We start from the raw sequence: 58,345 nt of genomic DNA on the forward strand, positions 1-58,345 counted from the left end.
CACCACATGCGTAAGTGGCAGAGCGCTAGCCTTGAGCAAAAAGTGTCCAAGGAAGCCGCGCGGTGGCTCATGCCTGGAATCCTAGCTACTCAAGAGGTTGAGATCTGGGGATCGCGGTTCAAAGCCAGCCTGGGCATAAAAGTCCTTGAGACTCCAATTACCCTCCAGAAGACCAGAAGTGGCCCTGTGGCTCAAGGGGTAGGGCGGTAGCCTGGCGCTGAAGAGCTCAGGGACAGCGCGCAGCGCAGACCCCGCCCCTTCGACAGAGGCTCCGCCCCTTAGGCCTTCTGAAACCCGCTCCTCTTGTAATCCCCCCCGGAGCTCCGCCCCCTCGACCTGGTCTCCGTCCATTGGCACCCGGCTGGGGGCGCCAGCGCACAACCCATCTTTCCTCGCCGGCTAGCCCCGACCCTGCACGGGAGGCTCCGCCCCTAGGGACTTGTGTCTGCCTATCGAAAGCCGGATGCCAACTGTCAGCCCGCCTCTTCTTGTGCCCCGCCCACTCAAGTCCCACCCGTAAACCACGCCCTCTCAAGTCCCACCCATAAACCACGCCCCCTCACAGGCTCCTCCCCCCAAAGCCCCGCCTTGCCCGTTGCGCGGCCGGCAGGAGGCGCCGCGGCACGCGAGAGTCGCGGGCACCGGCTCCGGTTAACGGCGGCCGTGGGAGCCTCGCGGGACGCGGCGGCGGCGGCGGCGGCGGCGGCAGCGGGCTGTGCTGGAGGTGAGTGCGGGGCGCGTGAGGAGGGACGGCGAAGGCGAGGGTCGTCCGGGACTTGGACTGTCGGGTCCTGGGGGCGCAGAAGCCCGAAGCTGAAGGAGCGGCGGGGCGCGCGCTTGGGGTGGCCGAGGCGCACGGGGGCATCTTTCCCGCGGCGAAGTGGGGCGCGGGGAAGGGCGGGGGGGGGGGGGGAGGGAGGGAAAGCCGGCTTGCGCGGTTACCATGGCAACCGGCGAGCGCTGCCGCGGGGGCGTGGGGGGCGGCAACCCCTAGGCGGGCTGGCGCGTGTGGCCTGGCCCTCCCGCTTCCCCCGGGACTCGGAGGCCCCCAGGGGTCTGGCTCCCCCCACCCCCAGGGTACTGGCTGATTTCCGGCCCTCGCCCCCTCCCTTCCCCCAGTGTCTGGAAGGGGCGCTGCGTGGGGTCCCGCACTCTCCCGCCCACGCCCATCTCCCAACACGCACGGTTCCCACGCCCGTGTGCCCGGGATGGGCCTTGTTTCCCAGCTATTTCTGTACCTTTTCCAGCCACCCCCCCCCCATTAAGTATCGCGTCTGAGGAGACAGATGCCGAGCTGGAGCGCCTGTCCCCCCCTCCCCCTCCCCCGTGGAGGGAACGAGCCTCGGTCCCCGGGGACCCAGGGGTGGGGCCTGGCGGGCTGCAGACCTGCCTACCCGGCTCCTGTCGCCTGTCAAGTGTTTGGTTAATCTGAATTGCCAAAAAGAATTTGATTACTAGTGTCTCCGCACCTAATGCATTCCAGAGAGGAGGCGGTTTCTAATCCCACTGGGGAGAAGGCAATGCCTTCCTAAGAGAGCAACTCCGGGAAAGTGAGACCTAATGGAATTAGGTTCGCAAGGCAAGCCTCTCTCCGGCTGGAGCTGTAAAGCTAGGGCTCGTGGAGGTTGGGGGACAAGGCTCTGTGCACAGTTTGCTCTTCCTCTTCCCTCCTGCTGGAATGATAATGGGTTCCACATTGTCCTGTTGGAACAGAAAGACGTCCCTCCACCCATGTCAGCCGGCACTGACCTCACTGTCCTGCTGCTGTGACTTAAGCTTGTTTTTCCATCAGAAATGAGACTCATTCGTTGAGAGCATACACCCTGGCTCTCAGGGCCCTGAGCTGTCCCCAAGTGTTTGTGTGACCGAGGTGAGAATTGGGCAGTGAAGGCAAAGGCAGGTCACACTTCCAGAAAAGAAAAAGAAAAACAGATCTGGTTACCCAGGGCAAGCTCCACTCTGTAGGATTTGTTCCTGAACTCTGCACTTCATTAGGAGAAGGGAGGTGGCATGTGTGCACATGGCCCCAGAGGGATGATAGTCTGAGGAAAAGAGCTTTCTGAACCTACCCCTTCCCCCCCTCCCCCCAAGAAAAATGGGTAAGACTCAGGGTTAGCAGGGACTGGTTGGGGTTAAGGATGTATTGCAGAGCAATGAGTCACCCTCTCCCTGCTGACATGGCCTTTCTACTTTTTTTTTTTTGCCAGTCCTGGGCTTGAGCTCAGGGTCTGAGCACTGTCCTTGGACTTTCTCAAGGTTAGAGCTCTACCACTTGAGCCTCAGCATCACTTCCAGCTTTTTTCTATGTATGTGGTACCGAGGAATCCAACCTGAGTCTTTGTGCATGCTAGGCAAGCACTCTACCACTAGGCCAAACTCCCAGCCCAGTCTTTCTACTTTTTAAGATTTTCCCAACTCTTCCGTAGATTCTGCCCCAAGAAGTTGCTGCAAAAAAAGAGGGGTGTGCTTGAAGCTTCAGCTGGGGGAGGGGTTGCTCAGGGGATCTAGCAGTGGACATATTTGTAATTTTCTGTTTTTCTTTCTTTCGTTTTCATGTGTCAGTCCTGGGATTTGAACTCAGGCTCGGGGTGCTATCCTTAAACATTTTTGCTCAAGGCTAGTGTTCTGCCCCTTGAGCCACAGCTTTATTTCAGTTTTTCCATGGTTAATTGGAGATAAGGGTCTCACAGATTTTCCTGCCCAGGCTGGCTTTGAACTTCAAACCTCAGATCTCAGCCTCCTGAGTAGCTAGGAGCCGTTTTTTTTTTTTTTTTTTAAGCAAAGGTGGGAAGTGACAGTTTCCCAACTGCATCCACCCTTGAATGCAAGATGCTAGTCACGTCCCACTTAGCCTTTAACACTTGGGTTTATGTGAGGACTTTTCACCTATCTACCTCTGGGAACTTAGATATCATCTCCAGTGGCCAAAGCTTCTGTTGGCCAAGCCAGTTTCCCACTTTGGTCTCAATTGGGAGACCCTTCAGCAGGGAGATTCACTGTGCTCCAGGGAGGTGAAAGTTTGTGGAGAGCCTAGTGGTTTGAGGGTGTACATTGGCCGGAGACATTGGAACAGGCAGGTGGGGAGGTTTCTTGGTTAGGACTGTGGCTGAGTTTGAGAGGCTACAGGCTGCTTGAATGCTTTGATTCCAAACATTTTTTTTGTTTGTTTGTTTTCAAGTACTGGGGATTGAACCCAGGACTTTGCATTTGTACAGTCAAGTGCTGAAGCAATAGAGTCAGTCAGACCCTATCCCTTTTGTTTATATTTTGCTTTTGATTTAAGTGTCGCTTTAACTTTGCTTGGGCAGGCTTGGAACTCATAATCATCCCTTCTCCACCTCCCAAGCATCCAGAATTGCCTGGCTCTGGATTTCTCTCGTAACTTCAAACATTTTTACTGTTAATACACATGTCACCCCCCAAGAGTGGCTGGAGCCTGGTGTGTTGTTACAGCAGCTGCTTGTGTTGGTTTTTGGAGGTCTTTGGCGGGGTCCCCTAAATGCTCTGTCTTGAGTACCCACTTTCCAAGGCTGGGGACCTCAGTGAAGCTGGCTGGCCCACAGGCACAGTGACAAGTGCCATTCATTGGGTCCTAAGCCAATCTTTCCTGAGCTCTCTAGAAATGACATCTCTCCTGGCTCGCTGGTCTGTGTGGGGACATGAGCACAAAGTGGGGTGTGATCAGAAGTGGGGTGCGGTCACCAGGAGATGTGCACTCAGCTTTTCAGAGTTTTGTCTCCTAGCAAAGCCTGCAGAGTCTTTCCCTCTGCCATCCTGTCTGGCTTAGATTGTGATGAAGACCGATTATGCCCCCTGTAAGCTCATGGGGCACCCAGGGCATTAGGATTAAGTCTGTAACACAGGACACTGAGGCTTCCCAGTGCTCCCTGCATCCTGGGGCTGGCGCTGCTGGCCCTGGTGGGTGGAATACACACATTCCAGGCATGCCTCCCCCCTTCTGGAAGAGCCCTTTGTGTCTGCTAAGCCACATGCATCTTAGGGAAGCATCCTCCCTACAGGACCTGTTTTTTCTGCCTGATTGTGGGAGTCTGCTTGCTTGTCACTCTTGCTGTGCCAGCAGATCTGCCCATCTCCCTGACTCCTCTATGTGTGTGTGACAGGTTTGGTTTCCACCCTGTAGTGTAGGAGAAATCGAGTCCACAGAGAGGCCAGGCTTTGCCCTCCAACGTTCAGCATGTTTCTCTGCTGTGATTTTGCTGGATGGTGGGCCTTGGACATAGCCATTCTTGCTGAGATTGCTTGCAAGCCCTTCCATGTTCAGCCAGCAGTGCCCAGTGCTTCCCGGAATCTGGAGTCCTAGGTGGAGTGGCATACCTTCAGCGACCACAGCCTGCTTCCTAGTAGTGGTTTTCTCATAGGCGTGCCTCAGCCCATCAACCCTATTTCACTTGGACCCATAGGCTGCAGTCCTGTCTTCTGCTTAGTTTTGTTGGAGTCTGTCCTTGAGTATGTATGTCTGTCTACTGGGTGGAGTCAGGGACTTGTGCTTGCTAGGCAAATGCTCTACTATTAGAGCAACATTCCTAACCCCTTATTTCAGGTTATTTCTTAGATGGGATCCTATATTTTTCCCTGGGGTGAACCGGGACCTTATTTACGGTCTTCTGTGTAGCTAGGATCACAGGTGTATCACCATGCCTGATTGAGATGGGTTCTGTTTTTGAGAACTTTTTGCTGGGGCTGGCCTCAAACTTCAATCCTCCTGATCTCTGCCTCCTAAGTAGCTGGGGTTAGAGTTGTCACCATTGCCCCCAGCCTCATTCACCCTGATGCTTGTGGCATTTGGTGCCGACAGGTCTCTCTTTGTTCTCCTAGGCCTTGGCCCTTTCACAGCGTTTGGCTGAAGCCTTTGGATGTCATCCATGAAGACCTGCCCACCATGTTTTATGGGACTCACTTCATCATGTCTCCTCCTGCCAAGAGCAAGCTGAAGAGGCAGGGCCAGCTGCTGTCCAGCATGCTGTCCCGGACACTGAGCTATAAGTACCGGGACCTGGATGCCACCTTCTGCAGCTTGGGTGCCAGTGATGACCCAGCTGAGCTCTCCACCCAGCTCTCAGCACCCGGGGTCTTGAAGGTGTTTGGGGACAGTGTGTGCTCAGGCACTCATTATAAGAGCGTTCTCGCTACTGGCACCTCCAGTGCCCAGGAGCTGGTTAAGGAGGCCCTGGAGCGCTACTCACTGGACCCCGAGCATGCCAGCCAATATGTGCTGTGTGACGTGGTGGGCCAGACTGGGGACTCCGGGCAGAGGTGGCAAGCCCAGTGCTTCCGGGTATTTGGGGACAACGAGAAGCCTCTCCTGATCCAGGAGTTATGGAAACCCCGAGAAGGCTTGTCTCGGAGGTTTGAGCTAAGAAAGAGATCCGACGTGGAAGCACTCACAGCCAAGGACGTGGACACCACCACAGCAGGTGAGGAAGGCTGGGGGCTCCGGCTAGGAGCAGAGGTAGGTGTGGCACAAGAACACAGGTGATGGGTGGGGTTGCTCTGGGGCCAGTGGAGCTGCTGTGAGCCTTTGGACAGTTCCTCTGAGACCCAGGGCTTTAACCTCCAGGTCTGGGATAGCGTGCCCAGTGGGTGCACTACAGTGGCTCCCAATGGCCTTTCCTGACATGTTGGGGCAGCCAGACTTCGCCTTCCAGCCGGGTAGCCCTGTGACTCTGTCGCAGAGTCTCATCCAGATGTGCTATGGGCCTTGGAGTGATCAGACAAATAACAGTGAGGGAATCCATCACAAACACAGATGACATCACCAGGTGGCCTGTGGTGAGCAGCTGCACCCAAGTGCAATGGGCCTGTGGTACCTGAAGTGACCAGAGGCTGCTCTTGGGGTGAGGGTTGAGCTACAGGTAGCTGGGCTGAGAACTGGCCACTCTGCAGCCTTGGCCTTAAGGGCCTGACAGCAGCTGGTGACAGCTTTGTGTCTGTTGATTTTCAGTTGGTAGGAAGAAGTTGGCTATTGGCTGGGCCTGATGGTTCGCACCTGTAATCCCAGCTACTCGGGAGGTAGAGGCAGGGTGATTGTGAGATAAAGACCAGTACTGGCCAACTTGTTAAGACTCTGTCTCAAAAAACAATTAAAATAGGAACGTAGCTCAAGTGGTAAAGCATTGCCTGGCATGGGCAGACGCTGTTCCGCCATCAAACTTGGTTATTTTGTTTATTCCATTAGTTTTTTTCAGTCATGGGGCTTTCACTCTGGGATCTGGGCATTGTCCGTGATCTCTTCAGCTCAAAGCTAATGCTCTACCACTCACTGAGCCACAGTGCCACTTCCGGATTTTTGGTGGCTAATTAGAGAGAAAAAGTCTCATGGACTTTTTTTTTTTTTTGCCAGTCCTGGGCTTGGGCTCAGGGCCTGAGCACTGTCCTTGGACTTTCTCTAGGCTAGAGCTCTACCACTTGAGCCACAGCACCACTACTGACTTTTTTCTATGTATGTGGTACTGAGGAATTGAACTCAGGTCTTTGTGCATGCTAGGCAAGCACTCTACCACTAGGCCAAACTCCCAACCCCATCTCTCGGACTTTTGTGCTCAGACAGGTTTTGAACCATGATCTTCAGATCTCAGCCTCCTAAGTAGCTAGGATTACCAGCGCCCAGATACTTGGTTATTTTAATATAGATGTGCCATAAAATTATTAGTTTTTATTTTTTATTTATTTATTTATTTATTTATTGCCAGTCCTGGGCTTGAGCTCAGGGCCTGAGCACTGTCCTTGGACTTTCTCAAGGCTAGAGCTCTACCACTTGTGCCTCAGTACCACTTCTGGCTTTTTCCATATATTTGGTACCAAGGAATCGAACCAGCGTCTTCGTGCATGCTAGGCAAGTACTTTAACCACTAGGCCAAACTCCCGGCCCAAATTATTAGTTTTTAGTAGTAGTTCTGCAATGGGGCTTGAACTCAGGGCCTCTACTTCCTAAGTAGGTGCTATACCACTGAAGCCTAACCTCCAGTTCCTTTTTGCATTATTTGCAAGATAAAAGTCTACTTTATGCCTAGGACTGTCTGAGTTGTGGTCTTCCTACTCGTGCTTCCACACATCGCTGGGGATGACAGGCATGTGCCATCATGCCCAGAAATTGTTTGAGGTGGAGTTTCTCCATCTTTCATGCCTGAGCTGGCCTTGAATCACACTCCTCCCGTCTCTGCCTCCCAAGTAGGAAGAAGAACAGACTTGAACCACCTTCCTAACATGCCAAAATAATCTTAGTTTTTTGTGTAATGTTTGGTGTTTTCTTCACTTGGTGTTACACACAATTGTTTTATATGAAAAAGAGGATTTGGCGTCTTGTCACCCGAGTCAAAACAATGCTAACAGCCTGCGGATACTCAGTACTTGGCTTCTTGGCATTTCATGGTGGAAAGAGCCCCATCCTTTTGGCGCCCCATGTGACCCTTAGAGTGCTGTGACAGTTCAGTTCCTCCAGCCCGGCCTCCTGTATCAGCCCACTAGGTCATGGTGTCCTTGTTCAGGATAGCCACAGTGGCAGCGTGGGCCCTTGGGCTGGACCAGGAGCCTGTGTCACTCAGCCCTGGGGGTCCTGCAGTGCTGTTTCTATGGGGAAATCGTGACACCTTTTGTTCTCAGTTTCTCTATCTGGGGAATGGGTGTAATTCCACAGAGTAGCAGGGGGATGGTGAGCTGCCTGTTCTGCGGTCCTGGCCACGGGCTCAGCAAGTAGCAATTGCAGTGTCCACTTTTTTCTTTGGTGGCACTGGGCTTGAACTAGGGTTTTTGTTTTGCTCTGTTATGTGTGCTGCCATGTTTTGCTTTTAGTTTCTTTTTCAGCTAGCATCTTGTGCTAATTTTGCCGGACCAGCCTCAAGTCTTGATCCTCTCACTTCCACCTCCTGAGTAGTTGAGACTACAATGTGTGTGCTACTATACCTGGCCATGTATTGTCAGCATTATTGTAACAGACAGTGGGTGAGCAGGGGCATGGCCTGTTAATGGGGAGAGACTATTGTTTTTGTTTTTAATGATTGCCCAGGCTATCTTCGTACCAGGATCCTCAATTCTCAGCCTCTTGAGTAGCTAGAATTACAGGAGTCAGCCGCTGGTGATCGGCTTGGCATTGACTAGAATTGCTGGCGCAGACTGACCATGAAAAGCCTCATCAGACAAACCAGTTTCTGTCTGTACTGGGACTGATTATGGGAGCTTGGCTTGGGCCTGGCCCTGCTTGTAAGGATCCAGATGACACCTCATTCTGAACACCCTCAGTGAGGTCAGGGAGACCTGCAAAGGAAAAGGCAGCCGTGAACAATGATCTGCACAGCCCTGAAAGACCCTTAATAATGTGTGTGGCAGCATGTCAGGCCTGAGCTCAGTGGCTAGCAGAGAGCTGGGTGGACAGGGTTTTTCCCCCGTACCCAGCCCTGCCCATCCCAAGGTCAATGTGCTGTGTCACCTGCACCAGGTAGAGCCTTGGATAGCTTGCTGTGCCCACATGAGGTGGTGGCTGCAGGTTGGTATAGGGCAGTGGGGGTCAAGTTCAAGGGGCTGGGGAGGCTGTTGGTTCTCACCTGGCATGGCTAGAGCAAGTTCCATGGCTCACGGCCTCTTTGACTTGGTGGCTTTCAAACCTTTCCAATAAAGAGACTATTGAGCTGTCAGCGCAGCTGACCCACTTGTCAGGATGGAACGGGTCATGTTACCTGCCTAGGGAGGCCTGGCACCAGGGATGACCTTCCTGGCTGCCACTCTTCTCCAGGTATGGCCTGGGCACCCCTACATCTACAAGCTGTGCCTGTGGCTTCGCCAGCAGTGAGGGCTGCAGGGACTGAGCTATGCTGGCTGTCATAGCACATCCATGCTGCACACTTATGGGCTTGGTAGAGGGTTGGGCTAGAGAAGATGTGGAGGGGAGATGTGGAGGCAGCCAGGGCACTGCCACTGCCTGAGACGCTGGCCCCAGAGGAATCTGATGGTGAGGCAGCACTGGCTATGGAGCCCAGACCTCTGAGTTGAGAACTTCTTTTGTCTTCTTTGATGATATATGGGTGAATTGACCTAGAATGTCTCCACACACAACCCACAGAATCTACATGCAGCTAGCTGTCCTTAGCAAAGGACCTGAGGCAGCCTTATGTAGCTTGCAGGACCAAAAGGGACCTTGGCTGTTCTTATCGATGTCACGATAGCTTGTGCCTCAAGACTTGTGGCTGAACACCAGTGGCTCTTCTGTCTTGCCTTAGGAACAGCTGAAGGCAGAGACTCCCAAGTGGCTGTGAGGAGGTGACAGGAAGCAAGGAGTTATTCATTGTAGTGGCTTGGTGACTGGAGAAAGATAGTAGCTCATGAGACTTCTCTCTGCTTTGCTACACCCCCACTCTACATGCCCTGGCAGGGGCGCCTGGCTTTTCTGAGCCTCCTGGGGTGTCAGTGGGGCTCTGAGGTGCCTGCCTGTCCTCACAGGATGCCCTGTACACTCTGTGTTGCTCTGGTGCAGGGAAAGGAATGTCACAGGTCCCAGTGAAACCTGGTTGCTCCTTATCTTAGTTCTGGTTGAGTTGGAGAAGTTGCTTCCTGTTATCTGTCATCACTTGGGAGTGATCTGGTCCCCATGGGGTGACTCCTGTCAGGTCAGGGTGCACCTTTCCATCTTGGGGAACTATCCTCGTTTGGGGTGGGTTTGTCTGCCTGCTTTCCTTGCAGGCAGTTTAAGTCTCTTGTCTGTCACAGAGATCTTATCAGCTTGTCCTTTCCCTTCCTGGATTAGGAGTCCTGCTTTGTGGCTGGAGCAGTCTCTGAGCTTCAGGGGCTGGAAGTAGTTAAAGCCTCACAGAGACTCCCAGCACACAGCAGGTCCAGCTCCTGCCAAGTCACTAGGGTCCCCAGGGTGGAGGAGGTTGCTAGGGGCTTCTGAGGGCTTAAAAATAAGAGTGCCTGGGCTGGGAATTAGCCCAGTGGTAGAGTGCTTGCCTGGCATGCATGAAGACCCGGGTTCCATTCCTTGGTACCACATACATAGAAAAAAACCAGAAATGGTGCTGTGGTTCAAGTGGTAAAGCTCTAGTCCTGAGAAAAGCCTAAGGACAGTGCCCAGGCCCTGAGTTCAAGACCCAGGACTGGCAAAAAAGAAAGAGAGAGAGAGAGAGAGAGAGAGAGAGAGAGAGAGAGAGAGAGAGAGAGAGAGAGAGAGAGAGAGAGAGAGAGAGAAGATAAATAAGTGCCTCCCATTCCCATGAATTCTCTGGGTCACTGGGGCACACCCACAGGGCCTGAGAGCATATCAGTGCCTTATTTTCACCAGTCTCATCTTTCCATCCTGCCTTGTTCCTGGATTTCCAGCCTATGAAAATACAGTCTCTGTTCTGAGGTGCACTGGGTCCTCTCCTTCTCTCTAGTTTTCAGGGGTGGGGACTTCAGGCCTGTGCGACTTGGAGAGGCCTGGGTCCTGTCACCAAGATAAAGATGACAATCACTTACATGGATTGTGGGGAAGGTGACAGCCAGGCCATGTGGGTTTTGTCACAGCTTGGGAAGGCAAGGGAGAAGGAATGTTTGTACAGGCAGCAGTACATAGCTTCTGGAGGCCTTTCTGTCCGCTTTGTCCCCTTCCTTCCTGCTGGAGTGCATGGAGAGCAATTTTTCCCCCAGCCTGTGATGCCTTGTTGTGGGAGGTGACCTGTGTATTGCAGGGTACAGACCAGCATCCGCTGTCCAGCTCCTTTTCCAGCACAGCCATATACGTCTCTGGACGTGTCCCCTCGGAAGGCAGGTCTACCTTCGAATGGGAGCCACTAGACTCAGTTTAGCTGAGTCTGTTTGTCCTCCACACCCCTGAATCACCATTGGGTGCCCACTGTAGCCATCAGGCCTGTTCTGATGGTGTTGTATCTTCCTGCCTGGGAGTGAGACCTCCTCCTTTGCTTTGGGATGTCTTTCTCACAAAAAAGCAAGCATGAGACTAGATGTGGTGGTGCATGCCTGTAATCCAGCTACCCAGGAAGCAAAGGCAGGAAGATCTTATTTGAAGACAGCCCAGGCAAAAATATGAGACAGCTTATAAAGCCACGAAAATTGAAATTTTGTAGTTTTAGAGTTAGAAACAAACAAGCTGAGACCAGAGCACAGAATAGAGACAACACCATAAATACTGGCACAAAGGTTTTGAAAATAGCATGGGAACAGTGTACTTGAGCTATATGGAGGGAAAAAGAGATCTTTACCCCCAATGCACTAAAAACCTAGATGTCAAATGGAAAATTATATAGTCAAAAGAAGGATTTCATAAATTTCCCTTACAGGCAAGTACCAGTAGCTCATACCTATAATCCTAACTACCCAGGAGACTTGAGATCTGGAGGATCATGGTTAGAGGCCAGCCAGGCAAAACAGTTCTCAAGACCCCATCTTGAAAAAACAAGGGTAGAGGTATGCCTGACATAGTAGAGGGCCAGCCTTGCAATTGCTAGGCCCTGAGTGCAAACTCTAGTACCACACAGTTTTGAATATATCAAAACTGAAGATTTCTGTTCAGACCAAGATGCTAACTCTATAGAGGAAATGGAAAGGCCTGTGATCTACTAGAAAAGAAAATACTTATATAATACTAAAGAACTGAAAGAGTAGGAGAGAAACCAATCTAGGCTGTTAAGCGTTTTGGATTTTTTCATAGTGGTCCTGGGAAATGGTTTTGGACATTAGATCAAGTGTACTGAGAGGCCAGTAAAACAAAATGTTTTGAAGTCAATGGTAGGTTGATTGTAGAAGCCCAACTCTCATTGACTAATGAGAACTAATGCAGGTGTGGACTGCAGTTCGTTACATGGTGGAGCAAAATAGGTGGATTCCATATCTGTTCTGAAAGTAGAATGGACAATATTTGGAAACAGAAAAGAGACGTGTCAAGAATCACCTCGAGGACTCTGGATGTGGTGGGAGACACCACTTCCTAAAATGAAGATGACTCGGGAGAGAAGCAGAAATAGAGGAAGAGCAAGAGTTCACTTTGAACTGTGTGAAGTTTGAGACATCCAGTGCAAGTGGCACATATGGTAGCCAGATGATATGGGTGGATCGGTTGTCATAGGAGGTCTCATTATAAAACTTAACAGTAAAGCCAGTACGGTGGCTCACACCTGTAATCCTAGCTATTCAGGAAGCTAAGATCTGAGGATCAAGGTTCAAAGCCAGTCCAGGCACAAAAGGACCTGAGACCATTATTTCCAATTAACCTCTAAAAAATGGGACTTGGTTGAAGGATAGAGTGGTAGCCATGAGCTGAAGAGCTCAGGGACATTGTCCAGGCCCAGGGTAAGGTGGTAGCCTTCAGATGAAGAGCTCAAGGATAGCGCCCAGGCAGAGTTCAAGTCCCATTACCCTCCCCTCCCCTGCTATATATATCTATATCTATATCTATCTTAATAGTAAGTATATGATATGATATTTAAGGCTGTGGAAATGAACAACTTATCAATTAATTGATTGATTTTTGTTAGTTGTGGGGTTTGATCTCTGGGCCTGGGTGCTGTCCCTGAGTTCTTCAGCTCAAGGCCCTACTCCTTGAGCCTCAGCATCGCTTCTGGGGTTTTCTGTTATTTAATTGGAGATTAGAGTCTCACGGTTGTTAGTGCCTGAGCTGGCTTTAGTGCCTTAGCTGGCCTTGAACCTCCATCCTCAGATCTCAGCCTCCTGAGTAGCTAGGATTACAGGCGTGAGCCACTGCACCCAGCTTCTCTTTTTTAAAATTCTTTTTTGTTTGTTTTGCCAGTTCTGGGGCTTGAACTCAGGGCCTGAGCACTGTCCTTGGGCTTTCCTCAAAGCTAGAGCTCTAGCACTTGAGCCACAACACTACTCCGAGTTTTCATGCATGTCAGGCAAGCACTCTAGGCCAAACTCCCTCAGCCCACCCCCTCTCTTTTAATAGCTCCTTTCTCTCACCTTTCTTCCTTATTTAGGTAGTGACTGTATATACAGTGTGGACTGGTGAGGGCTTAGTACAGGAACTGAAGGAACTTGAACATATAGAGGCCAGGTAATGAGGCTTCTAAAAGGTAGAAAGTGGCCTGAGATACAAAGACAACATGAAAAGCAAGGTGTCCTAGAGGCCAGGAAGAGGCTTCTACAGGCCAAAAGATGCAGCATTTTGGAGTCATTGGATTGGTCCCCAAAGACTTTTTTGGCCAGGTGGCATTGGTTCATTCCTGTAATCCTACCTACTCAGGAAGCTAAGATCTGGAGGATCATGGGCTCAAGCAAGTTTGGGTAGAAAAACCCAAGACTCCCATTCCAAAATAACCAGCAGAAACCAAGTCCAGAAGTGTGGTATTAGCTGAGAGTATCAGCTAGATAAAGCAAGCCTGGCAAGCATGAGGCCCCAAAGGACTTTATGTGAGCAGCAGCTTTTCTGTAATGTTAAACTTACAAGGTAAATGGAGCTGGGTAAAAAAATTACTTCAATTTCTACTGATGTTTTAATGCTGTGAAATCTTTGTGTTGGGCAAACATCATGAGTCATCTTTTAAGTGCATGGGTGAATATCCAAGGCAATTTATAGGGATGGAAAAAATAGTCCTGTAAACTCACACACTCTTTGCTGTTTTTGAAACTTTAATAGCCCTGGAGACCTCTGGCACTTCCCCCCACTGGGACTTGAATTCAGGGCCTGAGTGCTGTCCCTGAGCTTTTTTGGCTCAAGGATAGTGTTCTACTAGTTGAGCTACAGCTCTTACTAGCTGAGCTATAGCTCTACTTCCCCCTTTTTGGTGGCTCATCAGAGATAGTCTCATGGACTTTCCTGCCCAGGCTGGCTTTGGGCCAGTATCCTCAGATTTCAGTCTCCAGAGTAGCTGGGATTACAGGCATAAGCCACCAGTGTCCAGCTAGCATCTGTTCCTTTTGATGGCTAAAAAACTTAAGTTTACCAGCTGCCAAGAAAAGACAAAAAAAACTAGCCTGGGACCAGTGGCTCATGCCTATAATCCTAGCTACTCAGGAGGCTGAGATCTGAGGATCTCAGGCACAAAAGTCTGCAAGACTCTTATCTCCAATTAACCACCAGAAAAGCAGAAGTCGTTGTTGTGGCTCAAGTGGTAGAGCAGTAGTCTTGAGCTGAAGAGCTTAGGAACAGAGGCTAGGCCCAGAGTTCAAGCCTCAAGACAGAGAAAGAAAGGAGAAAGAAAGGAAGGAAGGGAAGAAAAGAGAAGAAAAAGAAAAACTTTACAAGGTAGAGAGTTAAAGTTGGGACCTCTGTGCTCCAACTTTGAGCTGCAATGGTGGAAGCATGGCACGGTGATTGTGGAGATGGGGTCTACTGCATGGTGAAAGGAGACATGTTCTTTGCCTTGATCTAGGCTGGGGTGGGGAAACGTAAAGACTTGAGAACTTGCCTTGTCCCATGTGCATCTCGAATTCAGAATTGCACCCATTAGAATATAGGTCATTTCTGCATAAGAAATTCAGCTACAGCGCTCGCACTGTGATAGTGTAGTTGGGCTTTTTGCAAGATCAAAGCGCCCACCTCACCGGAAATGAGCTGGCAAGCCAAAACCTCAGGACAAGCGGTAGCATCGCCCTGTCAGGAAAGAAGCAAGCCATGGAGGTGGACTGTCCACAGCGTGAGGCACCGGCCTCGTGTCTGTCACTACTAAACACTTACGTTTAATAGACCTAAAGAAACGGGCGAAGAGAACATGGAGGAACCAGAGATCACGCAAAAGCTGTACGGAGGTGGAGGTGCTGCCTGTAGTAACTGCAGTGCGCGTTTGCTGGACATGGAGTGCAGGCTCCTGAGCTGCAGGGAGGCGAGCGGGAGGCCCGTGGGCGCGGAGGTCAGGGGAACACGATGGAAGGTTCTCTTTGTCTAGGGAAGATAGAACATATCAGGGGCGGCGTGGGAACCCGAGGTCACGGGACGACCGCGGGATCCTGGGACCCAGCTCCCCGGGCGCCGAGCAGCGCGGACCGCCGACGACCCAGCGGCCCGGCGCGGCGGGCACACGGGCCCGGGGCGGCCCTAGCCGCGGCTCCCCCGGCACCCCCGGGAGTCGGCGCGCGCGCCCGGCGGCTTTTCACAGTAGGTGCCGCGCCGGCGTCGGGAGGGGCGCTCGCTGGGCGGGGGCGCGGCGAGCCGGGGACCGCGGGCCGGCGCCGGGGTCGCGCTCTTCTCGCGCCTCGCAGCGTGCGTGCGTACCCCCCTCCGGCCCCGCCGGGCCGAGATCTCCGGCTCTCGCGAGACCGGCGGCGGCGGCCGGTGCGCACTCACGCGCGTGCGCGGCCCGTTCAGGAAGGCGGCCGCGGAGGGCCTGGCGCCATGTTGGCTCCGAGGGGAAGGAGGGGAAGCGCTTGAGGCGGCGGGCGCGCAGCGCGGCCGGCGGGGCGGCAGGAGCCCGCCCCTCCCGCCTACGGATCATGAGCCGGGCGGCGACCGCCGAGGTCGCGGTGGCGGGGCAGCAGCCCCCGCGGCGCGGGCGCTAGAGATGATGCCGTTTCCGACGGCCGCCCCGGGAGCGCCTCCGCCGGCCGCGCCGCCGCAGAAGCACTGGGGCATCTCCTCCCCGATCAGCCTGGCCGCCCCCAAGGACACGGACCGCGAGCTCACCCTGAGGCTGGTGGAGACCCTGAAGCCCTTCGGGGTGTTCGAAGAGGAAGAGGAACTGCAGCGCAGGATTCTAATTTTGGAAAAATTAAATAATCTGGTGAAGGCCTGGATCCGGGAGATCAGCGAGAGCCGCAGCCTCCCGCAGGCCGTGGTGGACAGCGTCGGGGGAAAGATCTTCACCTTCGGCTCCTGCAGGCTGGGCGTCCACACGAAGGGGGCCGACATCGACGCGCTCTGCGTCGCCCCCAGACACGTGGACAGAAGCGACTTCTTCACCTCTTTCTACGAGAAACTGAAGCTGCAGGAAGAAGTGAAAGACTTGAGGGCGGTTGAGGAGGCGTTTGTGCCAGTTATCAAGCTGTGCTTTGACGGGATAGAAATCGATATTTTGTTTGCAAGATTAGCACTACAAACCATTCCAGAGGATTTGGACCTAAGAGATGACAGTTTGCTTAAAAACTTAGATATCAGATGCATACGAAGCCTTAACGGTTGCCGGGTAACTGATGAAATTTTACATCTAGTACCGAACATTGACAACTTCCGGCTAACCCTGAGAGCCATCAAATTGTGGGCCAAATGCCACAATATTTATTCCAACATACTAGGTTTCCTCGGAGGGGTTTCCTGGGCCATGCTAGTGGCCAGAACTTGTCAGCTTTATCCAAATGCAGTAGCATCCACGCTTGTACGTAAATTTTTCTTGGTGTTTTCCGAATGGGAATGGCCAAATCCAGTGTTACTCAAGGAGCCTGAAGAACGGAATCTTAATTTGCCTGTGTGGGATCCGAGAGTGAATCCCAGCGACCGGTACCATCTGATGCCCATAATCACACCGGCGTACCCACAGCAGAATTCCACGTATAACGTGTCCGTTTCAACCAGGATGGTTATGATTGAGGAATTTAAACAGGGGCTTGCTATCACACATGAAATTTTGCTGAACAAGGCAGACTGGTCGAAGCTTTTTGAAGCTCCAAGCTTCTTTCAAAAGTACAAGCATTACATTGTACTTCTGGCAAGTGCGCCAACAGAAAAACAGCATCTGGAGTGGGTGGGCTTGGTGGAATCAAAGATTCGAATCCTGGTTGGGAACTTGGAAAAGAATGAGTTTATCACACTGGCACATGTGAATCCCCAGTCATTTCCAGCACCCAAAGAAAATGCTGACAAGGAAGAATTTCGCACAATGTGGGTGATTGGGCTAGTGTTAAAAAAGCCAGAAGACTCTGACATTCTTAATATCGATCTCACTTATGATATTCAGTCTTTCACAGACACAGTGTATAGGCAAGCGATGAATAGTAAGATGTTTGAGGTGGATATGAAAATTGCCGCCATGCATTTAAGAAGGAAGGAACTTCATCAGCTACTTCCTAATCATGTTCTTCAGGAAAAGAAAGCACATTTAACAGAAGGCGTGAGATTGACAACTGTACATGACAGCAGCCTCCACATGTCTGTAGACAGTGAAAACATAACTGTACCTTTACCCACTAGCACTGTGAAGGCTGGTCCCTTGACCAGCAGCTCTCAGGGCAGAAACAGCCCTGCCCTAGCTGTCATGGCAGCATCTTTGAGTACCATACAGGCTCCCGAGGTTTCTTTGCAACACATGAGTCCCAGTGAAAGCTCAGGTGTTGCACTGAGTGAAAGCATTCCTCAACCCCCCTCGCAGCCTACCATTTCTGCACCACCAAAGCCCACAGTGACCAGAGTGGTTTCTTCAACACACATGGTAAACCATCCACCAATACCTTCAGGAAACACAGCTACAAACATATCTAATCCTATAGTAGGAGTCTAGAGGACATTCTCACGTAAAGAAAAAGGGACCAAGAAAACCAGAACAGTGGAACAACCAGTTAAGTTCAGCTCACCAAGTGTTCCAACAGCATCCCCTCTGTTGGCATCTCAGGAAATACCCTGCACAGATATATCCAGTACCCCTGCTCTCCCTGCAGATCCTACTCCTGTTATCAAGAAATCAATAAAGCAGATTGGACGAATAAAAACCACCACAAGGGCCCATAGACAGTATCTACCAGCTCAGTCCATTGTCTTCAAGTGCTAAAGGAGGAGGAGGAGGGTAACCAGACTAGATAGGACTCAAAATAGCTTTATGCTTATTTGGTAACTTCCTTTACTGGCCTTATCAGAAGTCCAGATTAGTTGGGGAAATTTGAAGTACTATTATTAACACTTCAGATTATAAACGTGTCAGCAAGTTATATTAGCTCTGTCAAAGGACTACTTATAAAAAAGAAAAATCCCTCCAGCTATATTTGTACCCTGACTACATCAGGACTGGATTTATGTTTGATGCATTGTTGGGAAAAATTTGCAATACAAACTAGTATCAGAATTCCTTATATTAATGATGCACTTTATGGTTTTTTTTTTAAGTTAGGAACTAGAACTAATTTTGGATTTTTTTTCAACTTGGTGAATTTTAATTTAATTTAATTTTTTTTTTCTCCTGAGTAGGTTTCTTCACTCTTAATCTTAAGCAGATGCCATTGTGTGGCAGCATAATATACTCACAAAGCACAAAGGTACTCACAGCTCAATCCTTGTGAATTAGCAGCAGCCCTTCCAGACGAAATGTTCACTGCTTGGGTAGAGATTTGACATGGGAACAGTAGTTACTAAGTCTTTGGTTCTGATGGGACGTGATCAAGAAGTGATGGTGCTATCTATAGAATGTTTCAGAGAGTGTATAATCAGCGATCAGACGTTTTCTTTGAGCTAACAAAACTCTATAGTCTCTCGTCCTCAATCATTTGTTGTAAAACAAAACATTTTTGCCTCCACCTTCTTTTTCTCTGCTGCACAATATTATACGTTGTTTGTTTAAAACCCCGACCAGTCATGTGTTTTCCAAGTCGTATTGTGAACCCAGCAGGCTTGTGTCCTTAGGGCCCCTAGCAGAAGCTCATTGCTGATTTAGATGTCATCTGATCTCTCGAGTTCCAGAAGTTTTTGTTCACCATATTACCCTGCTGTGTAAGAAAGCTCATGCCCAATCACACACATGCAAACAACAGAGGCCCCGCCCCGCTTTGCCAGAATTTTAAACCAATTCTTATTTCTTCATGACTTACCCAAATTCACTATCAGTAGACTTGAGAGGGAAAATTTCCAAAAAGAACTTGGTATCTAGTCAGCTTTTTACTGTTTTTGTTTTATCTTGCCAAAGATTAGGAATGCTTTTAAGAAAAGAAAAAGGAAAAGATCTTTCAATGGAGTAGCAGCCCATCTATGTCTCAGAACCACAGGGACAGCAGGTGCAGGTGACTGACCACTTGTCCTCAACGTGGACCCAGCGTTGGTCCCATGTGGTCTGGTTCTGTCTCCCCTCCTAACCGCCTTCCTTTCTGCCACACATATATTTTTCTTCGAGCTAACACTGCAACTATTTAAACTCTTTCTTTGCCCTTCCAGATTAACTTTTCAAAGTTGTCCTCTTCTTATCAGGCTATGCAGTACTTGAGACTTTGCGATGTCTAGTGGACCACATTTCTCTTGCTCACATCTTTGCCCTGCTCAGCCACCTTGCCCTCCCTACCACATGAAGGAGGAGGAATCAGGTGATGGGTGCCTGGTATCTGCATTCTGAGTAGCTGCCATTGACTGTCTCACACCGCCAGCCACAGACCTAGTCTTGTCCTTTTAGTTTATTAACTGCTTCCTGTAACTGTACCTGTTTTTACCAAGCTGGAAACTTGGGATTTTTAACTCTAGTTTTTCTTACCTGAATATCTGACTTATTTTTTTTTCATGTGATGTACGTTGTGTCTCATGACTAGAGTTTGTTTGTTATATAATATCTGTACTCCTTGTATTTTCAAGCACTATTTTGAAAACAGATAATGTATTTCTCCATTACAAACATAATAAAAATAAATGGCAAACAAACAAAGTGAAACTAAAATCCTGGCCAGTAATGTTTAGATCTGATGCGATGAATTCAGATGCTTTCGTGGCATTCTGCAAGAGGGAAGGGGCATTGATGAATATCTGTCATACTGGGCCTAAGATACATGGAATAAAGTTAGAAGAAACATAAGAACTTATGGTTTCATGTCGGTATTGACTTCTAAAGGGAGTTAAAACTCCAAAAAAGAAAGGCAGCCTGCCGAGTGCTGGTGGCTCATGACTTAATCCTAGCTTCTCAGGAGGCTGAGATCTGAGGATTGCGGTTCAAAACCAGCCCAGGCACAAAAGTCCTACCTCGAGACTCTTATCTTCGATTAACCACCAGAAGGTAGCACTGAGGCTCAAGGGATAGGGCGGTTGCCTTGAGTTAAAAAGCTAAGGGACAGTGCCCAGGCCCAGAGTTCAAGTCCCACTACTGACTAAAAAAAAAAAAAAAAGGCAGCCTGGGTCATGAAGGATGACAGTACTGAGATCCAGCAGTCTCAGTAAGAATAAGACCCCATCTCGATGAAAAGAAAAAGGAAGTAGAAAAAGGTAAAGGGAGAAGAGTCTGAGTAGTATCAGTGAAGCCCTGCCACCACTCTAACTTGAACACACAGAGTGACTCCTCATTAGCCATGCAGAAGTGGGTAGTAATGGGGTTTTGAGCTCAGGGCACTTGCACTTGCTAGGCAAATGTTCTACCATCTGAGCACTTCTCCAGTTCCTCTTGCTTGATCTTGTTGAGATGGTTTCACTTTTCTTACTCTAGGCCTGCTTGTACTGAGATCCTCCTGCTCTGTGCCTCATGAGTAAATTAGGATTACAGATGTGAGCCACTGCACATGGGTGCATGCTCTTTTAGTTTCAAGAGATCAGTTTAAAGTGTAATGTGGGGCCTGAAGTTTGGTCTAGTAGTAGAGTGCTTCCCTAGAAGGCACGAAGATCTGGATTTGATTCCTCGGTACCACATACATGGAAAAAAAGCCAAAAGTGGGTGCTGCGGCTCAAGTGATAGAGCACTAGCCTTGAGAAAGCCCAAGAACAATGCTCATGCCCTGAGTTCAAGCTCCAGGACTGGAAAAAATAATGTGAAAATGGAAAAGATGATATGTTAATGGAATGAAGCAGGTATGGTGGTGGTTTTATTCAGAACAAAGCAAAAGAGTTAGTTGAGGGCCAGGAGTTTGGCCTAGTGGTAGAGTGCTTGTCTAGCATGCACAAAGCCCTGGGATCGATTCCTTGGTACCATATATACCGAAAAAGCTGGAAGTAGTGCTGTGGCTCAAGTGGGAGAGCATTAGCCTTGATCTGAAGAGCTCAGGGACAGTGACTAGGCCCAGAGTTAAAGCCTATTGGTGGGGGGGGGGGAGTTTTTTGAGACAAGGCTACTGGTGTTGATGAGAAAAAAAAAAGGCACCAGAAAAATGGGGCTTGCATTGGTAAACTTCACTGCACCTCATTGTCTTTGATTTTTAAAAAAATAAGGTGAAGAGTGACAGGTATTTTCAAATGTGTGCTTATCACAGAAAATTTAAAGGCAGCTGTTTATAACTTGGAATTGAATAGAACAAAAGAAGGGAACCATTTTTAGCACAGTCTAGTGCAGTGGCTGGTGAACTTTTTCTGTAAAGAGCCAGTTACTGGGCCAGGAGCATAGCCTAGTGGTAGAGTGCTCGCCTAACATGCATGAAGCCCTGGATTCGATTCCTTGGTACTATATACTCAGAAAAAGCTAGAAGTGGTGCTGTGGCTCAAGTGGCAGAGTGCTAACCTTGGGCAAAAAGTGTCCAAGGACATTGTCCAGGCCCTAAGCTCAAGCCTCAGGACTGGCAAAAAAAAAAAAAAAAAGCTAGTTACTAAACACTTAGTATTGTATTGTAGAGCCACACAGTCTCCATCATAACTACTGGACTACTTTGTAGAATGGAAGCAGGCAGATGACATGTTGGCAGATGGTCAGGGCTTATTGTCTGGCCAAATTTTTTGCCTTCAGTAATCTTGTGGACATTTATTGTAGAACTCTTCGCCCAACAATTGCAAAATATTTCGTAAGCATTGGGCCAGATCAGGCATGGTGGCACATACTTAGAGTCTCAGCTGGTCAGAAGGCAGAAACTAGGAGGATCTGAGTTTGAGGCCAGCCTTGGATTAATCAATAAGCAACGTGTGACTCATGCCTATAATCCTAGGCACTGGTAGGAAGATGGAGGTTTGAGCCTGACCTTGGGCAAAAATACTAGACCTTACTTGAAAAATACAAAAACAAATAAGTCTACTCGCATGAGTCAAGTGTTAGAGACTGTGCCTAGTAAATAGGAGTTCAAACCCCAGAACCACCAGAAAAGTATAGAATGAGCATCATAAAAATTAACCGTGGTAGACCAGAAAGCAATACTCAATATATTTCAGGGTCTGATTTACAGAGCATATTCTGTCTATAGCATTGTAAATTGTGAAACAAAAAGTTGGGTGTGGTGCCCCAGACATGTAATTGTAGTACTTGAGGGGCTGAGGTAGCAGAATCCAGAATTTGAGCCAGCTGGGCTACAGAGTGAGACATTGTTTCAATGACAAGTATACAGTTCATGTCATGGCTCATTCCTGTCATGTTAGAAAGCTGAGATCTGTGGATTGCTGTTTTAAAGCCAGCCAGGGCAAAACAAGTCTGTGAGACTAGACGAGCACAAAAGTTTACAGACAAACTGGGTGCGGTGGCTCATGCCTATAATCCTATCTACTCAGGAGGCTAAGATCTGAGGATCAAGGTTCAAAGCCAGCCTGGGAACCAAAGGACCTGAGACTCTTATCTCTAATTAACCTCTAGAAAATGGGAAGCCTCTAGAAAATGGGAAGCGAGACTCAAGGGTAGGATGGTAGCCTTGAGCTGAAGAGCTCAGGGACAGTCCCCAGGCCGAGTTCAAGCCCAAAGACCCACAAAAAGAAAAAAAAGAAAAGAAAAAAAAAGTTCAGAGACAGCACCCAGGGCCTGAATTCAAGTCCTAGGACTAGCACAAAAAAAAAGAAAAAGAAAAAAGAGTGTGTGTGTGTGTGTGTGTGTGTGTGTGTGTTTAAATTAATGAACAAAACAGTAACAGATAGCATAAGAATTCCTAAGAGGACTGGGAGTTTGGCCTAATGGTAGAATGTTTGCCTAGCATGCATGAAGACCCAGGTTCAATTTCGGCCCTAACACTCAGGGACAGCGCCCAGGCTGAGTTCAAGCCCCATGACTTACAAAAAAATAAATAACAAAGCATTACCGTGTGTGTGTGTGTGTGTGTGTGTATGTGTGTGTGTGTGTGTGTAACTGGGTGACACTACACCCAGCTTTAAATGGTTGAGATGGGGTCTCAGTAGCATTTTGTCCTGGCTAATCTGGACCATGATCCTGTTATTTCTGTCTTTCCTGTAGTTTTGATATCATGTTCAACTTTATTGGTTAAGGTGCAGCCTCACTATTTGCCTGAACTGGATTTGAAGCGCAATCCTCCTGATTTCTGCTTCCCAAGTGTCCAAGATTACAGGCATAGGCTACCTCACTCACCCAAAAATGGCGTGTTAAACCTGCTTACCAGTCAGGAGTTTCCTTTGGCAAAGGAATAGCATGTAAGACTGCTCCCTTGTCACTTTCCAGCTAGTAAGTGGAGAGATGGTGAGGTTGTTTTTTTTTTTGCCAGTCCTGGGCTTGAGCTCAGGGCCTGAGCACTGTCCTTGGACTTTCTCAAGGCCAGAGCTCTACCACTGGAGCCTCAGCACCATTTTCTGACTTTTTTCTATGTATGTGGTACTGAGGAATCGAACCCAGGTCGTCGTGCATGCTAGGCAAGCACTTTAACCACTAGGCCAAACTCCTGGCCCCAGGTGAGGTTGTTTTTAAGCCTACCAGGGCCCCCATGATACTTGCACTTCAACCCCACTGTAGTTCTTGTCCTCTGTCTTCAGTGCTGCTGTAGGTGCAGATTGTTTAGGGGAAGGACAAGTTTGTAGTTTCTATCCAGCTGCCTGGGACTGCTGTGCTCAGGCCTGCCTCCAGGGGACACTGGAAAGAGGAAAGAGTCAACATTAAAGAACAATAACAGCCCCTCTTTCTCTCTCTCTGCCTGGAAGGCTGTTTCCAGGCATTTTATCTCTTCTGTTCCCTGCTATCTTAACTGGGTTTCTAGTTGCTCCTGGAAGAGGGCCTTATCCAGCTAGGACTTTAAGCAGAGAGAAACAGCTGCTGTTGTCACCAAAGTACCAGCTTCACAGCTGTCTCCCCCTTTGGAAAATTTGCCAGCTGAGGAAGTACGGGGAAGAGAGCAGTCACCGCAGAGCCAAGCTCGTCAGCAGCCTGACGCTTCTCATCTAGTCTTCCCTTCTCATCTAGGGCTTTCCTCACACTGAAACCAATCTGTGTGCATTGTTACATGTTCTGTGTGTGTGTGTGTGTGTGTGTGTGTGTGTGTGTGTGTGTGTGTGTGTGTGTGTGTGTGCTGGTACTGGGGCTTGAATTCAGGGACTCTCACTCCTCCTTGACTTTTTCACTTAAGGCTGAACCTCTACCACTTGAGTCACAACTACTTTCTGTCCTCTAGATTTTAACATTTATTCCCTCATGTTGTGAGAACCTTTTCTTTCTCTCTCTCTCTCTCTCTCTCTCTCTCTCTCTCTCTCTCTCTCTCTCTCTCTCTCTCTCTCTCTCTCTCCCTCCCTCCCTCCCTCCCTCCCTCCCTCTCTCTTTCTTTCTTTCTTTCTTTTTTGTGGTAGTGGTGCTGTGTTTATAGCTTGGGGCTGTGTATTTTCTAGATAGGTACTTTACCACCTCTTTTTGCTCTGGTTAATTGGTCTGTCTATGCAGCTCCAGCTCACAGTCCTCTTGTCTTTGCCTCCCGAGTGCTAAGATTACATAGAGTCAAAAGCTTATGTGTTGTATATTTATTTTTATTTGCAATACTGGTGCTTCACCTAAGGACTTTTTACTCTTGCTTGGCATTTTTGCTCATGGTGGCACAATACCTCTAGTCCATCTTTTTTCCTCGTTAGGTTGGAGATAAGAGTCTGATGGAATTTTTCTGCCCACACTGTCTTTGAAGTGTCATCTTCAGATCTCAGTTTCCTTGAGTAGCTAGAAATGAAGGTTTGAGATTTTGTTATGTTGCCCAAAGCTGCTGCTGCTACTTCTCCGCACCCCCCCCCCCCTTCTCTCTTTCTCTCAGCTTGGACTCTGGGCCTGGGCTCTGTCTCTAAGCTCTTCAGCTCAAGACTACCGCCCTACCTCTTGAGCCATAGCACCACTTCTGGTTTTCTAGTGGTTAATTCCAAAGAAGAGTTTCATGTTCTTTAGTGCTGAGCTGGCTTTGAACTGTGATCCTCAGATCTCAGCCTCCTGAAGAGCTAGGATTACAGGTGTGAGCCACCAGCTTCTCTCTCTTAATAGTACTTCCAGAAATAGGTCCATTTTATTCATCTCCTCATTATGTTTATGTGTCCTGTGCTTCTTTTCTGTTTTATTAATGTCTTATCTTCTACTCTGATTTTATTTACTTCTGAGTGTTTTTGTTGGTTTGTGTGGCTTTTTTGAGTACTTCTTTTTTTTTTTTTTTTTACCAGTCCTGGGCTTGAGCTCAGGGCCTGAGCACTGTCCTTGGACTTTCTCAAGGCTAGTGCTCTGCCACTTGAGCCTCAGCATCACTTCTGGCTTTTTTCTAGGTATGTGGTGCCGAGGAATAGAACCTGGGTCTTCATGCATGCTAGGCAAGCACTTTAACCACCAGGCCAAACTCCCGGCCCCTGTGTGGCTTTTTTGAACTTTTTGAAATTGTTTGAACTTTTTGAAATTCAGTTGACTCCTATTTTTCTTTTCTAACATATGCTTTTAAGGTCTATCTAAATCCCACAATATTGACAGTTAATAACTAGTTGTCACCCAATGTCAAATATGTCCTGGTTCACACCAGTAGGACTTTTCTTTGGCAATAACATATTTACAATAAGTATGCTTCTTATTGGTACCAGTTGTTCTTTTCTAAAAATTATTTCTAGCTTGATTTCTTTATTTTTAGGTAACATTGTTCCATCGAGTCTTTTGAAATCTGTAGAGACTTGAATGGGTTGGATATGACCCATCTTTGTAAATTCCCATGTGTGCCCAAGTGAGATATGCTTTTTTCAGTTTGGAGTGTGGGGGGTTGAAGTCCAGGAGGAGCTTGTTTCAGTGAATAATGCTTTAAATATGACTCCAGATGGCATTTGTCTGCCAGGGAGCAGGGCGGAGATGCAGGGGAAGCCACGGGGTGAATTTATGGAGGAACCAGTGACAGGCAGGAAGAGCGGGAGCTGTGCCCTGGCGGCGGCGGCTCTGGTGACTGGCCCCAGCCACTTCGGGGTGAATTTACCACCTGGACCACAATCTGTTCCCTTGGAGATTGATGTGTACTAGCCACCATCTTTAGTGGAGGGCCGGAGGGGAGCGTGGTGTCACCGTGTCAGTTTGCTTCAGGAGCAGGGAGTCCCATCTGGCAGGTGCTCAGGGATGCTAGGCTCAGTACTGCCAGAAAAGCTCTGAGGGTGTGGGGGGTGAGGGAAGGCCCCTGGGCCCCCCACAGCCTCCGTCACAGCCAGGAGACCTCCAACTTGGGCCTGTGGGTTTAGCAGTTCCATGTGACCTCCCCCCCAGAGCTGCTGTGGGTTTCACGTGGGGGCAGTGGTCTCAGAGCGCTGGCATGTATTTTATCTTCTTTAGGGTCCAGGGCTCCCAGTATGGATAGAGAGTCCCTGTGTAGAGTAGCCAGGTCCTGACCCCATGGACCTCCACACCTGTAGCTTCCTCTTGGGGTGGGGGTGGGGAGACCAGTCACAAAGTCACATGCAAGTGAGAGGCTGTTAAGGCTTCTGTGGTTGTTACTTTGGGCACATAATCATAGTTCTGGCACTGTACCACCCCCCCTGCCATGGGCCAGGGCCACAGAAGTGTGCCCTGCCTGCCATCCACTGGCCTGGGCCCAGCTGAGCTGTGGGCCCAACCTGTGTGTGCGCGCATGAGAAAGTGCAAAAGGGCGCCCCAGCAGGGGATGAGAGAGGTGCGTGAGTGTGCAAAAGTGCTGGACAGCAGGAGACCCGAGGAGAGAATCCCGTCTTGTGTGGCTGTGCTGCTGCCCCACAGCCCTCCTGTCCTCGGGCTCCTGTGCCAGGGCCCAGGCACAGTGCTGCCACTGAGAGCCAGGGCTTCTCCTTGGCTGTGGCCAGTACCCAGGAGGCGCCTTAGGTCCACCTTGCTGGCCACCAGGATCGGGCGGGTGAGAGCCCGTCCCAGAGAGGGTCATGTGGAGGGAGGGGGCCAGCCGGCTTCTGTGGAAGGCGCCCTTGGCCCTCGACGGGCTGGGACTCTGACAGTGGTAGGTCTCAGCACTGTCTCCCCAATCCTGCCTAGGATTTGGGGAGTACTGGGGGGCGGGAGCATTCTTTGGGACTACATTGTCTTCCTGGTGTAGGGAATGGTCCGGTCCCGGCGCTCCAGCCCCCCCTGCCGGGCACCTGCTGCCTGTCTCTGGGCAAGGCCCGGCTCTGCAGCAGAGGAACAGCCTTGCAGCCTGGCTCTGCGGCTGGAAAGCCTCCCTTCCTCCCCGCCTGGCCCCCACAGGCTGCAGGTGCACAGCAGCCATCGGGAAGGAAGGACAGAGCTGGGGCCAGCCCTGCATGAAGTACAGCCTGGCTGCTTGCTGTCCTCCCCTCCTCTGGCTATCGTCTGGACTGCAGGAGAAAAAGCCACCACACACTGGCTGCGCAGAGGGGACAGAGCAGAGGTGAGGGAGGCAGCGCTGCGGCGCCACCCACCCTGCCTGTCCCTGCTCCGGTCGCCATGGCGTAGAAAGCAGAGTGCTGCAGCTTGTGAGCACACGTTTTAAATGTTTTTCCTTTTGGGCTGTGTGTGTGTGTGTCTGTGTGTGTCTGTGTGTCTGTGTTGTGATCTGAATGTATATGCAATGTTCTTGTGTGGTTGTGAGTGCATGTATTTCTGTGTATAGTGTGGTGTGTGTGTGTGTGTGTGTGTGTGTGTGTGTGTGCATCTGTGCATGTGGTTGTGAGTGTATCTGCTGTGGCCTAAGAATGTCACTGTGTCCCTGCAGCTTCAGGAAGGGGACAGTGCACACTGTGGCTGCATGCCGCCTTGTAAAGTGGCTGATCACCTGGAGCTCAGGCCGCTGGCGCCCTCCCCGGGGAGTCTAGCTGCCATGCAGCTGGGAGGACAGCCCGGGGGTGGAGCTCTGGGAGACAGGTGGCCAGCACGGGCAAGCGTTTGGTGGAGGACACCGCAGGCTGGGTGTGTGGTAGGAGCTCGTGAAGGGCAGGTGCTGCCTCTGAGCTACAGGATATGGATAGCTGGGCCACCTGCTCTGTGGCCGCCCCAAGGACAGCCTTTCTGGGGTCACCTAGGCATGACCAGTGGGTGTCATCCCGCTCTCCTCCAGATCTGTTGTAACTCGGAGGGATCCTAGCTGAGGTGTGCCTGGTGGCGCTGTGGTGACCTGGTGGGATCTGAGTCCAGGGATGCCTGGTGGCTCTGAGGCCATGAGACCAGCTACACCCCGTGTACTGTCACAGGGATAAATGCTCAGGCCCGGAGGCTACAACGGATCCGTGCCAAGGGAACCCCAGCTCTGCTTGCAGAGGTTGTGCCCAGCTCCCCTCCACCTGGGCTGCGCCGCACAGTCAGCGAGACCAGCCTGAGCGCTGCCACCAGCCTAGAGGACACTGCCCCTGTCCCCACGGAGCCTGGGCCTGACATCATGCGCTACTCCCTGTACCAGTGCCCGCACCTGCTTCTCCTGCAGGGCTACAGCCAGCAGCATGTGAGTCACTCCCCGGGGCCCCTTATCCCACCCCCACCATTGGCTGGGGTAACCCCCGGAGGCTGGCAGCTCCTGCCTGGGGGCTCTGGGGTGAGTGGCCTTAGCCATGGAGACCCCCGGAACAGCAGGCGCCCTGCAGAGGCCCCCTCCCTGATGGCCTGTGTGTTTCAGGATAGCCTGGTGTACGTGCTCAGCCGGGAGCGGCACACGGTGGGTCAGCGCACACCCTCCAGCAAGCCCAGCATCAGCCTGTCAGCCCCCGACATCCTGCCCCTGCACTGCACCATCCGTCGCCACCAGCCTCCTGACGGAGGCCAGGCTGGGGCCCGGCTGGTACTGGAGCCCATAGCCGGCGCCCCCATCTCAGTCAACTTCTCAGAGGTGGGACGGGGCCCTGTGGTGCTGCGCCATGGCGACCTGCTGTCCCTTGGACTCTACTACCTGCTGCTGTTCAAGGATCCTGCGCAGGCCCAGCCGCTGCCTGCCGGGGCCCTGGCCCGCCTCGGGGCTGCACCCCAGAGCTGTAGGATGTGCGGGGCAGCACTCAGGGGGCGGGGGGCCTCCTCCTCTCAGGCTGTTTCTTCCCGGCGGCGGCAGCTGGTCCTGGAGTTTGAGCCTGACCTGGAGGACATGCTGCTACAGAGGATCATGACACTGATCGAGCCCGGGGGTGACGACCACAAGCTGACGCCTGCCTTCCTCCTCTGCCTGTGCATTCAGCACTCAGCCACTCACTTTGCACCAAGCACATTCGGACAGCTCCTGCTCAAGATAGCCAGGCAGATCCGAGACACTGTGTGGGTGCGTGCGTGGCGCTGGGGTCTGGTGGGGGCTGGACCCTGCTTGCCCTGGACGGAAGGCTTGTCATTTCTCTGATGTTCCCCTTTGCTGGGCCTAAGCCATCTTGAGCCTCAGCACTGCCCAGTTTCCAAGGCCGTGGTCCAGGCACCAGCAGAGCCAGCGGATTATGTAGAGAGAAGAGAGGGAGAGGCAGCCTGCAGGGCACAGTTTGTCTTCCGACACTGCCCTCCAGACTGAATGGTGGCCTGTGAGCTAGAGAAAAGTGGTGTGAAGTAGGGGACAGCATCGTGGTCTCTGCCCCCTAGACCTGGCTCCTGTGCTACTGTACACACAAGCATGCACACGTACATGCGCGCACAGTGCACACATGTGCATGCTCACATACACGCATGCATACGTGTGTACACAAGCATGCTCACATGCATGCATATGCACATGCACACGCCTAACTCCAGATTACATGGTGGGCTGGACTTGGAAGTGCTGGGACAGGCTGCCTGGTGATATGGGGGTAGTTCCCATGGCCTCAGGTTGTCTGCCAGCTTCTACTCCGTGAGGACAGCTCACAGGGACCCAGTGGGTGGCTCTCTCTTTATCTCTTCTTTTTTAAAATTTTAGCAGTACTGGGATTTGAATTTAGGGCCTCCTGCTCATTAGGTAAGTGCTCTAGTGTTTGAGCCACACTCCCAGCCAAGAAAGATTTCTTAAGAGTGACGGCACAAGCTGGGCATGGTAGTTCACGTCTGTAATCCGAGCCACTTAGGAGGCAGAGAACATCAGGTCAGCCCTGGGCAAAAAGTAAGACCCAAGCAAGCTGCGTGTGGCGGTGCACATTTGTGCCCAGCTCCCAAAGGGCTTGAGGCTGGAAAATCCTGAGTTCCAGGCTTTCTCAGACAAGCACTGGAGAGCCTACCCTCAAAAACAATGTCAATGCAAAGAGAGTGGTTGTTAACATGCTCTGGGGGAGTGGGCAGGAAGCATGCAGGAAGCGTGTGATCATGTTCAGTAACACGTGAAGGGAAGATGGCTAAGTATTCTTTCCAGCATAGCCTAGAATAAATAGCACTGGGTGTCTGTGGTCGTGTGCCATGTTTTTCATGGACTGGGGAGTGTGTGTTTGAATGTATCCTTGTGTTATCCTGTTTCCTCACTTGTTTTTCTTTATAATTGTAGGAGAAAACCAAAGAACTGGCAGAGAAACAGGCACAACTGTAAGTGGACTGGACACTGTACCTGCTTTATGGCATTCAGCTCCCAAAGGCCCCTGCTACTGCAGGGCTGAGTCCCCGGGGCTTTCAGGAACCAGTTGTCAGGTGTGGGTTTCACTCTCAGCCTCCCCCAAAGCAGTGTGCAGCCCCTGCTTTTCCTTCCCACCAGGGCATTATGAGAAGTTCACTAGTGCACCCTGCACCTGGGAGGCCTGGCTTCCTCAGCCTGCTCTCCGTCCCTGAGAATCTCTTCCCTTTAGGAAATGCAGGAGCCTTGGAGGGAGGCGGGCCCCACATTGCCTTCTCCAGCACCAGCTGCCAGGGGAAGCCCACTGGTACCAGGGCAACGCTGGTGGCACACAGCAGTTGCCCAGTGGACTTTGTGTGGATGGGCAGTGGAGGCCCTCCCCTGGGTGGCTGGTCTAAAACCATGCCAGAATGTGGTGACAGGCATGGCTCTCTTTTTTTTTTTTTTTTTTTTTTGCCAGTCCTGGGCTTGAGCTCAGGGCCTGAGCACTGTCCTTGGACTTTCTCAAGGCTAGAGCTCTACCACTTGAGCCTCAGCACCACTTCTGGCTTTTTCTATGTATGTGGTACCGAGGAATCGAACCCGGGTCTTCATGCATGCTCGGCAAGCACTTTAACCACTAGGCCAAACTCCCGGCCCAGGCATGGCTCTCTTAAGTCAGGCCGCTGTGCAGAGATATTTCCACTCCTGTCCACACCTCACATGTTGGAATCAGAGCTTGGGCTGGGTGTGTGGTGGTGCATGCCTGTAATCCAGTTATTCAAGAGGTGTGGGGGATTGCAGGACTGAAATCTAAGGCTGATCCCAGCAAAAGGATGAGACTTTACAAAGCAAGCTAAGGTCAAAGGCTGGAGACATGGCTTCTGTGGCTTCTGACATGGGACACCTGCCTAGCAAGAGCTTGGCCTGAGCTTAGACCCCAGTACTGCCCTCCTTCCAAAAAAGCAGAGCACACTGTGGCCATGTGTGCTTCAGGGCCCTGCAGACTTCCCAAGAGGGAGCGAAGACAGAGACAGAGCCTCTGGTGATGTTAGCGGGGCTGACCCAGGCCACTCCCGGACCAGGTAAAGAGCTGACTTCAAGATTCCTCTTTGGGGCAGGGGGTTTGGCCTGGTGGTAAAGTGCTTGCCTAGCATGCATGAAAATCTGGGTCCAATTCCTCAGTAGGTACCACATACACTAAAAGCTAGAAGTGGTACTGTGGTTCAAGTGGCAGAGTGTTAGCCTTGAGGAAAGCCCCAGGACTAGCCAAAAAAAAAAAAGATTCCTCTTGCACAAATACCTGCTCCAAGCTCATTTTCAGGACACACCTCACAGGAGCTAGGCCCTGGAGGTTGGGGAGACCCCCTTCCTTTGTCCAGGAGACTACACCCATCCCTAGCCCTTCATCTATGAGACTACACCCCTCCCCCTCTGCCTAGAAGACCTCGCAGAGGTCTTGGTGGCAGCAGCAGCAGTGGTGGTGGTGGTGGCACCACAGCCTGCAGGGGTGCAGAGGCAAGGAACTGGCATTTGGACAGGGGACCCCCCACCTGCCCACCTGCTCTGCTCCAGGGCTGAGGGGGCCATAGAGGTACAGGAGTACTCCAGCGCCCCCCCCCACCCCGCACATGGGGCCTGTCTGTTGGAGTAGCCTGGGGCCCTGGCATCTCTAGGCTGAGGTGAGGCTGGACATGACCCATCTTCCTGCTGACAGGAAGAGTCTGTCTTCCCTTAGCAGCTGCTGCTGGAGGGAAATTTCCAGAACTTTCCATGTTTCAGTATGAAAACATTGTCACCTCTGATGTGCACTTGTTGTTTTCCCCCCTCCCTTTTTCCTTTTAAAAATAACGAATCCCTTCCAAACTACAGGACAGTCCAGAACCCAGCAGTGACCATGAAGCCACCCCTGGGCTTAGCCATGCCTACATCTTACCCAGCTTGCTTCAGCTCTCTGTCATGTTTCTTTTTAACTGCCTGTGGTCTCAGCTTTGCTGGGGCCTGGTCTACACCACCATCTCTTCCTGTACCATCGGGAGGTTTGTTTCTGGACTACTTAGCACATACCTGCCTCTTCCTGACAGCTTCTGGGCTGTGGTGAAGCAAAGCACCATGGGAAGGTTATTAAGGAGCTGAGCTGCTCACTGCATGCAGCCAGGAAGCAGGCTGCAGTGAGCCTGTGCTCAGGCTTCCTTCTTCCCCTCCAGTGTTCAGCCCTGGGGCCCGCCATAGCACTCACCTGTGAGAGCCGCCATTCAGATTCCACTTTTGAGTGTCATGTGTTAACTTGTCCAGCTTATTGATTTCCAGCCTCACTCCTGTTGCTGCAAATTACCAAAGTTCTTTCTTCCTGTGGCCCAGATTGGCTTTGTGCCTCCTGAGTGGCTAGGATTATAGTTGTGAGCTACCAGTGACCAGCTTTGTTCATTCATTTTGTAGGTTGCTCCACAGACAAGTTTCTCCGGTCCCAGAAAAGACAGGAGACAGCCAAGCTGCCTTGGCCACCTCCCTCCCACCAGCCCTCCCAGGGACCTCAGAGCTGGCAGCCAGCTCTGTGCCTCCCATCTCTTCCTTCTCCCAGACACCTGTGCTCCGGTCTCTTATCGGTGGTGGCTTTACCAGGCTGCTTGGCCCTAAGGGGTCCCTTTGTCTGTCTGGGATCTCGTGTTGGGCTCATCCTGGCTGCTCTGCAGCTTCTGCAGCTTGGAGCTCCTGTGATCTCCTGTCTCCTCACTGTCCTCAGTAGGGTTTGTGAGGAGACAAGAGCCATCCTGTCCTGTGCACAACTTGGTGTGATCCCCCCCACTTCAGGTGGACTGGCAACTGTGATGGTGTCCTCTCCAGGCTGGTAGGATTGGCTTTACCTCTTGTGTGGGACGCTGAGGTCCTTGCTCACCTAGGTGCAGGCTGGACACCCAGGCAGCCATGGGCCAGCTGCCACTGTGCACCCCGTGAGTCATGTCTGCACGTTCTTCCCATGGGAAGCCCGCCGGACAGTGCCATCTGCTGCCCACCTTCCCCCTGCACGCAGGCTGGGGCTCCAGTGGCACTGCTGCCACTCTTGTTCCGGCCTGTGAGCAGTGCATTTCCCAAAGGGCCCGGGTAGGATGAGTGGTCTTCTGTGCCCTGCTCAAGGGCCCCCATGTCACATGTCCTGGTGGGGTGCAGATGGGGAAAACTTGATGCTGACTCCCTTGGGAACTCCAGCTGGCAGTGCCTGGTGTTTGTTTTTTGGTAGAGGCCTGTACATTGCTTGGAGTTCTGGGGGAAATTGAGAAAGGTAATGAGTGTTGAGAACAAAACAGAATTTGGCATTGAAGAACCAAATTAATTGGAGATCCAGGAGTATCTGAGCAAAAATTTAGCGAGACTTCCCTCTCCCCGCATCTCAAAAGTTATTGTATGGGGGGGGATACTTATAATCCCAATTACATGGAAGGTGAAATAGGATCGTGATCCAAGGCCAGCCTCTGGCAGAATTGTGGGACCCTGTAACTGGGTGCATGCATGTAACTCCAGTGCAGAGACCCCGTGAGGAGCAGACTTGGTGGGGTGCATGGGCTTGGCCCCCAGGAGAAGCACGCAGAGATGGTCTGCAGCTAGTTCCCACCCTGCCCAGGAGCAGGACAGAGGTCAGTGTTGTTTGGGGACAAAAATGAGATGATGTCAGAGGGACTCAGCGGAACCTCAGGTCCCAGGGGAGATTAACAAAACCCCGCCCCTCCTGACCCCCTGAAACCAGTTTCCTGAGGTCCCAGGACTTTTCCTGTGGGTGTGGCCTATTTCCCCCAGAATTCCCATTGCACCAGTGGTTGACACTGCCCAGGGCTGGTATGAGATGGCTGGGAGATGGGGTGACTGAGTGACAGGCAGCTGCCATTGGCATTACCCTCAACTTGACCACTGTCTCCAGAAAAGGCAGTGCCCCAGCTGGGAGGTGGCTGGCCTCCAGCGCTCCACCCTGGGCCAGGGAGGGTGTGAGCCTGCCCCAGGGCCTTGCTCAGTGCTAGCTAGTCCTGTTTTAATTCACCAGAGTAACAGCACCCCCCAGTGGACAGAGCATAAACTGTAGGTGTGTCTGTGCCGGGAACTTGCCTGGCTCTGCCTCTGCCTGCAGGAACCATGGTTGTCTGAGTCTCCTAAGAACTTCCTTTCATTGCTGCTTTTTCATTTCTTCCTGTGGGGCTGGGATGGAACCTGGGCATGTGCTGGGCAAGCTCGGCAGTGTTGAGCACCCCCTGCTTTCACATGGTATTTAGTGCACACTGCACCATTTCCAGCTTTTTCTATATATGTGGTACCGAGGAATCGAACTTGGGTCTTTGTGCATGCTAAGCTAGCACTCTTATCACTAGGCCAAACTTCCTGCCTTTGCTGGTTATTTTTTGTTTGTTTGTTTGTTTTTTGCCAGTCCTGGGCTTGAGCTCAGGGCCTGAGATGTGTCCTTGGATTTTCTCAAAGCTAGAGCTCTACCACTTGAGCCTCAGCACCACTTCTGGCTTTTTTCTATATGTGGTACCGAGGAATCGAACCCGGGTCTTTATGCATGCTAGGCAAGCACTTTAACCACTAGGCCAAACTCCCGGCCCCTGCTGGTTATTTTTGAGATAGGATTCCCCCTTCTTGCCCAGGAGCATGACCCGCTCACATTAGGCCTCACGCCTTCATAGATGACAGATACGTGTCATTGTATTCAACTTTGGGGTCAAGAAGGGGTCACTTAGACTTCTGCTGAGGCTGGCCTCAAACCACAAACCTCCCAATATCTGCCGCCTAAGGAGTTAGGATCACAGGCATGAGCTACCCATGCCAGGCTCCTGGGTGTGTCTCTGTGTGTGTGTGTGTGTGTGTGTGTGTGTGTGTGTGTGTGTGTGTGTGTGTGTACACATGTGTGTTAACAGGATTTGAACTGGGCAGGCCCTTCTACCACTTGAGCCACATCTCCAGCCCTAACTCTTAGCCTTTCTGTCTTGGTAGCCAGGAACCCATCTCCTGGGCCAGCTTCACCATGGCCGACCTGCTTCCAGACCTGCAGCACATTCTTTTCTGGATGTCTAACTCGGTGGAGCTCCTGTACTTCATGCAGCAGAAGTGTCCGATGTACGTGCAGAGCATGGAGGACGAGCTGGATGTCACAGGTGCGGCTGTGTGGCGGCTCCAGGCAGGGCGCCTCCCAGGGCTCGGTGCTGGGAACCTGCCCAGCCCTGGGGAACCATGAGCGCAGCTCTCCAGGCCGGCCAGCACACAGGGCCTGGCCACTGCTCTGGGAGAGGATGTTCAGCCCGGGGGCTGCAGTCCTGCCATTGCCTGTCAGTTTCAGGGGTGGGAATATGGGGTGCATACCGGGAGTACTTCCAAAGTGGAGCAGACACGCAGGACTTGGAGCTGGGTCTGGCAGGCAGCAGCGGCAGGCTGGGTGTGGAAGGTGGAGCCAGGGCCAGGCCTCCAGTCTGCAGAGCCGAAGATCTGGCTGAGCCTGGCCCGCACGGGCTACGCTGTGGCTCCACCAGCTTTGCTGTGGGACCTTGGGCTGCTGAAGTCCATCTTGGGCAGATGTCTTGGTGGCGCTGTCTTGAGGGCCGGCTCTGAGCTGGGGGTACAGGAGCCCACTCTTGGGATGTGTCACTCCCTGGTCGTCAGCACCAGTGTTGGCCTGGGCCTTGCAGGGAGATCTCCTGAGCACAGGTCCTGGGGCTCGGATGAGGTGCTGGGACCTCGGCACAGGACAGAAGGGTGCGGCCTTGGCGTGTGCTCCGCAGGCCCAGGACTTACACGGGCTGGTGAGAAGCAGCCTGCTGGCTGAGCCCTGGCAGAGAGTGCAGGGCAGGGCTGGCCCAGCAGGGTGCGCTCGCTGCCTCCCTTCAAGTCCCCCTGGGTTTCCAGGGCCTTGGGATATGGGGCTTCTAGGAGTGTGATCCTCAATACAGGGGCATTCTGGCCTTGCCCCCTGCCCCCCCGCAGCTGGACAAGGGAAGCAGTCGGCCAGACCCCAAGAAAGGGGTGGTTCCTGTCCACAGGACCCCCACCCGGCCTACCCCAAGTGTGCCGTAGAGCTCTGAGCCAGTCTCTGTCACAGCTGCCCAGCTGCCTGGATGTCAGCCAAGCTCACCACACTAGTGCACCCACCCTCAGGCTCTTGTCTCCAGTGCTCACAGATCAGGCCTCTGAGGCCAAGGGGTTACTGAAGCAGACAGGACTCGGTGCTCTTCAAGGGCTGGGGTAGGGGTGGGGCTGGCATTGGGCCTGGGGACCAGAGTCCCTTTGTTCTGACTCCAGACATTGCTACCCAGACACTGGATCCCCTGTCGCTGTAGGTCCCTACAAGTGACAAGGGGGAGACATTGGGTCACATGCCTGGACCTCCCCCCCAACTGCTCTCTGCTTCCCCCTTCCTTTCCCTCTTCCCTATTCCTCCCTCCTTTCCTCCTTGTTTTGGTCTCAGCCTCCTGAGTGCTGCTGGGATTGCAGGCAGCATCACCACGCCCAGCTCCCTTTCATGAGCAGAGGTGCCCTGTGTTGCTAGGGTGCCACTTCCTCAGCTGGCACCTCCAGTGCTAGGGAGGGAGCCATTTGGGTTGGAGCCCGGGTGCTGCCTGGGCTGGCAGTGGGTGGTGGAGCTGAGCCAGGGCATGGGTGTGGACGGGCATGGCGGTCCGGTGCTCAGGAAGTCAGGTCATCTAGAGGGTGGAGGCCAGGCCGCAGGCTGTCAGCCCGAGGGGAAATGGCTGTGGGACGTTTTCTGGACACCAGGCTGGCAGGTCCTGAGTGTGGCGGGCCCCTGCCTTCCATCCAGGGTGACAATGCCCTCCCGGAAGTGCAGCTCAGCCGTCCCCCTGGGCCTGGTCCTGAGATCTCGGGAACACTGCTCTTCCCTCACACAGCCTTTCTGGAGGTGCCTCCTGTGCGGGTGCGCGGTCCTGCTTTGCAAGCCCCACCCACTGCTGTCCTCAGGGAAATCTGTGTGGCCTGCCAGCCATGTCCCCGTGTTCCCGTGCTAGGTGGGGATGTGGGGAGTTGGGGTTTCTTAGGGTTGAGTGGCCCCCTTGTGTGGGTTCCTCAGGAGAGATCCCTGTGGGGCCGGTGACACAGGGTCTGATGAGAAATTTGTCTGGGGCGTGTGACCCATGGCTGGAAAGGGCAGCCTCCCCCCACCCCGTCCCGTCCCAGCCAGTGTGGCTGGGTGGGCTTGGTTCTAGCCAGAAGGGAGCGTGAAACTGGACGGCATGGAGGAGCTGGGCCCCGGGTCCCTTCCCACAGGGGTCCCTTCCCACAGGCTCCAAGGAGTCACTGTTGTCATGCGCACTGACGGCCAGCGAGGAGGCCATGGCGGTGCTGGAGGACGTGGTGCTGTACGCCTTCCAGCAGAGCGTCTACTACCTGTCCAAGGTGGGTGCCCGCCTCCCACCTCCCGCCTCCCGCCCACCCTGCTCTGGACCCGCACCACCACACACCCCTCCCACACACACAACCTTCCACACACACAGCCTTCCACACACACAACCTTCCACACACACAACCTTCCCCACACACAACCTTCCCCACACACAACCTTCCAACACACACAACCTTCCAACACACACAGCCTTCCACACACACAACCTTCCACACACACAACCTTCCACACACACAACCTTCCCACACACAACCTTCCACACACACAACCTTCCACACACACAGCCTTCCACACACACAACCTTCCCCACACACAACCTTCCAACACACACAGCCTTCCACACACAGCCTTCCACACACACAACCTTCCCACACACACAGCCTTCCACACACACAGCCTTCCACACACACAACCTTCCACACACACAGCCTTCCACACACACAACCTTCCACACACACAACCTTCCACACACACAACCTTCCAACACACAGCCTTCCACACACACAGCCTTCCACACACACAGCCTTCCCACACACAACCTTCCCACACACACAACCTTCCACACACACAGCCTTCCACACACACAACCTTCCAACACACACAGCCTTCCAACACACACAGCCTTCCACACACACAACCTTCCACACACACAACCTTCCCCACACACAACCTTCCCCACACACAACCTTCCCCCACACACAGCCTTCCCCACACACAACCTTCCACACACACAACCTTCCACACACACAGCCTTCCACACACACAACCTTCCCCACACACAACCTTCCCCACACACAACCTTCCCCACACACAACCTTCCCCCACACACAACCTTCCACACACACAACCTTCCACACACACAACCTTCCACACACACAACCTTCCCCCACACACAACCTTCCCCACACACAACCTTCCCCACACACAACCTTCCACACACACAACCTTCCCACACACACAGCCTTCCACACACACAACCTTCCACACACACAACCTTCCACACACACAACCTTCCACACACACACAGCCTTCCACACACACAACCTTCCACACAACCTTCCACACACACAACCTTCCCACACACAGCCTTCCACACACACAACCTTCCCCCACACACAGCCTTCCCCACACACAACCTTCCACAGACACAGCCTTCCACACACACAACCTTCCACACACACAAAACCTTCCCACACACACAACCTTCCCACACACACAACCTTCCCCCACACACAGCCTTCCACACAACCTTCCACACACACAGCCTTCCCCACACACAGCCTTCCCCACACACAGCCTTCCCCACACACAACCTTCCACACACACAACCTTCCCACACACACAGCCTTCCACACACACAACCTTCCACACACACAACCTTCCACACACACAACCTTCCACACACACAACCTTCCCCCACACACAACCTTCCCCACACACAACCTTCCACACACACAACCTTCCCACACACACAGCCTTCCACACACACAACCTTCCACACACACAACCTTCCACACACACAACCTTCCACACACACACAGCCTTCCACACACACAACCTTCCACACAACCTTCCACACACACAACCTTCCACACACACAACCTTCCCACACACAGCCTTCCACACACACAGCCTTCCACACACACAACCTTCCCCCACACACAGCCTTCCCCACACACAACCTTCCACACACACAGCCTTCCACACACACAACCTTCCACACACACAAAACCTTCCCACACACACAACCTTCCCACACACAGCCTTCCCCACACACAACCTTCCCACACACACAGCCTTCCACACACACAACCTTCCCACACACAACCTTCCCCCACACACAACCTTCCCCACACACAACCTTCCCCCCACACAACCTTCCACACAACCTTCCACACACACAACCTTCCACACACACAACCTTCCACACACACAGCCTTCCACACACACAACCTTCCACACACAACCTTCCACACACACAGCCTTCCACACACACAGCCTTCCACACACACAACCTTCCCACACACAACCTTCCACACACACAGCCTTCCACACACACAGCCTTCCACACACACAACCTTCCACACACACAACCTTCCACACACACAACCTTCCCACACACAACCTTCCACACACACAACCTTCCCACACACAGCCTTCCCACACACAGCCTTCCACACACACAGCCTTCCACACACACAAACTTCCACACACACAACCTTCCAGACACACAACCTTCCAAACACACAACCTTCCACACACACAACCTTCCCACACACAGCGTTCCACACACACAGCCTTCCACACACACAGCCTTCCCACACACACAGAGCCTTCCACACACAGAGCCTTCCACACACACAGCCTTCCACACACACAATCTTCCCACACACAACCTTCCACACACACAACCTTCCCACACACACAGCCTTCCACACACACAACCTTCCCACACACAACCTTCCCACACACAACCTTCCCACACACACAACCTTCCCACACACACAGCCTTCCACACACACAACCTTCCCACACACAACCTTCCCACACACAACCTTCCCACACACAACCTTCCACACACACAACCTTCCCACACACAACCTTCCCACACACACAGCCTTCCCCTACACACACACAACCTTCCACACACACAACCTTCCACACACACAGCCTTCCACACACACAACCTTCCCACACACAACCTTCCACACACACAACCTTCCCACACACACAGCCTTCCACACACACAGCCTTCCACACACACAACCTTCCCACACACAACCTTCCACACACACAACCTTCCCACACACACAGCCTTCCACACACACAGCCTTCCACACACACAACCTTCCCACACACAATCTTCCACACACACAACCTTCCCACACACACAGCCTTCCACACACACAGCCTTCCCACACACAACCTTCCACACACACAACCTTCCCACACACAACCTTCCACACACACAGCCTTCCCCCACACACACACAACCTTCCACACACACAACCTTCCCACACACACAGCCTTCCACACACACAGCCTTCCACACACACAACCTTCCCACACACAACCTTCCACACACACAACCTTCCCACACACACAGCCTTCCACACACACAGCCTTCCACACACACAACCTTCCCACACACACAGCCTTCCACACACACAACCTTCCCACACACACAGCCTTCCCCCACACACACACAACCTTCCACACACACAACCTTCCCACACACACAGCCTTCCACACACACAGCCTTCCACACACACAACCTTCCCACACACACAGCCTTCCACACACACAACCTTCCCACACACACAGCCTTCCACACACACAGCCTTCCACACACACAACCTTCCCACACACAACCTTCCACACACACAACCTTCCCACACACACAGCCTTCCACACACACAGCCTTCCACACACACAACCTTCCCACACACACAGCCTTCCACACACACAACCTTCCCACACACACAGCCTTCCCCCACACACACACAACCTTCCACACACACAACCTTCCCACACACACAGCCTTCCACACACACAGCCTTCCACACACACAACCTTCCCACACACAACCTTCCACACACACAACCTTCCCACACACACAGCCTTCCACACACACAGCCTTCCACACACACAACCTTCCCACACACAATCTTCCACACACACAACCTTCCCACACACACAGCTTTCCACACACACAGCCTTCCCACACACAACCTTCCCACACACAACCTTCCACACATAACCTTCCCACACACAACCTTCCATACACACAACCTTCCCACACACACAGCCTTCCACACACACAGCCTTCCACACACACAACCTTCCACACACACAACCTTCCACACACACCTTCCCCCCACACACAACCTTCCCACACACACAACCTTCCCACACACACAACCTTCCCCCACACACAACCTTCCCACACACACAGCCTTCCACACACACCTTCCCCCCACACACAACCTTCCCACACACACAACCTTCCACACACACAACCTTCCACACACACAGCCTTCCCCCACATACAACCTTCCCACACACACAGCCTTCCACACACACAACCTTCCCCCACACACAACCTTCCCACACACACAGCCTTCCACACACAACCTTCCACACACACAGCCTTCCACAGACACAGCCTTCCCCCACACACAACCTTCCCACACACACAGCCTTCCACACACACAACCTTCCCCCACACACAACCTTCCCCCACACACAACCTTCCCACACACACCTCTTCCCCTACACACCCCGTTTGCTTGAGTCACTGGCCAAGTCGTGGAGGATGCACTGGTGACCACAGTGTGAGCCTCCAAGGCCAGTCCCAGGTCATCACACTGTCCTTCCTTCCTGGTGACCCCCGTGGCCAGCCCAGCTGAGACCTGGTCTTTGTCCCCAGCAGTGGTGGCAGACAGTCCCTGTGGGTGGCCCTGTGTCCAGATGGTCCTGAAGGTGAGGCCTAGCCCGGCTTGTGGGGACAGCCCCTGACAGTGGTTCTTGGGGTTCTCTCTCGCCCCCCAGTGCCTGTATGTCTGCCTCCCGGCCCTCCTGGAGTGCCCCCCATTCCAGATGGAGCGCCGCGAGGGCTGGCGGCCGGTGCCCCCACTCCCCGAGGAGCTGCGCCGCGTGGTGTCGGTGTACCAGGCGGCTCTGGACCTCCTGCGGCAGCTGCAGGTGCACCCTGAGGTAGCCGCCCAGATGCTCGCCTACCTCTTCTTCTTCTCGGGCACGCTGCTCTTCAACCAGCTCCTGGACAAGGGTGAGCGCCTGGCCTGCAGGGGTGCTGAGCGCCCCTGCCCCGTGGCTCCATGCCGTGCTGTGTGTGGAGGAGGCAGACTGGGGCATGAGCTGGCACACGTGCCCCAAGGAGCACCCACAGGAGCTCCAGAGAGCAGGCGAGGGGGGACCCATGTCTTTCTGGGAGAGGGGGGAGGCGTGGACTGTCCAGAACTGCCCATTGCCATGTGGGTCAGAAGCAACCAGGTAAAGCCCACTTTACCCCAGTTGCCGAGGCGCCCTGCTGCCTGCTGGGGCCCTGAGCACAGGTTCCTTCTAGCCAGCAGCACCACTGAGGCAGAGGGCAGAGCGGGGACCAGCCATACTACATCCCCATTGCCAGCACAGGCAGTGTCGGGGCCTTCTGCCCTGCAGGCTGCTCTTCTCCCATCCCCGTCGAGGCCTGGGAAGCAGCCTTGCATCTGACCTTGGGCTGCACTGGCCCATAGAGGGAGGAGCATGCTTCCCCGTGCTGGTGGACTGACCTGCCCTCATCTCCATCTCCTTCCCAGGCCCTTCCCTGAGTTGCTTCCACTGGCCCCGGGGGGTCCAGGTCTCTGCCCGCCTGCAGCAGCTTCTGGAGTGGATGAGGAGCGAGGGCCTCGGGGCAGCCGGGGAGCGCTTCTTCCGGAAGCTTTCCTGCACCCTCCACCTGCTGGCCACGCCCAGCGCCCAGCTCATCCAGGTTAGGAGGGCACCGCGTGGTGGACAGCCAGCAGGCGAGTGGAGGGCTGGGGCCACATGCAATGCTCTGGGGTCTGCACTTTCCACAACAGCAGGGCAAGGGCACCTGGCTTCCGGATCCAGGAAGTGGGGCCTGGCCTCGAACCATGACCCAGAGTCATAAGTAGGATTATAGGGCTGATCTAGGGTGCTGCTGCTAAGTTACTTCCTACAGTGGAGTTAGGGATCCCATTTCCTGCAGGTTCCCATCATCCTTTGCTGGTGGATGGTGACGTGATGCCTGCCCTGTGTGCATGCTGGTCCAGGCACTCAGGGTGCCACTCGCTGCCCTGTGAGCTGGGTGTGAACAGCAGGTCCCCTGCTGCCCTACCTGGTTCCCTAGTGCCTCTTGTGTATGCAGTGCCCTGGGCTGAGGCTGCCTGTGGGCTGCGGTGGGCACCAGGATGCCTCTGACCTGAGCTCCCCTTCCCCTCACCAGATGAGCTGGGCCACGCTGCGGGCTATGTTTCCAGCCCTGAGCCCCGCACAGCTGCACCGCCTGCTGACTCAGTACCAGCTGGCCTCTGCCATGGGCCCCATGAGTGCCTGGGAGCCGGGAGCCCAGGACAGCCCGGATGCCTTCCAGTCAGGTGAGAATGCCGCAGGGCACCAGTGAGGGGCCTAGGCCTGGAAGGGGCTGGGCAGCCTGGCCGTGAGCAGACGGGGGCTCCCAAGCCTGAGGCTGCACCCAGCCCTGAGCTCCAGGCCCAGCCCCAAGTCCCGTCTGCCTCTTGTGGAGGCTGTGGTTGGGGCTCAGTTGGCCCAGGGCCCACAGAGGTCAGTTCTAGGTGCCGAGCACATGTGTGGGCCACATGGCTTCACGTGGTGCACGTGGACGTGTGTGTGCATGCTTCTTCACGTGTCATCTTTCCCCAGAGAAAGTGGACGCAGTTGGAGCCTCTGCTGCTTTTCCCCTCAGACATGGTGGCCCAAATGCCTGTGGGACTCTGTGCCCTTACCAAGTGGTGTTTGAGGCCTGCTGCCCAGGGGAGGAGAGCTCAGGGTGGCCTGGCAGTGCCCACCACCTGGGCCCACATGGTGTCATGAGGTAGTGGACCGTGCCCTCAGAGTGATGGGCGTCTGTGCCCAGTGAGGGTGAGCCGGTCACAGTGGCCTTGCCCCACTGCAGAGGACGTGCTGGAGTCCTACGAGCACCCCCCACCCATCGTCCTACCCAGCGAGGGCTTCCAGGTGGACCTGGAGGCAGACTGCCTGGACGACGGCATCTACCAGCACCTGCTCTACATCCGCCACTTCCTGTGGGGCCTGCAGGGCCCGGGCAGTCCCAGTGGTGCGTCCGCCCACTCCGGGGCCCCTGAGGTATGGACGGGACAACCCACACAGGTCTGGAAGCAGCTAGGCGGCCCATCCTCGGGGCCTGACTCTGTCTCCCCCGTAGGGCGGTACATGCCACACCACACTTGAGGGGCGCCTGGAGGGCCAGGGCTGCCCCATCGCGTCCAAGGACACCAACAGAGGAGCCCTTGAAGCTGCCCCAGCGCGAGCTCCGTGTGCTGCTGGGCCCCAAGTAAGGCAATCTGGCCACAGGGGCTCCCAAGCCGGCCCCTCACAGCCCGACCCTTCATTCCTGCTCACACCTCCCAGCACCCCACTGGGCCTGGAGCCTGGAGGCCCCAGCTGGCCAGAGCCAAGTGGCCACTCTGGAAAAGTGGCCCCTGAAGGACAGAGAAATGGGCCACGTGGGCCCCAGGCTGCAGTTCTAGAAGGTAAGGAGGCCCTGAGCACATTCAATCTGCAGACCTCTGTGCCCTTCTACCTGTGACACTGGGTTTCTGAAACCAACCCCAGTTGGAGGTGTGGCCTTGTGGGAAGGAGCTCGAGGCCCCGCCCTCAGGCAGGGGTGGTCCAGGAGCTGCTACCTGTAGGCAGTGTCCAGGTGATGGATGTGGAACCAGAGAATCACCTCTGCACTCACAGAAGGTGGTGGAGGCACGTGTCACACGTGCACACACACACACACACACACACACACAGCATGCACTTGTGTGTGCCTGAGTGTGACCAGGTCCAGCACCCAAGAGCCAAGCAGTCACCTCTCAGAGCCCAGCCTCAAGACTGAGCTTGGGGGACCGTGAGGTTGGTATTGCCTGCAGAGGGTGCCCAAGGCTAGCTACCTGCTCGGGTGCTCCAGACCCTAGGTCACCCTGGAGACGAGAGTGGCACCATGGAGGAGGGCAGGGCTGGTCCGCGGGCAGCTCTCTGGAGGATGGGCAGTTGCCACCTGGTGTGCAGGGAGGAGAGAGGAGGCTGTGCTGGGATGTTTGCACAAGACCCTGGCCTCGGGAGACCAACCCAGTGTCCTGTGCAGGGCTGGAACTGCCCTTCCAGAGGGGCAACCCCCCCCCACTGCTGGACCTGACCATTCCTCTGCTGTCTCACTGCATGGGTTCCCTGGGCTCTTCCTGATTTCTTCCTAATCTCTGTCCTCTGGGGGTCCCATGCTCGGACCCCTGGGCCTCATCCCCGTCCTCATCCTTGCCCCACCCAGGAGACGCAGCAGCCGATGAGCCCACGGTGCCCTCCAGCCGCAGCTCCAGCACTGACGACTTCTGCTACGTGTTCATGGTGGAGCTGGAGCGCGGCCCTGCGGGGTTGGGCATGGGCCTGATCGACGGGATGGTGAGGGCGGGCCCCCCAACCTCTCCTGCTCACACACAGGCTGGGGTCAGGGCTGGGGAGGCCTCGGTGGCTGTCCAGGCTGCTCCTGCCCACCGTGCCCTCAGGTCCGTCCTGGGCTTTGGGGAATAGGGCTGGTACCTGTGCCACCCTGCCACCACAGTGCATGCACCTGTGGGTAAGGGTCCTGCAGGGCCTTTCTGGGAAGGGGTGCCAGCTGCCCCAGCCCTGAGGCCTCCCCTTCTCCCCAGCACACGCCCCTGGGTGCCCCGGGACTCTACATTCAGACTCTGCTTCCGGGCAGCCCTGCCGCATCTGACGGGCGGCTGTCACTGGGTGACCGCATCCTGGAGGTGAATGGCAGCAGCCTGATGGGCGTCGGCTACCTGAGGTAGGGCCAGCAATGGGCTGCCAGGCTCGCCAGCCCCGCAAGTCCTCTGTGCACGGGTCCTGCAGGGGGCCGGGGACAGGATGGCCTCCACTCCCCAGCCTCACCTCCTCGTCCTCCATCCCAGAGCTGTGGACCTCATCCGGCATGGCGGCAAGAAGATGCGCTTTCTGGTGGCCAAGTCTGACATGGAAACGGCTAAGAAAATCCGCTTCCGCACACCTCCCACCTAGACAGCTCTGGACCCCTGCCCCACCTGACCCCGTCTCCCCTGGCCCCCATTCTAGGGACTGTAGGGCCCTTCCACCCCAGGCCGCCTCCCAGCTAGGGAGCGGCAGACCCCCGCCCCACTGTCCCATCCTGAGACCCCCGCCTGGCACAGCCGCCACTGCAGCAAGCGCCACGGCTGGTCCCTGAGCTGTGCGTGTCCTCAGGACACGCCTGTTGATAGTGTACATCTTAGTGTATATTTTATTTATGACAGATGACACTAAGTGGTGATGTTTCTTACAGAGCATTTATGTTTAAGGACTTCAATGAAAGTTTAGATTCAATAAACTATGTTTGATATTGTAGCAGTGGCTGCGGTACCCGGGGGTGGTTGTGTGTGACTGACCCACTGTTCCTGCCCCAGGACAACAGCTAGGAGAAAGGGCTGCAGTCATGAAGAAGTGGGGTCCAATCTGTCAACTTTCCGGCATGTTCCCAGAGAGGGTCTAGAAACCCTTGTCCCTAAGGCTAGACCAGCTTAGTGCCCTTAGGCTGTCCCAGGTTCCGGCTTCTCCTGTTCTTTTCGGGTGCCCACAGCTCAGGCTCCACCCCAATACCCACCCAGCCGGAGGCCCAGGCTCTCGACCTGCGCCCATGACGCCCAGTGGGCGGTCAGGCTCTGGGCCATGGTGAGGGGTCCCAGGCAGACATCCATAGCACACATCGTGCACACAGCGCACCCTGGAGGGCTCAGGTCCCCACTGCAGAGTCCTGGGGGAGCCATCATGTGGTCTGGCTGCTCTGTGCTTCCCCCTGCTGACCAGAAGGTGAGGTGCAGCAGCCAGCCATGGCCCTGTCCATTGCTCAAAATGCTACACAGCTGCAAAGCGGCGGCTGGGCCAGGCGCCAGCGGCTCATTCCTACAGCTAGTTCTAGGGTTGAGGAAAAAAATCAGTGGGACTCCACCTAGTTTCCTAGCAAAAAACTAGCCTGGAGGCATAGCTCAAGTGGTAGAAAGCTAGCTGAGAGTGAACAAGGGGCGGGGGACACATGGGGGGGTCCAAAGGAAGGGGGTCCTTAGAACCAGGGCCCAAGTCCACAGAGGTTGCTGCTCCCACAGCCACCTAGTTAACTGTGCCTCTCCTCACTGCCCTGCTCCCCTCCTCACGCCCCTGCTCCCCTCCTCACTCCCCTGCTCCCCTCCTCACGCCCCTGCTCCAGCCAGTATCAGGACCAAGCCTCTCAAAGCCAAAGCACCTCTTTCCTCCTCGGCTCTGAAGGTGTGGCCTTAGGTGCTTGCTCTAGGGTGTCACAGTCCCGGTGGGTCCCATTAGTAGACTGGGAAAGGGGTGCTAAGGCCTGATGGACAACCAACATGGTGGCACCCCGGCCAGCCAGGAGCTGGTGGGCAGCACCACCTGGCAGCCATAACTGAGCCTCGCTGGGACTTGGGGGACTGCGGCTTCTGGAACATGGAACTCAGGACCTGCACGCAGGACTCCTTCAGGCCCCAGCAGAGCCCAGGCCTGCTAAACAGCGCCCTGGGCAGCAGCTCCACACCCCTCAGTTACTGGGGTGCTGCCAGGCAGGAAGGCCCAGGCTCCAGGGCTGTGCAGGAGGGGAGACTTGCCATGTGCTGGGATTTTAAAGGTTTATTCTTAGTATGTGTCTCCAAACGGTCTAGAGACAAAGGACTGTGATCAGGTCACACAGCTCGAGTCCACGCTGAGGAAAACACAAAGGTGGCCAAGCAGAGCCATCGCCTCAGCCCCCCAAGACCCGGCTGGAGCCCAGGCTCTTAGCCAGCAGCCTGCACCCCCAGCCCCTGGACCCTCACCCGGGCTGGCCAGCCTCCTTCTCCACCAGCCGGCTGACTGTGCGCAGGGCCAGGGGCAGGGCTGTGTTGGTGTCGCGGTGGTAGCGGGGGTGACACACATCTGTGCTCGGCGTGAACACAAACTGGGCCACGCTGGGCATCTTGAGCAGGGTCAGGAGCTCGGCGGCCCGTGTGCGGATGGCCTCCGTGCCCTCTTCCTGTTGCGCAGAGCCGGGGCCTGGGCTTTGGGTCAGGGTCCTCATCTTCGACAGGAACAGAGACACCCTGGGGGCCGGGGGGCCCAGCTGGTGAGCTGGGGCCTGGGGGGGGGCAGCCCAGATCCCAAGCGGCCGGTTTGGTGACCGACCGGCATGACACGTGGCGGGGTGCCCCGCTGCCCCCTGTGCAATACCTGGGGATCAGGTCTTGGCTCCGGGAGGCCAGCTTGGTCAGCGTGGTCATGAGCCCAGTAATCACCTGCGGGGGGCACCTGGGCAGGTCGGCGGAGGGGCGCGACTGGGTGACCTCGAACAGCAGGGCCTCCAGGGCTTCGAAGAACTTGTTGATCTGCTCCACGGTGCACCGCCGGTCGCAGGCCACTGACAGGTACTCGCCCACAGCCCACACCTAGGCGGGGAGGGAGGCTCAGCCACGCCAGGCCTCCGGGGAGGTGGCAGGGGAGCCCACGGCGCCCGGCTTACCACGGCCGTGAGCACGCTCCCGTGGCTGTGGATGCTGCTCGCGCTTCCCCCGACGCCCAGCAGCTCCCGGGCCAGCTCCACCACCAGCGCCGGCTTCTGCTGGCACAGCACCAGGAGCTGGCGGCTCAGCACCCTGCCGGGACAGCGGGCACCATGCTGGGGCCGCCCGCTCTGCACGGAGCCTGGGCCGCAGCCAGGGTGGCCCTGGGAGCCCCTCCACGTGGCTGCTCCCCCACTCTCAGGTCAGCAGCTGAGGGGCCCCATGTTCCCAGAGCCTCATACCAGGACGAGGTCTGGCTGTGCCCTGAGCCAGGGTGTCCTGGAAAGGGGATTTGAGGCAGCCCTGAAGGCGGAGTTAGTGCAGAAAGACAAGAGAACATTCTGGAAGGGGGATGGGGTTCAGGGTGGCCTGGGGTAGACGGGCAGGGGGAGAGGCAGTGGCAGGTGAGGTATACCTGTGCACACAGGCCTCGAACCCTGCCACCTGGTAGAGCGAGTCACTTCTCTCTAGGATCACCAGTGCCAGCTGGTTGGTCAGGGCCCCATCGGCAAACTGGGGGTGAGGAAAGAGAGGGGCTCCGTCCATCTCATCTTCCTCCACACTCAGGGAGGGAGTGACCAGGCCCAGGGATGCTTTGGCCCCGGCCTCGGGCCAAGGCAGGACACGTGGTGGGAGGGCTGAGTTCCCACTCCTGTTCACCCCTGTGGACGCAGCAAAGCCACAGTCTTCCCAGACTGCCCTGCACCCATGCCCAGCAGCAGGACATCAGGAAGGAGCCTGTGGGGATGGGGGGCCACGCCCCTGCCCCACCCCGGCCAGGCTGCGAGCTGCGGATGGCACAGCGGGACTGGCGTGGGCTCACCTGGGTCACGGCGGCGAAGAATGCATGGAGCAGGGCGGGCACCGCCTCAGCGCACTGGACCACTCGGGCACAGCTGGCCATGGGCTGCAGCAGCTGGTGGAGCGGCGCCAGCCTGGGGGTGCAGCCGGGCCACTGAGTGCCCATCCACCGACCCAGGCGGGCGGCAGGATGGAGGGGAGCATGGAGCAGCTGCTCCCGGGTGCCAACCCACGTTCCCGCCAAGCCTAGGGCTTGGGGAGACATCACTGCCCACCCCCGTGAGGAGGGCCTGGGGTCCCCTGGGCTCGGTGTCTCCTGGAAAGCAGAGCTGCACTGGCAGCAGAGGCTGAGGGCCGGGGGGCAGGTGACCGGCCAGGCCCTGGGCCGGGATGGGGCAGTGGGGTGAGTACAGGGCCGCCAGCCCTCCCCGCCCGAGCGCCTGACCTCTCCACAGAGCCGCCGGCCTTGGTGCGAAGCAGGTGCTGGAAGAGCCCCTGGAACTGGGGGTTCCTGAAGGCCTCCAGGCATCTGGGGGTCCGGAGGGAGGCGTCCCACAGCGGCCTGTCCAGCGGGGTCGCCGAGCTCCTGAGTGCAGAGGCCCAGGGCCTGATTGGGATGTGGCTCGTGGCCCAGGCCAACTGTGGGCAAAGTGACCTCCGAGCCCAGGGCAGCGTCATGGTGACCCCATGGCCACTTGGGATCTCCCGTGGAGGCTCATGAGAGGTGGCTCGTGGCATCCACAGTAGGATGCAGAGGAGGGGTGGGGGGAGGGGTTCAGGTCACCTGAGCTGCAGGTCCAGCGCGGCGGTGAGGCAGGGCAGGTCCAGCAGGGCGTGCAGCATCTCCACAGCCGAGCTGGCGTCCACCAGCCCTGGGAGCAGCGCCACAAACTCCGATGTGAGGGGTGGGCTGTGCCACGCCAGGAGCTGCGGGACACCTGCAGTCACCACGACTGGGGGCGCCAGGCCTGTAGGCACCTCCTCTTCTGCTTGCTTGCTCCTTTTGCTTGCGGTCATTGGAACTCAGGGCCTTGCTGCTTGTCAGGCAAGCCTCTTCCACTCACGCCACACGCTCCGAACTCCGGCCTGCCGCACACCAGGCCCCTCCTCAGGCCACCTGTGCCACCTGAGCTGCCGGGATCCTCAGCATGGTGCCAGCTAACTGGACGAGAAGGCTAACTGGCCTAGACTGGTTTCTAACAGATCCTTCCATCTCAGCCCTCCTTCTGCTGTCTGAGTTTTTCTTCTGCGCCCATGTTTCTACCTGTGATTAAATCAGTCATTCCCCACTACGGATGCCCACTGAAGTGCCAGTTAAAAAAGCTACAGCACGGGGGCTGGGAGCGTGGCCTAGTGGTAGAGTCCTCGCCTAGCATGCACGAAGACATGGGTTCGATTCTTTAGTACCACATATACAGAAAAAGCCGGAAGTGGCACTGTGGCTCAAGTGGCAGAGCATTAGCCTTGAGCAAAGAGTGTCCAAGGACAGTGCTCACGCTCTGAGTTCAAGCCCCAGGACTTGAAAAAAAAAATACAGTAAGATCAGCATTTAAGGGCTGAATGTGCAGGGAAAGATCTCATAGCTAAGCCAAGCGTCTAATTTCAACACGGGGGAAGCTGTGACAGGAAAATCACTGAATAGGAAGCCGCCTGGGTGAAGTCTCAAAAGCAAAAAAAAGTAGGTCAAGATTAGAAGGGTCGCAGTTTAAGGTCAGTTTGGCCCAAAACGCAGTAACCCATCTTCACATTAAGCCAGAAGCGCAAGTTCCTATCTGTAACACCAGTGACCTAAGTTGGAGATCAAAGACGAAGGGTATCCCAGAGCAAAATTCCACTTCTCACCCTGTACCCCACAGTCTTGGCTGGGACTGACTGGAGGGCAGAGCACTGGGCCCAACCCCCCCCACCATACATACCTTGAAGAGATTAGGGAAGCTGGACCTGAGAAGGACACGCAGGGGTGAGGGGAACAGGCCCAGGTTGTCCACGCAGAACCGGACCACCTCAAAAGCCAGCCCAGGATTGTGGAAGTGCTCCGAGGGCAGCCTACTGAAGAGGTGCTGGTAGACCACGTCTGAGTCCACAACAGCCGCCTCCCCTGGAAGGCACGATCTCATTAGGGCAAAGTGGCTGCAGAAGTGCCTTCGATGCATCACGGGGAAGCTTCTCCCCTGCTGGTGTCGGGTGAGTCTAGGCTGTATGTGCCTCCAAGACGCCCCAGGCCTCTAGGACATATCCCACATGGCTGACTTAAGCCACCTTTTAAGGCCTCTGAGGGCTTCACAGCCACCTGACTCAGCAGAGATGCCAAAGCCTGACCGTTTTGCTTCCTTATTCAAAAATGTAGCTGTGATGCCCTTTAGCACTGAGGGCCTGGAAGAAACCTCGCTTCACAAGGGAGGCTAAAGAGCCTCAGGAGGCGGAGAGCCTTCTTACACTGGCCTCCCCGCCCTGGCCTCTCACCCCAAGCCTTACCATGGTTCAAGAAGAACTGGGCAAGAGCCAACAGGGCCCGCTCGCTGCCCGAGTCTGTGCCCAGCTGTCCGAGCAGGGCCTTCAGGCAGGACAGGGCGCGGTACAGGAAGGACGGCTCCTGCCGGCACAGCACATCCAGAACCAGCACAGCCTCCACCACGCACTGCGGGGCACCAGGCTGTGTCACAGGGCTGGTCTTCCCCCCACCACCCCGTTCCCCACCGTCCCATCCCGCTAGCCACTCACAGCCTTCTGCAGGGCAGAGTCCCCCTTCCTCAGCGCTCCTGGGAGGAGAGAGGACAACGAGGGAAGGAGGTCAGCCTCAAAGCTGCCCCAAGAGAGGGCGTCCTGCAGGCAGGGACACTGACTGGCCACTAAGGCCACGGAGCGCACAAGGGAGGGGACCCAGCCTCTGAGCAGCACCCCAGAGGACAGGCCCGGCCCGGGGACGCACGTCGATTGCTCTGCTCGATGAGGCGCTGGCAGTACTCGAAGGCCACCTCGCGCAGCCGCTCCCTCGGGGCCAGCAGACGGCTGGCTGTGGAGGCCGTGGACAGTACGGACAGGGTGGAACCCTCCAGCTCTGACTTGTCATCTGCAAGAAACGGGGCTCACAGGATGGCAGGAGTGGGTGGGTGCTGGGGGTTCTGGGATTACGGGCTTGCACCACCACACCCGGCTATTAGCTGAAACTTCTCACGCTATGTATACACGGGCAGAAACACTGATTCATTTTTGTTTTTTTTTTCTGTCAGTGGTAGCACTTGAACTCTGGGCCTGGGCACTGTCCCTGAGCCCTCTTGCGGGCCCTGCCACCTCTGGGAGGGACCCCGGGTGTGTAAGGGCATTCCAGGACAGGCAGGTGGTGGACGACCTGTGCCCGCTTCTCTGTCTGTAGTGTGTCTGGGGCATCAGGGCCCGGCAGCCCCCACCCTTGCCCCTCTGCCTTCCGTGGGGCACACCTGCACCGGCGCTCCCCAGGCCTTCAGACCCGCTGTGCAGCAGCCAGGCCCGCAGCAGGGAGAAGGCCTGCACGTTGAGCCACTGGTCCTCTGTGAAGTGCTGGCCCGTGGACAGCACTGTGAAGAAGTCTGAAGCCACTGCCCCATCCACCTCGGTGATGGGACCCGGCTGCAGGAGGAAGGACAGGCTGAGGGCGGGGAGGAAGCGGCAGGGGATGGGGGTGCAAGCCGCTGCCCCAACACACAGGGACACCGCACAGTTCCCAGGGCCAGTGTCCTGCAGCCTCCACGGGCCTGGCCCTGACCACACAGACCCCAGGCAGAGATGGCGGTGAGGGGAAGGAAAGACGCGGGAGAAGGGGGCATAGGACCTTCTCAGGTCTCGAGGCCTCACCTGCCGGGCCCGGGGTGTGGAGAAGAAGCCCCCCGAATGTGGAGGCCCCTGCTGGACACTGGCGTAGCGGAGCCAGTCCACCAGCCTCTTGCTGAGCAGGTCAATCTGGTCTGTAGAAGCGGGGTTCAGGGTGGAACAGGGTGAGATGCTGCAGATCCAGGGCCCCCCAACATGTTGACTGGGCTTGCTCCCTACTCTCATGCCTCCCTGGCCACAGGGCAATGTGGGGGCGGGGGGCACGCACTGGCCTGGAGGGCGTCTGGGGCGAGGCCTGCGACCTTGGACATGATGGGGAGGAGGGGCCTGGGGCTGGGCCCATCCGGCTGCCGACTCTCGAGGACAGCGAAGACGTGCTGTCCCACGCTCCTCATCTCCTGTTTCCTGTCACCCTGAAACCAAACATGGCAGGTGCTAAGCAACTGCTCACCCATGCGCAGTGGGTGGGAAATCCTCAGGAGGGGAAGATCCATAGTGGAGGCAGAGACAACCAGCATGTAGATACACAAACAACTCCCCTGCGCATGAGGCTGTGCCACATGGCCCAAGGGGCACCAATGTCACCTTGTGCCCACTGTGAGGCTGTGGCTACAGCATGCCAGTCACTGGGGCCTGGTAGGGGAGGTGGCTGTACACGCAAGCTCAGGATCCAGGTGCCAGTGGCTCACACCTATAATCCAAGCTACTCAGGAGGCTGAGATCCGAAGATGCATGGTTTGAAGCCAGCCCAGGAAGGAAAGCGTGTGAGACTCTCATCTCTAAGGAACCAGCATAAAGCCACCAGAAGTGGAGCTGCGGCCCAACTGGTAGAGTGCCCCCTTCAGCAAAAAGGCCAAGTGAAACTACAATGCCCCAAGTTCCAGCCTCAGTAATGGCACTAAAGTCATCCATCAGTCAATGAATCAATGCAACCGCTAGGCGGGGAGGACTCTGCTCCGGTGTGTGCTTACCAGGCACCTGCAGTGCAGCGAAGTGAAGCCTCTCCTACAGGAGCCGCAGGGCTGCCCCCATGGTGAAGCAAGGCCAGCCGTGCCAAAGCCCCTACACCACTCTGAAAAGCCTTCCAGCCTGGATGTGGCCCACCTCCTCCAAGGAGACAAGAGATCCCACCTAAGGCTAGCCACTTAGTCCAGGCCAGGGGGACCACAGAGGATGGAACCTGTCTCTTCCACAAGTATGCTGCCGCGAAAGAAAAGCCAGTCCTTGAAGATTAGCATAGCTGCCAGATGCAGCGGTGCATACCTGAAATCCCAGCCCTCAGAAGGCTGAGGCAGGGGGTTTAAAAGTTCCAGCCTGGGCTACACAGTGATGCCCTGTCTCAAAAAGTAAATAGGCAGGCAGGCAGGCGGAAGGAAGGAAGGAAGGAAGGAAGGAAGGAAGGAAGGAAGGAAGGAGGGAGGGAAGGAAGGAAGGAAGGAAGGAAGGAAAATATAGGGAAGTAGGTGGAAATGTCCTATTTTCTGGGCCTGCTTCCTGTGACCTGGGAGTCAGGACAGCAGCAGCTTCTTTCTGCCTGCCACTGTCACAGCCAGGGTCACTAGTCAGCTACATGGCTTACATGACTGCCACATGTGCCCTTGTTGCTCAATGCAAGGCCGCCTAGCCCTTCTGGGACACACGAGTGAGGAACCAGCTTCTGTGAGAGAGGATTCTGGGAGAGAGGCTTCTGAGCCTGCCTTCCCAGTCACCCATGTCCTCTCCCTTGTAGAACCACCTCCTGTGCCCAGACACTTCCAGCAGTGTGGCATTTGCTTTGGAAACATCTGGAAAGGGGGCTGTTGATCCAATGCCACTGGCACATGTGCCCAGGAATGTCACCTGGGCAGCCTAGACCTTGAGGCCTGAAAGCCTTCAACAGGGAATGGCTCTTTTTAGAGACAGCAGTAACAATGGGTAACAGAAAGGGAACCATTCAGGGACATGTGGATGTGAATGACTGTCAGAAGCCCTTCCCAGGGGCCCCAGGATACCAGTAAACAGGATGCTTACCAAAAGCAACATAAATGTATTACCTGGGCTAGAAGTACAGAGGCCACAAGGCTCAACTGCCGGGTGTTCTGGGCCTGCTCACAGGACAGGGTCAGGCAGTCCGAGGGGGACATCTCCCTGAGGACGGCAGCACAGAGGACCTGCAGCTGCTCAGGGCAGGAGGGCTGGCAGAGAGTGGCCTGCAGCAAGTCCATGCACGACTTTTCTAGCCTGAGAATGATACCCCACCCACAGGTGACATGTTGCAACAAGGCCAGAAGAGCTGGTCTGTGGGTGAACAGTGCTTGCTTATTTATTTATTGTCAGTTACGGGACTTGGACGCTGTCCCTGAGCGGTGGTTAATTGGAGATAACAGTCTCACGAACTTTCATGTATGGGCTAGCTTTGAACCACAATCCTCAGCTCTCAGTTTCCTGAGTAGCTAGGATTACAGGCCTGAGACATCAGTGCCCAGCACGTTTATTTTTTTTTTTAAGATGATGTACAGAAGGGTTACAGTTATGTAAATCAGGTAAAGCGTACATTTTGTTCACTTTAAAATTTTTTAATTTGTTGTATTTATGTGGTAACAAGGAATCAAACCCAGGGTCTCTGGCATGTGAGGAAAGCACTCTACCACTAAGCTACATTCCTTGCCCTGAACACTGTGAAAACCGGTTTAAGCAGACACAGGCTCAGATACCAAAGCAGTTCTGGCATCCGCCTGTTACTCTCCCCAGATGCGGTCTGCTGGTGCACTCACCTCCGGGGGTACTTGGTGGCAGAGATAATGAGGAAAAGCCTCTGCAAGGAGTCCACAATGGCAGGCCCTGGGGCCTCCTGCAGCAGCTTACTGATGCCAGTGCAGAATCTCCCCAGCTCCTCATCTTGGATTTGCCTGAGCAAGAAAGAACATCAGGAGGCGTCATCCACGCAGGAAATCCGGAGTGACAATGACCTGCCAGCCATGACACAATCCGTCACGAGTGGAGAAAGCTGTAACTTCCCAAGCCTGGGGGACTTCGGATGAATATGAGGTCCCTGCCCTAGATCTGGACACATCGCGCCTAGGTTGCTGCTGCTGTGTGTGTGCCGGCCATTGGTAGGTTTTGAACTCTGGGCCTGGGCCCTCTCTGAGCTCTTGTAGCTCAAGGCTAGCACTCTGCCACCTGAGCCACAGCATCACTTCCGGTGTTCACCGACTTGTCGTGCCCGGGCTGGCTTGGAGCGGCAGTCCTCGGATTTCAGTGTCCAGAGCAGCAGGGACTACAGGCGTGCGGCACCAGCCTCCAGGCTCTACCACCTGAACCACAGCTCCATTTCTGTCTGTTGATTGCGGTTTCTTGCCCTGGCTGGCTTTGAACTGCGGTTCCCAGGTCTGCAGACCGGGAGCCACTCCGCGCCAGGCACCGGTCCAGACGTGGCTCTCGCCGCCAAGCCCTCCTCGGCCGCTCACCGCGGCGGGTCCCGCCAGCCTCCCCGGCCGGAGGCGGCCTCCGCACGGCCCGAGCCGGCGGTCACAGCCCAGCTTCCGCCAGCGCCCGCCCACCGCCGCCCGCACCTCGCCTGGTGGAGCAGACTCTCCGCGCCAGCCGAGAACATCCCCGCCGGCCCAGGGACTTCCGCGGGTCGGGTCACGCGGGGCGTCACGTGGCCACGCCACGCCCCGGCACGCACGGGGAGGGCTGCCCCGAGCACGTTACGTACGTGGGCGGGACAGGCCTTTCCCTAGTTTCCGGGATGGCCTCACGTGACACACCGCCCAATCCGGGCGAACAGTAGCGGGCACCGCACGGTTTGGCCGCATCACGTGAGCGGAAGATAAGCTCTCCGCCAATAGCCAGCGTCCTTCCCAGAGTCCTCGTGGGCCACGGCATCCGAGCTCCGGGACGTCTCGCGAGAGGCCGCGGGGCGGGGCCTCTGGAGGCGGCTGGCCCTTAAAGAGCCCGTGTCACCGTTTCGGTTAGTTCCCGGCTCGAGTCTGGAGCAGTGGCCGGGACCTGCGCCCGCGGCCGGGCCCGGGCTTCCTCCCGCCGGGGCCCGGGGGGCGGGGCCGCGCCCTTAGCCGCCTATTTTGAAAGGCACCCATTAAAAGCCTCATTCCGGGGCTGGGATGTAGCCCAGTGGCAAAACGCTCGCCCAGCTCGGTCCCCAGAGCCAAAGGAGAAAAAAACCAAAAACACAGCCCCCCGTTCAGGCCGCCAGCGTGGCCTAGCGGTAGAGTGCCTGCCTAGCCCGCACGGAGGCCCGGGTTCGATTCCTCGGCCCCACATACACAGGAAAAAGCCCCAAGGGGTGCTGAGGCTCCAGTGGCGGAGCTCTGGCCTCGAGAAAGCCCAGGCCTGGCGGCGGGAGGGGCTCACTGGTCACCATGTTCCTCCCTGACCCCTTTTTGCCCACCCCCAAAAACAATAAACCAGAATGCAAACTTTATTTGCCTTCTCCCTCCCCCATCATCACTGTTTTCAAGGATGAGGCCCTGATCTAGGGGAGCGGCGGTGTGGTAGCAGGGAGTCTGCCCCGCAGGGTGGTGGCTGTGAAGATGGAGCTGGAGGAAGATCCCCCAGGGCTGGCTAAGGGCCAATCTAAAGGCTACTTTTGCTGCCCCTGTGAATTAAGTAAAAGTTTCCCTCACTGTGTACTTGTACCCTTGATCTGAACTATTCTGCAGCAGCCAATTGCAAAACT

General features: G+C 54.8%; 3 protein-coding genes across 3 annotated transcripts; 2 read left to right on the plus strand and 1 right to left on the minus strand.

Annotated features, from left to right (window-relative positions):
- The first annotated feature begins 624 nt into the window (after nucleotides 1-624).
- On the plus strand, nucleotides 625-46,999 carry Radil (Rap associating with DIL domain). Its single transcript, XM_090329828.1, is given in 15 exon segments — nucleotides 625-724; nucleotides 4,837-5,435; nucleotides 28,082-28,329; nucleotides 28,501-29,130; nucleotides 30,304-30,341; nucleotides 35,323-35,483; nucleotides 37,619-37,731; nucleotides 42,290-42,527; nucleotides 43,057-43,229; nucleotides 43,707-43,857; nucleotides 44,397-44,667; nucleotides 44,669-44,994; nucleotides 45,777-45,907; nucleotides 46,156-46,295; nucleotides 46,420-46,999. Coding segments are annotated over 14 exon segments (3,261 nt in total). The 5' UTR covers nucleotides 625-724; nucleotides 4,837-4,900; the 3' UTR covers nucleotides 46,526-46,999.
- Papolb (poly(A) polymerase beta) lies at nucleotides 15,270-17,731 on the plus strand. The gene has a single exon (XM_090329827.1). It carries the CDS (start codon nucleotides 15,459-15,461, stop codon nucleotides 17,385-17,387), a length of 1,929 nt encoding a protein of 642 aa, XP_090185953.1. The 5' UTR covers nucleotides 15,270-15,458; the 3' UTR covers nucleotides 17,388-17,731.
- A 1,140-nt stretch (nucleotides 47,000-48,139) lies between the features above and the next one.
- Ap5z1 (adaptor related protein complex 5 subunit zeta 1) lies at nucleotides 48,140-57,285 on the minus strand. The gene is made up of 17 exons (XM_090329829.1): nucleotides 57,219-57,285; nucleotides 56,421-56,555; nucleotides 55,701-55,887; nucleotides 53,936-54,080; nucleotides 53,692-53,801; nucleotides 53,268-53,466; nucleotides 52,790-52,930; nucleotides 52,582-52,619; nucleotides 52,336-52,498; nucleotides 51,777-51,958; nucleotides 50,645-50,787; nucleotides 50,306-50,446; nucleotides 49,883-49,994; nucleotides 49,475-49,572; nucleotides 49,020-49,152; nucleotides 48,731-48,945; nucleotides 48,140-48,603 (listed from the first exon to the last, which is right to left on the minus strand). The coding sequence occupies exons 1-17, from the start codon at nucleotides 57,257-57,259 to the stop codon at nucleotides 48,336-48,338; spliced, it is 2,451 nt and encodes an 816-aa protein (XP_090185955.1). The 5' UTR covers nucleotides 57,260-57,285; the 3' UTR covers nucleotides 48,140-48,335.
- Nucleotides 57,286-58,345: the final 1,060 nt, after the last annotated feature.

Source organism: Megascapheus bottae, chromosome 3 (genome assembly GCF_031878675.1).
Source record: "Megascapheus bottae isolate mThoBot1 chromosome 3, mThoBot2.hap1, whole genome shotgun sequence".
Classification (NCBI taxonomy): domain Eukaryota; kingdom Metazoa; phylum Chordata; class Mammalia; order Rodentia; family Geomyidae; genus Megascapheus; species Megascapheus bottae.

Coding starts and splice junctions, on each gene's coding strand:
- Ap5z1 (XM_090329829.1), bottom strand. CDS start 57,259: ATGTTCTCGGCTGGCGCGGAGAGTCTGCTCCACCAGGCGAG. Junction 50,447..50,644: donor GCGCTGGACCTGCAGCTCAG/GTGACCTGAACC, acceptor CTCTGCACTCAG/GAGCTCGGCGACCCCGCTGG. Junction 49,995..50,305: donor GCCGGCGGCTCTGTGGAGAG/GTCAGGCGCTCG, acceptor CTGCACCCCCAG/GCTGGCGCCGCTCCACCAGC.
- Papolb (XM_090329827.1), top strand. CDS start 15,459: ATGATGCCGTTTCCGACGGCCGCCCCGGGAGCGCCTCCGCCGGCCGCG.